At 38.6% G+C, this 72,089-nt stretch overlaps 2 protein-coding genes across 6 annotated transcripts in view; both read left to right on the top strand.

Annotated features, from left to right (window-relative positions):
• CCNT1 (cyclin T1) overlaps window positions 1-22,917 on the top strand; it is a 28,549-nt gene extending 5,632 nt beyond the window's left edge. The window contains exons 3-9 of the mRNA XM_082850891.1: window positions 4,672-4,800; window positions 6,909-6,969; window positions 8,573-8,635; window positions 10,409-10,454; window positions 11,618-11,781; window positions 11,944-12,014; window positions 21,501-22,917. Coding sequence (XP_082707017.1) covers window positions 4,672-4,800; window positions 6,909-6,969; window positions 8,573-8,635; window positions 10,409-10,454; window positions 11,618-11,781; window positions 11,944-12,014; window positions 21,501-22,907 — 1,941 coding nt within the window. The 3' untranslated portion in view covers window positions 22,908-22,917. The remainder of the gene's footprint in view (window positions 1-4,671; window positions 4,801-6,908; window positions 6,970-8,572; window positions 8,636-10,408; window positions 10,455-11,617; window positions 11,782-11,943; window positions 12,015-21,500) is intronic.
• Window positions 22,918-31,914: 8,997 nt separating this feature from the next.
• Window positions 31,915-51,317, top strand: KANSL2 (KAT8 regulatory NSL complex subunit 2). 5 transcript variants are annotated; one of them, XM_082849985.1, is made up of 10 exons: window positions 31,915-31,982; window positions 32,542-32,800; window positions 33,598-33,776; window positions 34,287-34,401; window positions 38,963-39,126; window positions 39,338-39,504; window positions 40,837-40,933; window positions 44,886-45,037; window positions 49,881-50,000; window positions 50,690-51,317. In XM_082849985.1, the coding sequence occupies exons 2-10, from the start codon at window positions 32,550-32,552 to the stop codon at window positions 50,819-50,821; spliced, it is 1,377 nt and encodes a 458-aa protein (XP_082706111.1). In that variant the 5' UTR covers window positions 31,915-31,982; window positions 32,542-32,549; the 3' UTR covers window positions 50,822-51,317. The 5 variants fall into 5 exon arrangements, with proteins under 5 accessions (XP_082706111.1, XP_082706110.1, XP_082706112.1 ...); XM_082849984.1 differs by having other exon boundaries at window positions 44,886-45,139; XM_082849986.1 differs by having other exon boundaries at window positions 38,963-39,130; window positions 39,342-39,504.
• The last annotated feature ends 20,772 nt before the right edge of the window (window positions 51,318-72,089 follow it).

Genomic DNA, 72,089 nt, shown 5'->3' with positions numbered 1-72,089 from the left:
ACTGTTGTGGCCTCTCCCGTTGCGGAGCACAGGCTCTGGACGCGCAGGCTCAGCGGCCATGGCTCATGGGCCCAGATGCTCCGCGGCATGTGGGATCTTCTTGGACCGGGGCACGAACCTGCGTCCCCTGCCTCGGCAGGCGGACTCTAAACCACTGCGCCACCAGGGAAGCCCCAGTGATTCTTTTAGTTTGAGGTTATTGGTCCTCTTTAGAGAATTGATTTTAGGTACATTCTGGAATTAACAGATGAAAAATATCACTCCTTTAGTATGTTAATTCTAAGAGTTTAGCTGTGATGAGTCCAAATTCAAATTTGAAGGGACTTAATACATTGTTGTGGCATTGAAATGTAGTATGTAGTGTGAAGTGCTCATACATTTTTCTTGTTATTTTTTCTTATTACAAAGGTAGTAAGTGCTCATGGTAAAAACTAAAACAGTACAGTAATGTGTAAGGCAGAAAGTGAAAGCTCTTCTGTAATCCCATCCTCCAGAAGTAGTAACCTTTGATAAACATTTTGGTAATAGTGTCTCAGACATTTTTCTGTGCATATAGTACCAGCATTTATGTATTTCTATAAAATCACTTCTTACTGTACCACTCTTACACAGTTGCTTTTATTGCTTAACAATATGTATGTATTGGACATTTTCTTATTGGTTTCTCATTTTAAGTGGCCACATAGTATTTATTTGAGTAGTTACTATAATTTATTTTACCAGCTCTCTACTGGTGGATATTGGGGTTGTTTATAGTTTATTGTATTATAAATAATGTTACATAAGTTAGTCTGGTACATATATCATGCATTTATATGACTATTTTATAAATTCCTATAGGTGGAATTGCTGTGTCCAAGGGTATGCATTTAAAAGTTTTTTTGTGTCAGTTTGCTCTACTGAAAGATTATATCAACATACATTGTTTCTAGCACTGTGGGGGAGGGTTCTTTCCTCTGCATCCTCACTAACAACAAATACTCATTACTTCAAGAAATATTAAGTTCTAACTACTTGTCAAGCACTAGGGCTAGAGTGGTGAGCAAGATAGTGGAAGCCCTAAGTTATTTTCTTAATTTACATTTCTTCAATTAGTGAAGTTGAACTTCTGATGCCTATTGGTCATTGTTCTTGTGAAATTGAATAATTATCTGTTGTTTCTTTTTGCCCCTGTTTTATTTTTTTTGATTTTCTCATTTAAATGAGCTCTTTATATATCAGAGCCGTATGTCATGTGCTGTGAATACTTTTTTCGTTTTGTTGTAACTCTTCGTTTATAGTGTTTTCAAGCCTAGAGTTCTTGCCTTTTTAAAAAAATTTTAAAATTTTTGTTGAGGTATAACATAAAGTAAAGCACAAAAGTCTGAGGTTTGCAGCATGATTACTTTTTGCATTATATATACATAACCATCATTCATTTCCAATACCTTGGAAGGTAGAGAAGCTGTCTTTTGATTGAAATAAACTTTATTTCTTAGCAGACATGATTAAATGACTGGTTTGTTCTCACTTAAATCCTGGCATTGCATTTACTCTCTTTTTGAGAAGAAATTCAACCTCATTAATTGAATTTCTGTATGTACTGTCCTAAAAGTTTTCAAGTGGGGGAATGTAAAAGTAGTGGTGAGCAACTTGGTGTGTGTGTATTTATTCTGTATTTTATAATATTTGATATACAGGTGTTGTCTTTTAATAGCTGACAAATTTGGGTGTATATTATTCTCATTAGCTGACTCTTAAAAGGTCAAGTTTAGTGGTTAAGAGGATGGGCTCTGGAGTCAGACTTGTCTGGATGCAGATCCTTGCTGCACTGCCTACCAGCTATATGCCTTTGAGCAAGTTACCATACGCCTCAGTTTTCTCATCTCTTTGGGGTCAGTAATAGTGCCTACCTCATAGAGTAGTTAGTAGGATATAGGTGAATTAAGTTACAAAGTGTCTGCATATAGCAAACAAATAAGTATTAGCTAGCATTATTATTGTTCTTTTAAAATGGAGAAAATCTTATACTCCTACGTGGAATTCCTCTGGGAAACTGCCTTTGATGGGAAAATAGTTTGATGAGCTAGCTTGGTATATGATTCCATGAGGAGCTATGAGTATTTATATGGTTGATTGGACAAAAAGGAGGTTGAAATTTATCTCTTGTGGTCTTTCACTTAACGGATATTATCTTGCCTTGTAAGCCATTGTTTGTATATCATATTTTAGTTAGATTCTTTCAAATATATTTTTAGCCTCTTGAAAGCAAAGTTGTAGGCTTAAAATCTTAAGTGTTGTCTCTGAGTTGTCCTTTTCCTTTTCCCCTGTGTCCAATCAGTTATAAAGTCCCGTTAATTTTTATAGTGGTACCATTTTTTCTTCCCCTGTAAATATATATTGTCATCATAAAGTTAAAAGAGGACAGGGACTTCCCTGGTGGTGCAGTGGTTTAGAATCCACCTTCCAATGCAGGGGATGTGGGTTTGATCCCTGGCCTGGAAGATCCCACATTGCCACGGAGCAACTAAGCCTGTGCACCACAACTAGTGAGCCTGCGTTCTAAAGCCCACAAGCCACAACTACTGGCCCGTGTGCCACAACTGCTGAGCCCATGCACCACAACTACTGAAGCCCGTGCGCCTAGAGCCCATGCTCCACAACAAGAGAAGCCAGCGCAATGAGAAGCCTGTGCACCGCAACGAAGAGTAGCCCTTGCTCACCACAACTAGAGAAAAAAGCCCATGTGCAGCCACAAAGACCCAATGCAGCCAAAAAAAAAAAAAAATTGAAAGAGGACAGATTAAAGGAGAAAGTGATGGTTTCCCTATAACTCGGTGTTCAGAGATAATCCTGTTAACGTTTTGGTGTATATTCTATTAGAATTGTTTTCTCTGTATGCAAATACATATATTTACTGAAAACCTATTTGTTTTCCAAGGTGAAAGCTGGGTTTCTTTTTTACTTTATTTCTACTGCTAGTGCCTACTCTAAACTTTATTTCCTAATGCCTGTGTTATCATTATTGTTGTTTTAATATTTATTTGTTTATTTTATTCATTTATTTGGTTGTGCCGGGTCTTACTTAGTTGTGGCAGGCAGCCTCCTTAGTTGGGGCATGCATGTGGGCTCTAGTTCCCCGACAAGGGATCGAACCTGGGCCCATTGCATTGGGAGCATGGAGTCTTAACTACTGTGCCACCAGGGAAGTCCCTGCCTGTATTATTAAAATTTTCTCTTTAATAAAATTAACTTTTAATGTATCTATCCTTTCCTTTTAGTACCACCTACCACTGGATTAACCTTTCCAAATATTTCTTAAACTCTGCATTTTTTTATCTAAAATCTGTAGTGTCACTCTCTTCTTAAAAATCTTTTGTGTCCCACATCACTTTATTTATATCTTTTAACTAAACTACTCAGTTTAGTGTTCAAAATGTGCTTTATGCCCCGATTTCTCACACATTTGTTCGTGCCCATTTTCCTCTGGTTTTTCTTTGTTTATCCTAAGGTCTAGTAGAATATATGTAGCAAGCTCCATATATAACTGCAACAAATATGAAGGAAGAGAATTGTTATTCTGAATTGAATTTGTGGAGAAAAATCTATTTTAGCAAAGTATAACAGATAACTGCAGGGATACAAATAAGTGTTAGAATGCATGTCAGTTCTACTCAGTAAATAGATATTTCACTTTTATAAAATTATTTATTGCTTTCTTTAACTCCTGGTGAATTGTAGTTCATGCCATTGCCATCTTTGATTCACTGAAATATTCTTAAGGTTCTAGAGACGTTGTGCTTCCTGAGGTTTCCCAGATCACCAGGCTATGTTTATGTCCTATTGCTCTAATTTCTTGTTTAGTGTCTGAGTTTTCTGTCTGCTTGTGTATTGGCTTGACTTTTTTATTTTGGCTGTGCTTCGAGGCTTACAGTATCTTAGTTCCCCAACCAGGGATGGAACCCCGGTCCTGGCAGTGAGAGTGCCAAGTCCTAACCACTGGACCGCCAGGGAATTCCCTGGCTTGACTTTTTTTTTCCCCCTCTAAGTACCTTCTACTTATAAGCTGTTGAATATAATACTATACTTTGAATTCTTTTTTAAAGATTTGTGCTCCTCTCCATATGTAAGTATAATTGAGGTAATTCGCATACAATAAATTTCCTCCTTTGGGTGTACAATTCACTGGTTCTTAGTATATTCAGAGTTGGGCAACCATCACCATGATCTAATTTCAGAGCATTTACATCACCCCAGAAAGAAACCCCTCATGCTTTAGCAGTCACTCCCATTCCTCTCTTCTCCCAGCCCCCGGCAACCACTAATCTACTTCTGTCTCCATGGATTTGCTGATTCTGGACATTTCAGTTTACTCCTTTAAAAAAAGTATATAGAGTGCTTTGATAAAACTTAATAATCTCATTTTAAATAGAAAGCTGTCTATTTACATCTAGTGGTTTCTTGAATAGGTAGCTTTTAATGAGAGTTTGTTGAAGGATTGGTTTTCAGAAGTGGACGTGGTTAATGGATAGGAGAGGAGAAGATAATTAAGTAGAGGAGGAGAAAGCATAAACAAGAGGTGGCGAAGTTGAGGTAAGCAAAGAAGTTGGTTTAAGACTTAGTTCTTTTTTAGATCTACCTTACTCTAGAAATAAACAAATAATAAATGTGATTTATTTTCTCTTCATCCAGTCTGTGGCTCCAGCAGCCTTATTTTTAGCAGCCAAAGTAGAGGAGCAGCCCAAAAAATTGGAACACGTCATCAAGGTAGCACATGCTTGTCTCCATCCACAGGAATCACTTCCTGATACTAGGAGTGAGGTAGGGGATTAATTACACACATCTGTTTTTCTTAATTTATTTTGATCATAACTTAGTTTTTTAACTTTGATTTACTGAAGTCTGAATTGGGGCTGTTAAAGGAACTTTTAGTGTTTGTTTTTTCCTTAACAAAAACATCACAGAAATTTATGGCAAAAGTTAATTGTATTCATTCTGGTAAAATTGGAAAATGCAGAAAAAGAAGAAAATATATTACCTAGATGTAATTTGTACCACAGATATATAAATGAACCAGTATTTCCAGCTTCTTTTCTATGAGTAGCTACACATGTATATATTTTATACCTCCTTTTTTCACTTACTGTATGCCAAATATTTTCCCATCAATTCTCTGCTTCCTTTAAATATTGATATCGTATTTTGTCATATACATACATATATTTTAACCATTTTCTCTTAAGATAATTTCCAGCTTTTAACCACTATAATATCACTATGAAGAAAATTCTTTTAGATTTTTTGTTAATGAATTTTTTTTAAGTGAATCTTGTCACTGGTGCATGTGTGCTTAACTTTTTAAGAAATTACAAGTATGCTCATTATAAAAGAACCCAAACACTAAAGAATCATTTAAAGTCAAAGGTAAAGCTCATCTCCCCTCCTTCTCCTAGGAGGATACTGCTGATTACAGTTCAGATATATATTCTTCCACACCTTTATCCTATGTGTATACATATAGCTTTTTTCCCTTTCCATCCTTCCTTGACCTTCTAAAGAAGGGAAACTCTCCTGGCTTTAGAAATCAGTGATTGGGGAATGATGAGTTTGGAGAAAAATTATGGATTTCTGTTACTAGATTATTTGTCTGTTACAGTGGGTGCATGAGTCATCCATTATCAAATTAAGTGGAATTGTGTATTCTTCTGATCATATTGGGCAAAGTGGTTGTGGGGACGGTTTGTTTTGACAATAGCCCTTTATTATGTAAATTAAGTGTTTTGCATAGTAGTGTCTTGACTTACTTTGTTTTCTCTTTGGGCTGCACCGGTAGTTTTGTTGAAGAGCTGTTGGTCTGGACTTTTATTTACGTTAGAGACTAGTAACTGCCACTGGTCTATAGAATTGACCAAATAAAATTTTATTTTAACAAAATAAAACAAAAAATAAAATCCCTACTTTATTTTTTTTTCTTTCAAGTATATTTACATGACTTCTCACCTGAGTCTCTCTTATGAGGTGACTAGGAGAATATACTTTCTTCACTATATGGAAAGGGGAACTAGCATAGTTTAAGTCCTTACTGGACTTATTCAAGATCATAAAGTTCAGTGGAAAGTTAGCAGCAACATAAGTCTCTTAACTCCTGGCTCAAATCTCATTCTCCTAGAGTTCTAGACCAGTGCTGTCCAATAGAAATATAGGGGAAGTCACATATGTAATTAAATATTTTAAACTTTTCATTAAGCTTTATATAAAAATCTTTACTTAAAAAAATTAAGATTAATTTTAATATGTTATATTTTATATATTATTTTCTTTAACCCCAAAATATAGTCATTTCAGCATATAATCAATTTTAAAACATTATTAATGAAGTGGTTTACATTATTATTTCTTAACTAAGTCTTCACAATTCAGTGTGTATTCTACACTCATAACACATTTCAAGTGCTCGATAGCCATGTGTGGATAGTGGCTACAGTAATGGCCAGTACAAATCTGAAAGAATTTTTTGTTTGTCCCCTTTTCCTTTGAACCCATTTATGAATTGTAAAAATCTAGCATTACTCCAAAAGGAAGGTTTAACAGGAGTCAAATGTTTGAGATTGCCTATTGCCTGTAGGATTCTGTCTACATCATATGAACTTTAGAACCTAAAATGTCAGTCTGAAAATGAACTAGATCTCTGGTGCTTTTTCTGTAGCCATTTATAAATATAGTGACATCTCTCACTATACCACTTTTTTTTTTTTTTTTTAAGGAGAATCTGTTAGGAATAAGGGTTAATTTCAGTTCCTACTCTCCCTCATAACCCCACCCTTGCCTTTTGAGGCTTTGATTTCCCTTGGAGGTTGTTAGAATTTGCCTACACTTTATATATTATATATTGTATCTTTTTGGGGAATAATTTGTCTTCTCACCTGCAGGCTTACCTGCAACAAGTTCAAGATCTGGTGATATTAGAAAGCATAATTCTGCAGACTTTAGGTAAGTTTATTTTCCTTTAAAACATTAAAGAAATATGTACATAATGTAATGATTTTAAAATTTGCAAAATAGGAAATAGGAAGAGAATTTCTTGGGAAGGTTTTTGCACATTTTAGAGGTCATTTAACCCTGGCTTATACCACAGAGAGAATGCAGGCACGGCTGACCTTTGAAATAGCAGTTAGCAGGGGTTTTTTGTTTGTTTGTTTTATATTCTAGGATTCATGATTTGCTTGTTAAGATTTGGCAGTTTTTAACTTTCTGATAAATAATGGCAGAAACTATCTAAACAACTTTTTTTTCTTCCATGGATTTTTATAGTCTGCTTGTCATTATATTTAGATAACAGCATTTGTTTTTAAAATTGATAATCAGTGTTCAGAACAGTGGAGTGGAGGTGGAGGAATTCAAGCTATAGCAGTTGATGGGCTAAAGATCTGATGATGTTCTGCTATTATCTATTATTTTCATCAAAGAGACTGCCTTTAAAAGCTTAGCAAATATGGAAAATAAAGATTTTCTAGTTCTTTAGGGCTATCATTTTTCTCTTTAGGTAGGGGAGTATTTCGTGAGTTATGTTGGAAAGTTACTGGTAGGGCTGTATTTTTGCATGTACAAAAAATACAGTGAATTCTTCAAAGTTTGTCTCTGAAGTTAGTTTCTGCAAATTTTTACTTTAAATTAGTTTTCTTCAAGGTAACCATATTTTAGGGGACAATGATATTTTTCTGGTGGAGTAAATTTTTATTAATATTTTAATGTGGAAACCAGTAAGATCAATTATACTTTTAGAATAATTTGCATCAAGTAAATTTCTCAATAGCATTTTTTTTCTTTCTTTTTTTTTTTAATCAGTTTGTCTCAGACTTTATTTTTATTTTTTAAATTTTTTGGCTGCGGCACGCAACTTGTGGGATTCTGGTTCCCCGACCAGGGATTGAACCCAGGCCCTCTGTAGAAGAAAGTGCCAAGTCCTAACCACTGGACAGCCAGGGAATTCCCTAGAATTTCCTTACTTGTACTGGAAAATTTTATTTGCATACTCGAAAAGAGAAATTTCATTGAAAAATTTAATTTATATACTCAAAAAGAGAAACTTCATTGAAAATTTTTGTAGACATACCGATCTTCCTTAAGTAATTTTGGTAAAGATCATTTAGAGTTAGATAAAATGATCAGTACTTACAGTAATTGAGATGATGAAAAGGGACAAAACTGAGGTAAGAGAGGAATAGGTTTCAAAATGTTTTCTCAAGGTTAAGCTTTCGAAGATAATTATTACATGAGTAATTGCTTCTTCCAACCATGTATTATATTCTGTTGTCCCTAAGAAAATGTTTTGTGTTTAGAAGTTTTTGGTAGCTCAGGGATCTTGAGACTGCATTAGCTTTATTATCTGAGTGGTGCCTTCTAGCTCAAAACATAAGCACCTTTGAAGATAATCTTAAAGAAGAGTGTGCTCCATACTTTGACTCTCTTAGCCTCTAAACGGCAGGTTTGGGACCAGAAAATGAGGGAGGCCTTCAATGATGACTCGGATAAAAGAAATATAAGATATTTTGAGTATCTTTAGCTTTTTAACCAGTTACCTTTTTTTTTTTAGGCTTTGAACTAACAATTGATCACCCACATACACATGTGGTAAAGTGCACTCAACTTGTTCGAGGTAAGGAATCCCAACTTGAGATGCTGTCTTAAATTGTTTTACCATTTAGAGGCTAAGATTTGCTCTGGACAAATACAGAACACAGCTGCTTTGGCCAAAATTTAAACTAAAAAACCTACCTGGCTTAAATCAAAATGAGTGGTTGGAGTTTTTCTGTTGGGTTCTTACAATGTTTTTAGGTGATCTCCAGATAAAGAGAGTTAGTTTCTTATGGATGTTTGTCAAAGCTGGGGGCAGATTTTGAAATGTCATCAAATCATAAGTATCTAACAGCAATTTTAAGGATGTCTTGGGGGTTAATTTGATTCTAGGGTTGATTGTCCTAGGCACTCTTAAGGCCACCCAGAGGGTCATCTAGAATTTATTTGAACTTATTTTCATCTTTGTTAATTCCCTAGCAGGACTTTTTTTTTTTTTTTTGTGGTACGCGGGCCTCTCACTATTGTGGCCTCTTCCGTTGTGGAGCACAGGCTCCGGACACGAAGGCTCAGCGGCCATGGCTCACAGACCCAGCCGGTCCGCGGCATGTGGGATCTTCCCAGACCGGGGCACGAACCCGTGTCCCCTGCATCGGCAGGCGGACTCTCAACCACTGCGCCAGCAGGGAAGCCCAGGACTTGGTTTTTATTCCGATTTAACTTTAGTAGCTGTAATTGCACAAAACCTAGTTCTTATTTATTTAAATAGTAGTATCAAGGCTATCTAGACACCATTGTGCGTTTAAATGCCATTTTTCGTTTTGTAGACTTAACTGATTGACAATTGGCCTTATTTGTGTGTTTCATCTGAAAACTCAATTTTCCCTGAGTTCTTATATTTTGAAAGGTTTACACTAACAGAGATGGATAAATGCTAATATTTAATCTAAGGAAGGTTAAAATTTGCTTTGTTACCCAGAGCATTTTTTTTTTGAAGGAGGAATTTTTATTTGTTTATTTATTTATTTTTAATTTATTTTATTTTTTGGGCTGCATTGGGTCTTTGTTGCTGTGTGCGGGCTTTCTCTAGTTGCGGTGAGCGAGGGCTACTCTTCGTTGCGGTGTGTGGGCTTCTCATTGCGGTAGCTTCTCTTGTTGCAGAGCACGGGCTCTAGGTGGCCGGGCTTCAGGAATTGTGGCTCGCGGGCTCTGGACCACAGGCTCAGTAGCTGTGGCGCGTGGGCTTAGTTGCTCCGCGGCATGTGGGAACTTCCCAGACCAGGGCTCGAATCCGTGTCCCCTGCATCGGCAGGCGATTCTTAACCACTGCGCCACCAGGGAAGCCCGAAGGAGGAATTTTTAAAATTGTAATATATATGAATAATTTATGTTATTTGCTAATTTTTTCCAGATATAGCAAGGTCTTCTGGATTCTGATCTGGCCTCCAAATTAGTTCATCCCCTAGCTTAGAATTTCTCAGTGAACCCTTGTATCAGGATCTCTGAGTTACTAACAAGTAAAAATGGTTGTTACATTCTTCTCCAAATGTGTTGAGTCAAACTCTAGGGAGGATGCCCAGGAATTGCATTTTAAACATGTACCCCTTATACCTGGTGTGCAGAATAAAGCTTAGGTCCCTAAGTCGGGAAGCAGCATAATTATTAATATTATAATTAAAAATCACTCAAACTGTTTTCTTTGACAGTAGAATGTAAACATCAGGTGGTCAGGGACCATGCCTGCCTCATTTACCACTATATTCTCTGCCTTGCAAATATTACATGCTTACTAAATACTTGTTTAGAATGAATGGAACTAATAACCTTCTCCCCCTCCCCCCTTTCTTTTTTTTAGCAAGCAAGGACTTAGCACAGACTTCTTACTTCATGGCAACCAACAGGTTTATATTTTAGTATTTTTCTCTTCTGTTTTTGGGATAGTACTTTACTTGCATTAGAATTGTCACTTTTTGATGGGTATATGGAAAGATGACAGGTCTTGCACTTAGTAAACTAGAAGCCAAAGATCTAGGCAAGGATCTCTGATACAATGTGTTATAGACAATTCTATGGTAAAGGTTGATTTTTCTGCAGTTTTCATGTGTACCTTAAAATTTCCATGCTGCTCTTTTAATTTGTTAAAGTGATATATTTATTTATTGCTGATCGTTTGATAGCCTACTTAATTCTGCATTGTTACTTTGCTTTAACATATCCAAGAGCATAATTCTGAAAGTTTGTTTAAACTTGGGGTTCATTGACAGTGACTAAAATCTAATTTGGAGGATTCTGCTGTTACTATATTTTAAAAGACTCTGTTTTTCTTCACCCACGCCCAGATAAATGGGCATGTATATGTGTAAAGAGTTGTGATACTTTTTCTTTCTCCTTCCTTTTTTAAAGAAAAAAATTAATACATAACTTGTATTACCAAATGACTTGCTTATTCTCATCTCCAGTCTACTGGTTGTTCATGGAAACCAAAGATACTCCTAATGACTGTCAGGGCTAAGAAGTTCATTTTTATAGCCTGGTGGGAAAAATTTTAAAAGTAAACTGTCACGTATGTTGACACTTGAGAGAATGATTGTCTGTTCATTATTTTGAAGAGACCAGACCTATGATTGGCATGAGACAAGATAATTTTTAGAATATTTCCTTAGGTATTTGACTTAGGGATTATACATATCAAAAATCTTATAATTTTCCTTAAGCTCTGAGCTTATTCTCAGGATAATTAATCCTTATTTTAAAAAACTGAATGCTCAGTCTTTTATTTTTGTTTTTATTTTTTCCAGTCCTTCATTAGTGTGTGGATTAAATGATGTGTAGTCAGAAAAATTAGAAAAGTTGTTACCTGAGCCAGTGGGTTAATGGAAAAAATCATGTTGGGTGCTGGGTCAGAGCACTGGATATTTCTTGCCCTTCTTGCTCTCCAGTGGGTTTTTTATTTTTTTAACTTTTTTTTTTTTTTACTTTTTTTTTAAAGTAATGGAGAGTTTTAACTTTGGGTTCAGAATTGAGAGCTCATGACACTCTCTTGTTTCCTTCCCTCTGATGTCAGCCTGCATTTGACCACATTTAGCCTGCAGTACACACCTCCTGTGGTGGCCTGTGTCTGCATTCATCTGGCTTGCAAGTGGTCCAACTGGGAGATCCCAGTCTCAACTGATGGGAAGCACTGGTGGGAGTATGTTGACGCCACTGTGACCTTGGAACTTTTAGATGGTAAGTTTTAGAGTAAGGGACCTTGAATAGCACTTGCTCTTGATCTGTCACATATCTGGCCAAAGGTGACTTGATTTCAGATGAATATAGTTAGTTGAGGTTATTCTTATTTCATTACTTCTGCCTCTGAGTTTTTCTTAAATGTTCTAATTTCATTTGTAGAACTGACACATGAATTTCTACAGATTCTGGAGAAAACCCCCAACAGGCTCAAACGAATTCGGAATTGGAGGGTAAGAATTATTGCTGTCAGTTTGTGGAACAAACCATTTTCTTCTTTTGACCAAACCAGTGAAAATACCAGATATGGATATGTACCCTCGGTTTGGAATTTCCCTTTTTGTAGTTATGCAATAGACATAATTTCAACTTCATAGCTTGGCTTCTGGCCCAGAAATCCATTGCTGTAGGCGACAGTGAGATTTATTTGGTGTTTTGCAACTCTTGTGATTTAGTCATTTGGTCAGCAACATTGGTTATTTTCTTGTGTGGAGAGTGTTAAGGGGAAAAATTTGGCTTTTCTGAGTCACAGAATGTTGGCTTCTGGTATAGGAAAGATTCAGAGTTAGGAGATTAGAACTGGTATTATAATTTTATCTTTGACATTACCTGCTTTTAAATGGATTTTAGAATTTTGTTTTTATATAGATTGCAGTCTAAAGTTGTATTTCAGATATTTTTCAAAGTCTTATTTATGAATAGTGGAATTAGCACCATTTGTTGAGAAGACTGTCCTTTCCCCATTGAATGGTCTTGGCACCCTTGTCAAAAATCATTTGACCATGTATGTGAAGGTTTATTTCTGGGCTTTCTATTCTGTTCCATTCATCTATATGTCTGTATGTCAGTACCCCACTGTTTTGATTACTGTGGCTTTGTAGTAAGTTTTGGAATCAGGAAGTGTGAGTCTTTCTGTTTTGTTCTTCATTTTCAAGATTGTTTTGACTATTCAGGGTCCTTTGAGATTCCATATGAATTCTAGGATTTTTTCTTTTTTTAAATTTATTTTGGCTGTGCAGGGTCTTAGTTGCAGCACACGGGATCTTTGTTGCGGCATGTAGGCTTCTTAGTTGCAGCATGTGGACTCTTAGTTGCAGCATGCAGACTCTTAGTTGTGGCATGCATGCGGGATCTAGTTCCCTGACCAGGGATCGAACCCGGGCCCCCTGCATTGGGAGTGTGGAGTCTTAACCACTGGACCACCAGGGAAGTCCCCCCACATTTTAACAGTATTAATGTTTGAATTAATGTTTGGATCCAGAACATAGGTGAGTTTCCAGTTATGTTTTACTTAATTTTTTTCAGCAGTGTTTTGCAGTTTTCATTGTACAAGTCTTTTACTTCCTTGGTTAATTCCCAAGTATTTTATTCTTTTTGGTGCTGTTGTAAATGGAATTGTTTTCATAATTTCCTTTTTAGATTGTTTATTCATGTAGAGAAATGTAACTGAATTTTATTTGTTGACTTTGTATCCTGTTACTTTGCCCAATTCATTTATTAATTCTAATAAAATCAGAAAAAATAAATTCTTTTTGGTTGAGTCTTTAGAGTTATCTACATATAAGTTCATGTCATCTGCAAACAGAGATAATTTTACTTCTTCTTTTCCAATTTGATGCTGTTTCTTTTTCTTGCCTGATTGCTGTGGCTAGAACTTCCAATACAGTGTTGAATGGAAGTGGTGAAAGTGAACATCTTTTCCTTATTCCTGATCTTAAAGAAAACTTTCAGTCTTTCACCATTGAATATGATGTTCACTGTGGGTTTTTTATATGTGACTTTTATTATGTTGAGGTAGTTTCCACTTTATGTTCCTAGTTTGTTGAGTGTTTTTATCATGAAAGTGTGTTGAATTTTGTCAAACGCTTTCTCTGCACAAATTGAGATGATCATGTGATTTGTTTCCTTCATTCTGTTTGTGTGACATATTACATCAGTTGATTTCCATATGTTGAACCCTCCTTATATTCCAGGAATAAATTCCACTTGGTCATGCATGATATGTAATTTTTTTTAAATGCCACCAAATTCATCTTGCTAGTATTTTGTTGATGATTTTTGCATCCGTGGTTATAAGGGATATTGGCCTGTAGTTTTCCTTTCTTGTAGTGTTTTCTTCTAGCTTTGGTATCAGGGTAATGCTTGCCTCATAGAATGAGTTGAGAAGCGTTTCCTCCTCTTCAAATTTTTGGAAAGTTTGAAAAGGAGTGGCATTACTTTGTTAAATGATTGATAGGATTAACCAGTAAGTCTTTTTTTCCTTTGGAGATTTTTGATTACTAATTCAATTTTATTTATTTATTTTTTAAAATTTATTTATTTATTTTGGGCTGTGTTGGGTCTTCATTGCTGCACACAGGCTTTCTCTAGTTGCGGGGAGCGGGGGCTACTCTTTGTTGCAGTGGGCAGGCTTCTCATTGCAGTGGCTTCTCTTGTTGCGGAGCATGGGCTCTAGGCGCGTGTGGGCTCAGTAGTTGTGGCTCGCAGGTTCTAGAGTGCAGGCTCAGTAGTTGTGGCACATGGGCTTAGTTGCTCCGCAGCATGTGGGATCTTCCCGGACCAGGGCTCGAACCCATGTCCCCTGCATTGGCAGGCGGATTCTTAACCACTGGGCCACCAGGGAAGTCCTGATTCAATTTTATTACTAGCTGTAAGTCTATTCAGATTTTCTGTTTCTTCATGATTTAGTCTTGATAGGCTTTGTGTTTCTAGGAATTTGTCCCTTTTGTCTGGGTTATTCAATTTGTTGATATACAGTTTGTTCTGTTAGAATGGTAGCAATGTCTCCACTTTTATTTCTGATTTTAGTAGTTTGAGTCTTCCCTCTTTTTTTCTTAGTCTGTCTAGCTAAAGATTTGTCAATTTTGTTGATGTTCTCAAGGAACCAATTTTTGTTTTGGTTTTTCTCTAGTTTATTTTATCTCTGCTCTAATCTTTATTATATCTTTCCTTCTGCTAGCTTTGTGTTCAGTTCTTTTTCTAGTTCCTTAAGTTATAAAGTTAGTTTGTTATTTTGAGATGTTTCTTGGTTGTTTTTTTTTTTTTTTTGGCCACACTGCACAGCTTGTGGGATTTTTAGTTCCCTGACCAGGGATTGAACCCAGGCCCACCAGGCAGTGAGCGCACGGAGTCCTAACCACTGGGCTGCTAGGGAATTCCCAGTTTCTTGTTTTTTTATTAAGTACTTTTTACTTTTTAAATTTTTATTTTTTTGGCTACTCTGTGTGGCATACTGGATCTTAGTTCCTCAACCAGGGACTGAACTCATAGCTCCTGCATTGGGAGTGCAGAGTCTTAACCATTGGACTGCCAGGGAAGTCCCTGGTTTTTTTAATGTAGTGTTTATAGCTATAAATTTCTTCCTTAGCACCACTTTTGCTGCATACCTTAAGTTTGATATGTTGTGTTTTGTTTTTCTTGGTCTCTAAGTATTTTCTAATTTCCCTTTTGATTTCTTTGATCCATTGGTTTAATTTCTACAATTTTGTGATTTTTTTTTCCCCCGATTTTCTTTCTGATACTGATTTCTAACTTTATCTTGTTGTGGTCAGAAAAAATACATGGTATGATATGTATCTTTTAAAATCTATTGACTAAGTTTGCAGCCTAACATATGGTCTGTCCTGGATAATGTCCCATATGCACTTGAAGAATGTATGTGCTGCTGTTTTTGGGGAGAGTGTTCTGTGTATGTCTGTAGATCTAGTTAGTTTATTAAGTCCTACTTCTTTATCTCCTGCTTGATCTATTATTGTGAGTGGGGTATTGAAGTCTCCAACTATTACTGTAAAGCTGTCTATTTCTCTTTAATTCTGTTAGGTTTTGGCCTCATATATTTTGATGGCCTGTCATTAGGTGTGTAAATGTTTATAATTGCTATGTCTAATTTCTGTAGCTAGCCTTTTAAAATATATAATGCTCTTTTTTGTCTCTTGAAATCTTTTTTTATTTCAAGTCTGTTTTGTCTGCTATTAGTATAGCCATGCATGCTCTCTTTTGGTTACCATTTGCATTGTATACCTTTTTCCATCCTTTCCCTTTCAGCCCGTTTGGGTCTTTGGATCTCAGCCTCTTGTAGATAGCATATAGTTGGATCATATATTTTTATCCATTCTACAAATCTCTGTCTTTTCCTTAAGAGTTTAATCCATTTACACTTAAAGTAATTACATATAAGGAGAGATTTACTTCTGTCACTTAATGCTATTTGATTTTTAGACAGGCATACCTTGTTTTATTAAACTTTGCGGATATTGCATTTTTTATATTGAAGGTTTGTGGCAGCCCTGCGTCAAGCAAGTCTGTTGACGCCATTTTCCCAACAGTATTTGCTTACTTCGTGTCTCTGTTACACATTGGTAATTATGGCAGTATGCTGAACTTTTTCATTATCATTATATCTGTTATGGTGATATGTGATCAGTAATCTTTAGTATTACTACTACAGCTCACTGAAGGCTCAAATGATGGTTAGCATTTTTTAGCAATAAGGTATTTTAAATTAAGGTATGTCCCATTTTTTTTTAGACATAATGCTATTGCACATTTAATAGACTGTAGTGTAAACACAATTTTTTTTTTTTTTTTTTTTTTTGCGGTACATGGGCCTCTCACTGCTGTGGCCTCTCCCGTTGCGGAGCACAGGCTCCGGACGCGCAGGCTCAGCGGCCGTGGCTCATGGGCCCAGCCGCTCCGTGGCATGTGGGATCTTCCTGGACCAGGGCACAAACCCGCATCCCCTGCATCGGCAGGCAGACTCTCAACCACTGCGCCACCAGGGAAGCCCTAAACACAATTTTTATATGCACTGGGAAACCAAAACATTTGTGTGGCTCACTTTATTGTGATATTTGCTTTACTGAGATGGTCTGGAACGGAACCCACAGTATCTCCAAGGTATGCCTACTGTATGCCTTACGGCTTTTTTGTCCCTCATTTCCTGCATTATACTGTCTTTTGTGCTTAGTTGATTTTTCATAGTGAAAAATTTTAAATTCCTTTTTCATTCATTTTTTGTATTAACATACAAAATTTGTCTCCTTTATAGCTGCATCCTCATCCCTTTTGGTTGTTGATGTTACAAAATTAAATAATTGTGTGCCCCCCGAAAACTAATAATTCTTTTAGATGCATTAGGCTCTTATACTATATAAAAAATAAGATTTGGAATTATAAGACAAAGTTATAGTAATACTAGGTTTTACACTAATTTTTTTTTTCCCTGAGAATGTGTTAGTCTCCTAAATCATGTAGAAAGCAAAATGTGCAATTACAAACCATTGTTACAATACCAGCTTTTATAATTGCCCATGTATTTACTTTTATTGAGGTCTTTATTTCTCCATGTGGCTTGAAGTTACTGTCTTGGAGGACTCCCTTGAGCCTTTCTTGTATGGCTGGTCTAGTGGTCACGAATCTCCTCAGCTTTTTTTTTTTTTTTTTTTGCGGTACACAGGCCTCTCACTGTTGTGGCCTCTCCCGTTGCGGAGCACAGGCTCCAGACGCGCAGGCTCAGCGGCCATGGCTCACGGGCCCAGCTGCTCTGTGGCATGTGGGATCCTCCCGGACCGGGGCACGAACCCGTGTCCCCTGCATCGGCAGGCGACTCTCAACCACTGCGCCACCAGGGAAGCCCCCCTCAGCTATTGTTTATCTGGAGATAATTAATTTCTCCTTCACTTTTTTGAAGGACATTCTTACTGGATATAGGATGCTTGGCCGACAGTTTTTTTCTTTTAGTACTTGGGATGTATCAGCTCACTATCTTGTGGCCTCCAAAGTTTCTGTTGAGAAATCTCATGCTCTTATTGAGGATCCCTTGTATGTGACCGTTTGCTTCTTGCTGCTTTCAAAATTCTGTCTTTGGCTTTTGAAAGTTTGAGTATGATATGTCTTTTTTTTTTTTTGATACCATGATTTTAAGAATTGAGGTATAGTTGATGTACAATATTATATAAATTTCAGGTGTATAACAAAATGATTCACAATTTTTAAAGGTTATATTCCATTTATACTTATTATAAAATATTGGCTATATTCCCTGTGTTGTACTATATATCCTCGTAGCTTATTTATTTTATACATAGTAGTTTGTACCTCTTAATCCCCTACCCTTATCTTGCCCCTTCCCCCTTCCCTCTCCCCACTGGTAACCACTAGTTTGTTGCCTATATCTGTGAGTCTGTATCTATTTTGTTATATTCATTAATTTTATTTTTTAAATTCCACATATAAGTGGTAACATACAGTATTTAGCCTAATACCCTCCAAGTTCATCTATGTTGTTGCAAATGGAAAAATTTCCTTCTTTTTTATGACTGAGTTGTATTCCATCGTATATATACCACATCTTCTTTACCCATTCATCCGTTTTTTTTTTTTTTTAATTGAAGTATAGTTGGGGAGTTACCTGGTGGTCTAGTGGTTAGGATTTGGCGCTTTCACTGCCACGGCCTGGGTTCAATCCCTGGTCGGGGAACAGATCCTGCAAGCTGTGTGGTGTGGCAAAAAAAAGAAAAAAAAAAATAGAAGTGTAGTTGATTTACAATGTTGTGTTAATTTCTGCTGTACATCAAAGTGGTTCATTTATACACATATATACATTCTTTTTCATATTCTTTTACATTATAGTTTATCAGAGGATATTGAATATAGTTCCTTGTGCTATATAGTAGGACCTTGTTGTTTATCAATTCTATATATAATAGTTTGCATCTGCTAACCCCAAACTCCCACTCCATCCCTCCCTCATCCCCCTCCCCCTTGGCAACCCTAAGTCTGTTCTTTATGTCTGTGAGTCTGTTTCTGTTTCGTAGGTAAGTTCATTTGTGTCATATTTTAGATTCCATGTATAAATGATATCATATGATATTTGTCTTTGTCTAACTTTAACTTCACTTAGTATGATAATCTCTAGGTCCATCCATGTTGCTGCAAATGACATTATTTTGTTCTTTTTTAATGGCTGAGTAGTATTCCATTGTATATATGTACCACATCTTCTTATCCATTCATCTGTCAATGGACATTTAGGTTGTTTCCACGTTTTGGCTATTGTGAATAGTGCTGCTATGAACATTGGGGTGCATGTATCTTTTTGAACTATAGTTTTGTCCAGATGTATGCCCAGGAGTGGGATTGCTGGATGATATGGCAACTCTATTTTTAGCTTTTTGAGGACCCTCCATACTGCTTTCCATAGTGGCTGCACCATCTTACATTCCCACCAACAGTGTAGGAGGGTTCCCTTTTCTCCATACCCTTTCTAGCATTTGTTATTTGTAAACTTTTTAATGATGGCCATTCTGACTGGTATGAGGTGGTACCTCTTTGTAGTTTTATTTGCATTTCTCTGATAAGTAGTGATGTTGAGCATCTTTTCATGTGCCTGTTGGCCATCTGTATATCTTCTTCGGAGAAATGTGTATTTAGGTCTTCTTCCCATGTTTTTTGGATTGGGTTGTTTGTTTTTTTGTTGTTGAGTCGTATGAGCTGTTTTTATATTTTGGAAATTAAGCCCGTATCAGTCACATGATTTGCAAATATTTTCTCCTAGTCCATAGGTTATCTTTTCGTTTTGTTTACTGTTTCCTTTGCTATGCAAAAGCTTGTATTTGATTAGGTCCATTTGTTTATTTTTGCTTTTATTTCTATTGCCTTGGGAGACTGACCTAAGAAAACCTTGGTACATTTATGTCAGAGGATGTTTTGCTTATGTTCTCGTCTAGGAGTTTTATGGTGTCATGTCTTATGTTTAAGTCTTTAAGCCATTTTGAGTTTATTTTTGTGTATGGTGTGAGGGTGTGTTCTAACTTCATTGAATTACATGTGGCTATCCAACTTTTCCAACACCACTTGTTGAAGAGACTGTATATTCTTGCCTCCTTTGCCAAAGATTAATTGACTGTAGGCATGTGTGCTTATTTATGGGCTCTCTATTCTGTTCCATTGATCCAGATGTCTGATTTTGTGCCAGTACCACACTGATTACTGATAGCTTTGTAGTACTCTCTGAAGTCTGGGAGGGTTAAGTACGATATGTCTTGATGTGAGTCTCTATGAGTTCATCATGGAGTTCACTGAGCTTCTTGGATATCTATGTTCATGTTTTTTCATCAGATTTGGAGAGTTCTGAGCTGCTGTATCTTCACATATTCTCTGCCTCTTTCTCTTTCTTTTCATTTTCTGGAATTCCCACAATGCATACATTGGTCTATTTGATGGTGTCCCATAGGTCCCTTAGGCTCTGTTCACTTGCTTCAGTCTTTTTTCTTTCTGTTCCTCAGACTTGATAATTTCCATTGTCCTATTTTCAAGTTTGCTGATTCTTCTGCCTGTTCAGATCTGCCTTTGAATCCCTCCAGTGCATTTTTCATTTCAGTTATTGTACTTTCCAGCTCCAGGATTTCTTTCTGGTTTCTTTTAAAGTTTTTAATCTCTTTTTTGATACTTTAATTTTGTTCACATGTTGTTTTCTTGACTTTTTGACATTTTCATTTCCTTGAGTATCTGTCAGGCAGTTAATGTCTTTGCCTAGTAGATCTGCCATTGGGTCTTTTTCAGGGACAATTTCTGTTGATTTTTTTTTTTCCTTTGAATGGGCTATACGTTCGTGTTTCTTTATGTGCCTTGTGATTTTTTTTGTTGAAGACTGGACATTTGAATCTCATAACATGGTAACTCTGGAAATCAGATTCTCTCCCTTTCCTGGGGTTTGCTGGGATTTTTTTTTTTTTTTTGTATATTTGGGGTGGGGGCTTGATTTTGAAGGATATTTCTATGCTGAGGATCAGCTTGATGTATAAAATTAATGTCTTCTCAGTTCTTATCTGAGCCTCTTCCTGGACATTTCTGTAGGGACAGTGTTTTTTTTTTAATGTTCTAATCTAATATCTGGCTCCCAAAGGGAGAAAAAGCAAAAAATGAAGTGGGGGAGGAAGGGGGCTGGCCCTTTATATCCAGGGAAGTCACTTCAGCCAGAGGGGGAGGGGATTACAACAATGGAGGGAGGTGCAACAACAATGGCTACCTTTCTCTTTGTATCTCTGTGATTGAAAGCAGCAGTCAGCGATCAGACCACAGATCTCCAATATTTGGAAAATAGAGCTCTTTTTGCCTAACCAGGGTCCCCCAAGCTGTGTGCAAGCGACTCCAGGAACAGCTGCACAGCTGACTGGGGCTGAGAGCTGAAATTGAGGGAAATTAACTTCAGTTTATTGTCCAGGGCTTACCCTGGCAGCTGCAAGCCTTCAACAGACTGCAAAGTTCCAAAATAGTTATGTCAGACAGATTCTGCCTTTGCAGTTGTTGTCTAGGTGGGACAGATTCCTGGTGTTTCCTACTCTGCTGTTTTCACAGAATCTTCCTCCTTTTTTAAGGCTAAATGGTATTTCATTGTATATATAGACCACATTTTTTTAAATACATTCATTTATTGATGGACACTTGGGTTGCTTTCATACCTTAGGTATTGTGAAAAGTGCTGCAACGAACATGGGAGTTCAGATACCTCTTTGAGATCTTGTGATGCTTGATTGAAGGTTTAAAAAATCGTATCTCTCCTGATGGTAATAATTATCAGTCTCATGTTAGAGTAACCTCCTGGTTATGGGCTATCCCAAACTCCCAATGTCACAGCAAACACAGTCTACTCATTTCAGTGTTTTTTTTCCATTTGATAAATTACCTGAAGTGAAAAGATGCTATTTGCTTCATTCTAGGCATGCCAGGCTGCCAAGAAAACAAAAACGGATGACCGAGGAGCAGATGAAAACACTTCGGAGCAGACAATCCTTAATATGATTTCCCAGAGCTCTTCAGATACAACTATTGCAGGTTTAATGAGTATGTCAGCTTCTTCTACCACAAGTGCAGTGCCTTCCCTTCCAGCCACTGAAGAGTCAACCAGTAACTTAAGCAATGTGGAGATGTTGCCGAGTGAGCGTTGGCTGTCCTCCCACCCTCCTTTTAAGGTAGAACCTGCTCAGGGTCATCGGACTAGTGAGAATTTAGCACTTATAGGAGTTGATCATTCCTTGCAACAGGATGGTTCAAATGCATTTGTTTCCCAGAAGCAGACTAGTAAGAGTGTGCCATCAGCTAAAGTATCACTGAAAGAATACCGTGCAAAGCATGCAGAAGAGTTGGCTGCCCAGAAGAGGCAACTGGAGAACATGGAGGCCAATGTGAAGTCACAGTATGCCTTTGCTGCCCAGAATCTTCTGGCTCACCATGATAGCCATTCTTCCATCCTTCTGAAAATGCCCACAGAGGGCTCAGAAAACCCTGAGCGGCCTTTTCTGGAAAAGACTGACAAAACAGCTCTCAAAATGAGAATCCCAATGACAAGTGGAGATAAAGCTGCCACTTCAAAACCAGAGGAGATAAAAATGCGCATCAAAGTTCACACTGCAGCTGACAAGCACAATTCTGTAGATGACAGTGTCACAAAGAGCCGTGAGCACAAAGAAAAGCACAAGACTCACCCATCTAATCATCATCATCATCATAATCACCACTCACACAAACACTCTCACTCACAGCTTCCAGCTAGTACTGGGAACAAACGTCCAGGTGATCCAAAACATAGTAGCCAGACAAGCACCTTAGCACACAAACCCTATAGCTTGTCTAGCTCTTTCTCCTCTTCCAGTTCTTCTCGTAAAAGGCCCTTCCCTGAAGAGACTGGAGGGGCAGTGTTTGATCATTCAGCTAAGACTGCCAAGAATACTAAATCCTCTTCCATAAATTTCTCCTTCCCTCCTCTTCCTACAATGGCCCAGTTGCCTGGGCATAGCTCAGACACAAGTGGCCTTACTTTTTCACAGCCCAGCTGTAAAACTCGAGTTCCTCACATGAAATTGGATAAAGGCTCCACTGGAGCCAATGGTCACAATGCAACCCAGACCATAGACTATCAAGATACTGTGAATATGCTTCACTCCCTTCTCCATGCCCAAGGCGTTCAGCCCACTCAGCCACCTGCGTTTGAATATGTTCATTCTTATGGAGAATATCTGAATCCACGGGCTGGTGGAATGTCCTCCAGACCTGGCAATACAGACAAACCCCGGCTACCACCTCTACCATCAGAACCTCCTCCACCACTTCCACCCCTTCCCAAGTAAAAAAGAAAAAGACGAGGAGAAAAAAACTTTAAAAACACATCTTTTTTTTTTTTTTTAAACTACTGATTCTGGACTAAGAAAATTACTTCCCTTATGAAACATGTCACCCTTGTTGGACTAGAAATAAATTTATATTGAGACATGGGAAGGTGGTAGAGGGCCTTGGTTATTATATCGCCTGCCTCAGAAATTTAACTATTTTATTATAGTTTTTACTGAGAGGTGAGAATGTGTTAAAGCTGTGAAGGATTCAGAATACTTTCTCTGTTCTTGGCCTCTCCACCTCCTAATTAGGTCGATTAGAGTTGATATCTTCCCTCTTCTTGCCAGGACTGAAGTATGGAGGGTTTGTTTTATCAAACAGTTGTGGATCCTTTTGGTGTTTAATATATCAGAAGAGAGGAAGTATTTAAATGTCAAAATCTTTTAAGAGACTTTAAAAAAATAATTTAAAGAAAGTAAGTTATCTGTTTAGTTTTTTTATATAATTGGGGAAGGGATAGGGATTTTGCTGTGTGTACGAGATACACGGCAGTGAGTCCTGGGGGGTGGGATTGGAGGGTGGGGGGTGTGTGTGTAGTGGGGATGGGAGGATAGGATTTTGGCCGTGAGTTCTGAGATCGGCTCTGGCCACTTGAAGTGTTTCGACCTTTAAGTGTGTATGTAAGTGTGGGTATGTGTGTTTTAAAATCATGTTTTATCTTTCCTTCCCTGTACTTCACCATTTTTACTTCCTAACAGTCTACTAGAGAGAACACGGTGTGGCCTTTAAAACATAAAGGAAGGAAGAGGCCTGTATTTGACATTTCTCTTTCTTTATGTTGTAATTGAGGGTAGCCTTCTAAATTCTAGTTTGGGCAGGTGCAGCCAATGGTCTGACTCTGGACTCCATTATAAAAACTTCCTTTTTACCCCCTTTTTCCTTTTGATACAGAACAAAGGTGGGGTTGAGGAAGAAGGCTGGAGAGCTAGGCTGGCTTCTGCCCTACAGAATTGGGTGTCCTTTTTTTCATATTGGGCTTTGGGAAAGTGTTCAAGTAAGAGCAGTCTCAGGGTCTCTGAAGGGTAGGGGGATGTGCTATCCTTCCTGTGAAAGCCCAGACCATATGTGAGAATAGATCTGGGAGAAGCCATGGAGCTAAAGGATACTGAAAACAATGAAAACTGTGATTGGGAATTTTTAGGACATTGTATTTTAAATTATATTATGAATGTAAGACTTGATTTTTATCTGTATATCTGAAGGGAGGCAGCTGCATCCTCAATTTTTGCAGCCTATATGACCTCAGAGATTGGAGCTTATGAATTTAACAGTGCTGGTGCCATGAAGGTGAGCAAGCCTAGCCTTCAGATACTGTTATGTTTAGATTGTGCATCTTTGGTGGTTTTAGCTTCTAGGCAGAAGTTCTTCTGTAGATTTCTAAGAGTCCTTTAGAAAAATGGATCAGGAGTCCTATTCTAATGGGTGCTTAATTATCCCATATTTTAGGAGTGAACATTTTTGTTGAGGAAAGAAATCTTTCAAGGGGCCAGAAAGAATTCTAAGCCAAGTTGTCCAGCTGAAAATGCCACCTAGCCACAGATTATTTAATGTGATATTTTTTCAGTCTTCATGGTGTTTTTTGCCATGGAAAAGGTGATGCAATTTGAATTTGTCTTCTTGATTTTAATGCAGCGTCTTTCAGACCAAATATTCTTTGTGGATAAATTGAATTTTTTCATTGGTAGTCATAGGGAGATAGGAGTTGTACATGTGCTGCTGCTTGCCAGGAACAGGTTGGGGAGAAAACTGAGACAGTTGGAATTGATGATGCACTGGCCTAATATAGGAGGGAATTCATTCAGTAAGCCTTAACTGAAGGTGAATTAGTGTCCTGCACTTCTGCATATTTGAACTGTCTGGAGTGCCTGCCGTTGCTGTGTAAAGTGAGCTCTGTGCTGATTGATACACCAGTAATACTTTTGACTTGGAATGTCACTTTACTTTTATGGATGACATTTTCCTCTTTCTCCTTGCTATTTTCTGTGTTGTGCTAGGTAATTGGTAATTGGTAGATGCGTGGTGTGTTTACTAAATTTAGGCTATTTGTTTAGATTTTGTTTGGCGGAATCAGCTTTCCTTTCTGACCTTCCCAAAAGGTTATTTAGTTTGCATCTGTATCTTGTGGAATTGATGATCACTGATTTATGAAAATGTCTTTTACAGCTTTCAGTTTTTCTCATCAAATGTCACATATTTTCTAATCACATTCACTCTCTCACCACAGAGATACATATCCACTTGGCCTCAGCAGTTCTCCATGGCAGTCTGTAGTTCCTTAGAACTTTGTCAGGAGTGACCTTGAAAAAAGTGCTTACTAGAGCCTAAGAGCTGCTTTACGCTGCATAGTCTGGCCCTTGCACTAGTAGATCATTGCTGATATAGGTCAATTTAGAGACTTTTTTATATTAGTGCCTCCTGATACTGTTTTAAGATACCTACAGTGTCCGCTTTTATATCTATGCATATGTCATGAAACTTCTTATGGGCTCTGCATGAAGCTGCTTACTGCATTGTCTTTGGGTTAGCAGATGTGCCTGTCAGCTAGCATGCATGTTGTCCAGATTCCATAAGCTTAGGCTTCAGAAGATTGTGTGGTTTCTAAATGCTGTGTCTTCTCTTACCCTCACCACTTCAAAGGGTGAGAAACAGGATTTATACATGCAAAGTTAGTCTAGTAAACAGGGCTTTTTCCCCCCTCCTTTTAACCTTATCAAGGGTAAGTGGTGGTAAGCAGGCCTGGAGCCTCAAGTTCTGTAAATTTCATTCCTATAACTTTGCTTGAATCTCATGTTGGCAAAAACAAATACCTGTGAATTGTCATTAGGACTTTTAATCAGATACCTGTGTTGCTGTTAGCTGAACTCTAGTGAAGCATTAATCTAAAGCTACATTGGTCTTCTGAAGTATCAGTTATGCTTTTTGGGTTTAGAAAATACGTAGGAATTAGTGTAGTCTTTTCACTTGAATCAATGTATTTCCATATCTGAGACCCTCAGCTTCCTCTTTTTTTTTTTGGAAATGATTTTAGTGTTTTGATTTAATGTATCCTTTTACATAGTTCTGTATTATTGGCTCACCAATATTGATAGAAAAAATTTAAATCTCCAGTTGGAAACAGCAATGGATTAGGATATAGAAATAAAATCATGGTAACATCAGTGCTGGATTTACTGAAGCCTCTGCTACTTAATTCCCCATATTGAAAATCCATACCCCTTATGCCTTGTTTCTGGACAAAGGCAATTAGAGGAGTCTTATCCCAGTATGGTTGGATTTTAAACATATCTGTGTTTCCCCCGCAGAAACACAGGACTGTGGGAACTTGGGAACTGATTAAATTTTAAAAGGATTAGTCCTTTGTTGATGATCTGTTTTGATACTAATGCCAGGAAAAGGGATTCTAGGACATCTTGAAGTTGGAATACAAATATTATTCTCTTGGGTTTGGGAGAATTTAAGCAGTCTATGCAACCCTTCACATGGTGAGAAATAAGCCCTCTGCAGTCCCACGAAACTTTCAATGACTTTGATGCCTCCCCAAATTTCTTGTGTTGCTGCTTGTTAACACCCAGCTTTTAACTGAGTGTTTGTTCCTGGTGGTTTAAAAAATGTTCATGTTTTATCACACTGTCAAGTTTTATCTTTTTATCCCTCTGTGGGATAAAAAGCATGGTACTATAATCCTGCCTGATAGAGTGGTCTGGAGTGAGAATTATTTTTTAAGTGGGAGACCATTCCATTTTAATGTTTCTAAAGTTTTTAGCATGAACTTGGCATTGGAAAAGGGAGGGCAAAAAAGGAACGTTTACTAAAAAGTGGTGTCTACTCTTCCCCTTTATGAGTGTGTATTCGTGGTGAATGGAAAGAAGAGAAAGACTTGAGAGCATGCTAATTGAAGCCAGAGCAAGTATGTCTTCATCAGGTTATCAGGAACTCTTCAGTTGAAAGCTGAGGCCTTAACTGATTAGTGGTTGATCACATTGGAATTGGTTATAAGATGGAAGTGCTGGCTGGGTTAAGCACCCAAAGAAAAGAATGCAGCCCACTAACTTAGTGTTAACCTAGGTTTCTGGATTTGAAACTGACCTCCCCACCCTACTCCACACACCTAAAACTGTTTTCTTATCAGACCAAAGAGCAAAGAAGGAAAAAAAAAAGTAAAACACTTTTCCAATCTATGTCACTCAGGTACAATTTTGTGGTGATATTTTTGTCTGTTTTCTTTGTATTGCTCTTAAGAGCCCTTTCTCAGCATATTATTCTGTTCTTGCCTCTGTCCTCCTTGGGGCACCTCAGTTCTGGATGCTACCCCTGGGATCTCTACTGCTGTTATGTGAATGGTAAGATATAAGTGACCATTATAGTAAGGGCTCTTTGTAAAACATTAAAAAAATTTTTTTAAAAATTTAAAAAAGGATGTTGTATACATTTTATAGTCTGGCTATCAGTTTGATATCTTGCTGTCAAGTATGTTTCTCAATCTGTATTTATCCATCCCATCAATAAATGTTAATGATAAAACAATCATCTGATTATTGTTTATGTGTACTGAGTCTTCAAGTTAGTTTTTAACTGTCATTTGATATGATAATAGTTTTGTTTTAGTTTTGGTAATATAGTATGTACTTTCTTACTGCACAAGATCCTATGGGAATTGAGTTCATTGGAAATAGCTAACTAAGATTTGATCATTACAGTGAACCTGATGGTATATAAAGTATGATGTGGCAGAGGGGGAAAACCCCTCATTCTGTATTGTCGCATGGATACCTGGAAGGGTGACTGGTACACAGAAAAATATATAGCTCTAACAGATGATAGCAACATGTACTGCTTATCTAGCAAGCACTATCAATGATTCATAATTGTACATTTGGTTCTTTGAAAACTGAAATGTTGGTATAGACAGCAGTGCTTTTGGAAGAAAAAATTAATAGCCTTCTTGGTGGTGCCTGGAAAAGCTGATAGGGAATACTCACCCTTTTCTTGGGACATAATAAAACCACACACACAAGGTAAATCTTGCAAATTACCCATTTAAATGGAAAGAATTTTTATGCTATAATGCTCAAATTATATAAAAAATGTTAGGAGTAGCTATAGTTTAAAAACTCTAAAAGGAACAAAATATAAATTTAACAGAATGTTCAACACTTCTGAAAAAAAAATCACTTGAGTCTTGAGTTCTGTTCGTTCCGTCCTTCCATTTTCTGAAATAAGACAACTTAAGATTTTTGTTTGCTGTGCCTCTCCTGAAACTTTTGTGGAAGCTGCCGATGTTTTAGGAATTTTGGTCTGGTTTGAATGGAAGAATAGAGAAGTAGTAAATGAACGATGTGAGAATGGATGATATTATAAATTTATTATAAAGTCATAAATAGTGATTTGCTTTTGTTAAAAGAGATATCAACTGTGTCATCCTTGGTAATAGATGAGGTATAAATCAATGTAAACTTCCAAACAGCTGGATCCCCAATTATAGAGGTTTGTTAAACTAACTGGGATAGAGCTAGGTTTCATCTTATGATCAGGACCTAAATCATCCTGGTCTCTCTGACACTTTTGAGAGCCAATAAGATTGGCTTGATCTCTCTCATTCAACTTTCTGTAGAAAGTTTGAAGCCCTTTCTATGACTTCTGTGGATTCCCTTAGAGACTTGTATTTATTGTAATCTCTAGCTCTGGCACCTACTTCTGCTGAATTGATTTGGGGGGCCTACTTCTGTTGAATTGATTTGATTTGTGGATTGTCACATGTCTTACTTGTGCTACCTTTTTTGCATTGTGGAATCTTAACCCCTTTTCTTAATTTCACATAACACTCAAAACCAACAGGTAACCAAAAAATCACAGTGATGAAAACAAGTTAAAATTGAAAACTAGATCCATCTTTTCTGAAAAGTAGTTTCAGGCATTTCCCTGCTTTTCACTTATCCCTTCATTAGAAAATAGTATCTACCAAGTACTATATACTGTTTACAGATGATAATATGGCAGTAAACAAAGCAAGCATCTTGCCCTCATAGAACTTACATTCTAGCTGTAGGGGAGAAAAGTAAAACATAATATGCTAGATGATAAGTACTTTGGAGAATGTAAAGCAGGGAAGGAGGGACAGGGATTTTGTGTGTGCATGTAGGTAAGTAGGATTGTTGAAATTGGAAATAAGATGGCTAGGGAGGAAGGCCTTACGAAATCATAGTTCAGCAAAGACCTGAAAGAGGTGAGAGAGCAAGCCACAGGAATATTTGTGGGTAAGATCATTCCAGGAAACAAGTGCAAAGGTTCTGAGGTGAGAAGATACTGGCACGTTTGAGAAAGAGCAAGGAGGCCAGTGTAGCTAGTATAGAATTGAGTGAGGAGGAGAGAGTAAGTAGTAGGATAATGTGGTTAGAGAAGCAGCAAAAGACCAGATACAGTAGGGCCTTGTAAGCCATTAGGAAGACAGTGAAATGGAGCACCATTGACAAGTGTTGAGTAGAGAAGTAACATGATCTAGCTTGGGTTTTAAAATGATCATTTGGCGGGGAATTCCCTGGCAGTCCAGTGGTTAGGACTTGGCGCTTTCACTGCCAGGGCCCGGGTTCAATCCCAGGTCGGGGAACTAAGATACTGCACCATTGCAAGCAGCGAGGCATGGCCAAAAAAAAAATGTTCATTTGGCTTCTGTGTTGAAAAATGGACTATATAGAGTCAAGGGTAAGGAGACTTTCACAATAATTAAGGGAACAGATGCAAGTGGCTTGGACCAGGTTGGAAGCGCTGAAGGTAATGAGAAGTTACATATCTTGAAGTTGGAGCCAGTAGGATCTGCTATAAGGTTGGAAGAGAAGTCGAGGATGACTCCCAGTGTTTGGCCCAAGAAACTGGAAGGAAAAAAGATGAGGATGACTATAGAAAGTGCAGGATTTTGGCATTTATTTATCTCCACTCTCTCTCACACACAAACACACTTTTTCTCTGGGATTAGCCCCCAAAAGTCCGAATTAAAAATTCTCTTTCCTTTAAGAATTCATCTTTCCTAACCACTATTTACGAACAGCCTCAGGTCTACTTTAACCTATTCAGTAGCTAGCAAAGTGTTAATTGGATTAAAAACAGCCATCTACTTTGTTAAAAAGCACAAAGAATTTGCTAATATCTTGACCATTTAATATCTCTCCCCCACTTAGAAGGAAGTGGGTTTTTTTTTTGGCTGCTTTGGGCCTTCGTTGCGCTCAGGCTTTCTCTAGTTGCGGCGAGCGGGGGCTACTCTTCGTTGTAGTGCGAGGGCTTCTCATTGCAGTGGCTTCTCTTGTTGTGGAGCACGGGCTCTAGGCGCGTGGGCTTCAGTAGTTGTGGCTCGTGGGCTCTAGAGCGCAGGCCCAGTAGTTGTGGCGCCTGGGCTTAGTCGCTCCACGGCATATGGGATCAAACTCGTGTCCCCTGCATTGGCAGGTGGATTCTTAACCACTGCGCAACTAGGGAAGCCCGGAAGTGGTTCTAAATAGTGTTTTTTGGTCTGTTTTGGGCTTAGCAGATAGATTTTTTTCCCCCCAAGACCTTCAGTAGACGCTCTAATTAAAGCCTTTGTTGCATCTCTATCTAGTCCCTAATGCCTCTTTACATTGTTCCCTATAGTAGCTTTAATATTCCTTTTTGATTTCACTGCATTTGGTTGAAAATTCCCATATTTTCTGTAATGTGGCTTCCTCTCCTAGTTTTGAGTTATAGAGTGTTTATGTCTTTGTACCTCTTCTGAGGGTTGGAGTGTTTGCTTATGTATATAACTCATAGCTGCTATTTAATGGCTGTATTGCATCCACAATCCCAAACTACTCTAGAATGTTTACTTCGAAAGAGCAGGTTTACTGTTCTTGTTCTCCCTGTATCCCCAGTGCCTGGCATTTAGGTGCTCAATAAATGAATGAATCTCATGAAATGGCCTTCTAGGACTGCCCTAATCTCTGGGAAACGGGAGGTATAAGCTCTCTACCCATTTCGGTTTTAATCACTTCTTATGCCTAAACTGCTGTTCTCCAGCTTTGTAGATTCTCTACGCTCACCACTGAACCACGCTCACCTGCTCATTGGTAATGGAGAAATAGCTTACTTAAATGAAACTGACAGCAGGTGAGAGCTTGGGAAGGATGGGATACAAAAAAGATCCAGAAGGGTTATGGGGAGAAAATGTTGGCTCATGTCTACCAGAGGCGTGGTGGAGATGGAAGAAGGGAGAGATGCTTTTAACTAAAGATGCTTAGAGGATGATGAAATTGGGATTGTGTCTGCCATTTCTATATAGCTGCATTATTTAGCACGGAATTGTAGAGAATTTTAGAGAATCAAGGCCGCAACGAGAACTCATATTTCCTAATTCTCAATCCAGTGCTCTTCACTATATGAGAGGGAATAAAAGGGATAAAAAGTGAGGGCTGGGTTCAAATTCGCCTTCTTCCCCTAATTACTAGATATGGGCTCATTCTGTTCCTCTATTATCTGTAAAATGGAGATTATAGCTTCTTCCTCTGAGGATTGTTCTGAAAATTAAATGTTTATATGTGTAATTTCCCAGACTTAATAAACATTCAAAAAATGTTTCCATCAGTGAACTGTTCACAAAACTAAAGCCTTTTCCTGTAAACACTGAGAGTCAAATGTACAGTGATCCTTTGGCCTCTATATGTCGATTTTGTACCTACTGTTTAGGGGTGGTGAGGTAGCCGCGGCCTAGGACCACAGACAAGAGAGGCCAAATGCGGCCTGAACACCAGCGATGATGGGAGATGGAAAGTCATCGTTTTCAGCGAGCGCGTTCCACAGCCCGCGCTCCCTCCGCCTCACTCTCTCTGGAGCTGAGTTACCGACAGACAGCTCTTCTAGCCACCCAGCCGCGCCTTTTCTCAGCGCCCCGCCCTCCCAGGCTTGATAGGTAGCCAATGGTGACACAGAGTTGTAGGCGCAGTAGCCAATCAGCGGTTGGGAGCCCGGAAAGGAATGGTTAGAAGCGACTGGCGCTGCCAGACCGTAAGCAGCGTGGCGTGGCTGCAAAGGTAAGATGGCGGCGGCGCTTGCTCTTCGCCTTTGCAGTTAAGCTGCTGCTTGCCCCGTCTGTCCGTTCCGAGCTGCTACTCTGCGTCAAGTCAGCGTCAGAGTCAGTCTCCTCTAGGCTCCCAGATCCCAGATTCTCCGGTGCCCGGAGCTTTAGGACAAAATGGCGCTTGCACGGGCCGCCGAGGATGGGCAGGGCCCAGCCGTGAGCTCTGAGGCGGGCCGGGACAAAGGCGGCGTGCGCGGAGGCGGGGGTGGCGGGTGGCCCTGCGGGTTTGCCGCGCCGCGTGGGGCCGGCGCTGGCGCTTCGCCCTCGTGCCGCGGCTGTGCGAGCCCTTGAGATGCTTTCAGCCTGGCGGTGGTCTGGGTGGGGGGCGGGCTTGGACTGGGAAGTTGAGGTGAGGCAAATTCACTAACGCCTGGGGGGACCTGGACGGAGGGGAGTTAAGGAGCGTGACTTCCGCTTGTCTTTTAGAAGCCATGCGCAGTCTGCCCAGATATCGTGGAGCAGGAATTTTCGGGAAGGGTAAGGGCTTTTTGATCTTTTGTGTGACCCTGCAGGTTTTGGTATGAACAGGATTCGGATCCACGTCTTGCCGACCAGTCGGGGGAGGATCACCCCAGTGCCCAGGTCTCAGGAGCCCCTATCTTGTTCGTTTACTCATCGCCCATGCTCGCAACCTCGTCTGGAGGGGCAGGAGTTTTGCATTAAGCATATACTTGAAGACAAGAATGCCCCTTTCAAGCAGTGTAGTTATATATCTACGAAGAATGGAAAAAGATGTCCCAGTGCTGCCCCAAAGCCTGAGAAGAAAGATGGGTATATATGTATAGATATCTGTCGTTTGTACTTTCAGTTTTTAAGTGAGAGGAGGATGTGGCATGATGTGGGTTGGGAATAGCTGCCTGGTTTTTTATGTCACGTGCTTGTAAAATTGAGGTTATGGGTATATCCTTCGAAAATTTTAAAAAATGGTGAAAACTGTAAGGAGACAACTCCCAGTTGGGTCACTTTGTTATCTCTCTGGATCTTTTCTCTTATCTGTAAAATAAGGATTATTCTTAATCCTAGGTTCCACGACTCTTGGCTGTCCTTGAGCCTTAGGTAATAATGCAAAATCGTATTAATATGTATGTATTTTTCTGGGAAAAACTTCATAGCTTTCATCATTTAAGCAAAAGTATCTATGCAGAAACATAACTTGACTAGATAATTCTGCATATATCATTTGGTTTTAAAATTGTGTCCTACGTCTTATTACCTACAGTGGATTGATACTGAAGTAAAATGTTGTCTTCCAGAATCAGTTTTGAAAGATGAAAGTGAATCTCTTTGATTTGCTGTGAAATGATGTCAGCATTTTTAGAGATGGAATGTTTTGTTTGATGGATAGAGCACTACTAGGTTATGCTCCCTGCATTTCCCATTAGTAATACCAAATGAGTTGACCTTGGGCCAGTTAAATTATTTAGCTTTCCTGGCATTTTTAATTTATAAATGAAGATAATAGTCATTTTAATTTCCTGAAAATGATCTAAAGATCAGTGTCTGTGAAAATAGTTGAACTCTTTTAAGAGAGAACCAGAGTATAAAATGTTAATATTTTGTCTCCTTAGGGTGTCCTTCTGTGCTGAACATGCCCGTAGGAATGCCCTTGCACTTCATGCTCAAATGAAGAAGACCAATACAGGGCCTGTGGGTGAAACACTCTTATGCCAGCTGAGCTCATATGCCAAGTCAGAGCTGGGTCCTCAGACTCCAGAAAGTAGCCGCAGTGAAGCCAGCCGAATTCTGGGTAAGGGTCTTCTCTCCCAGAATGAAAAAGGAGGAAAAAAGTTAACAAAGAACTTAATTTGGTTTAGCACAGTGCCTTGAACATACGTGCCACTTGATAGTACAATATTATTGTTAATTCGTAGGCAATTTGGTGAGAATTCAGGATTGCCATGTTGTTCACTATTCTTTTTGGTTTTAAGTAGTGGGTGCTTAGGTTTACTACCCTGAGTTTGACTCTTTCCTTCAATGCTGTTTTTATACTTACCATCTTTGCTAGGTAAGGTAATTTCAGGAAACAGAATAATTTTGAGTTGGCCTTTCTGTCCCTTTGAGGGCATGGTTAACTCATTTGTGTTACAAGTACTCATACTTGGGATGTATTTTCTTAAGCCATTTTTGTTTGTCAGTGCCTCTGTACTAAGTTTTTTTAATTTTAAGATCTGGGTTGATGTGTTAAGTAATCTAGTTTTGTGTGGTGGAGTTACAGAGGTGGGAAGTCTTAATGGCTGCTCTCCCTTCCTTGCCTCAGATGAAGACAGCTGGAGTGATGGGGAGCAGGAACCCATTACTGTGGATCAGACATGGAGAGGTGACCCTGACAGTGAAGCTGATAGCATAGACAGTGATCAAGAAGATCCCCTAAAGTAAGTTGTAACTCCACATAGGGCTTTTAAATATTTTAGTAGTTAGTATGTGGAATGTAGTACTGCATGCTGTTTAGTAGATTAATAACCTAGGAGGGTTGAAGATAGCTATTTGTGAGCAGTAATAAATAGCTTCTGCATATTAAAGTGTCATTGTTCATCACCATCTTGCTTCAGGGTAGGATTTGATTCTTTTTTTAGAAGTCTTGTAATTTGGGAAAATTTTGGGACATCAGATTCTACACATGAGAAAGTGTAGGAGAGAAAATAGATTTCTTGGACATAGGAGTGGGAGGTGGGTGGAGATCAGTTAGAGAAGAGAAAATTGATGTGAATTGGTTCTTGGCTTAAACCTCAGGAATAATAAAGTGATTATATTTGAATAACTACTTTTTTTTGCAAAGTTCTGTCTGATTAATTTATTTGTTTAAGAAAAATTAAAAGGTGTTCAGGAGCTTCCTTTGGTTTCATGCCTAAGAAAGAGAAACTGATTTAGAAACCCAGAAGTGAGTAATCAACCTAATTATATCTTACTAAGGTTCTGCTCGTTACTTAACCCATGTTCGCTTTGGAGTTGTAGACATATTGCCACTCAGAAGTCTCATGTTTCTATGTCTCATGGTTTGGATTGAGTTTTTGTTTTCTTTCTGATTTCTGTCTCATGACACTTCTCACTGACAGTTCAGGTGGAAGAACTCTGAATAGTGGGAGGGGTAATGAATTTCTAGACTTGACTGTGTTTGACAAATTCTTAGAATAGCATTTTCTTCGTTCCTTGGATTCTGAAGTTTATAAGAGGTCATTTACGATTACACTTTCTGAGTAGAATAATTTCATCTATTTAAGTAATCTCGATGTAGTAAGCTATTAAGGAAGTACTTGTTTGGAGAGTCCATCTAAGTAGTTTGAGAAGGAATGTTTGTTTCAGGATTCTTTTACAGTAGAAGCTTTATACCAAGCAACATATATGTTGTTTTTTTCCCCCCCTCCTCCATTGTGCTTCTAGAAATGCCAGACTTGCTTCTTTGAGGAGGTGTACACACTGTAGGGTCACAGAGTGACTGTCCTTTGGTGTGGTAAACGCTCAGTTTTGAAGGTCCAGAAACTCCATTTTGTCAGTAGTAATCTAGAGTGGATCAGTCTCTAGCGGACACATTCATTCTAATCTGACTTAACAAGAGATTGCTATATAAACCGAAATACCAGTTAATTTTATGAGAAGTATAAATGTTAAGAGGACTAGGTACTTGATGTTAGTTTCCTTTAAAAGAAACATTCAAAGGGGAAAATAAAGCCCCAGATGTGCTCAACTATTAGGTAACTAAATATAAGGCTTTCCTTAATTCTCCCAGTGATACTATTTAAAAAAATTTTTGACCAACTAAAATCCAGTTGTCCCTCATAATTTGAGGGGGATTGGTTCCAGGATCTGACCCGGGTACCAAAATGCAAGGATGCTCAAGTCCCATAGTTGGTCCTCCATACCTGGAGATACCCACCAGCGGGAGTAAATAGTACTATACGTATATGCATTTTTAGAGATGTAAATAGAGTTGTTAATTGTCTGCTTACAATATTTAATTCATTAATGTGGTTACATATTATATTTAATATAAATAATGAAATTCTTTTAATTAAGAATTTTCATCTTTGGTGCTAATTTTTATTTATTTATTTTTGGCTGCGTTGGGTCTTTGTTACTGCATGCGGGCTTTCTCTACTTGCGTCAAGTGGGGGTTACTTTCGTTGCGGTGTGTGGGCTTCTCATTGCGGTGGCTTCTCTTATTGCGGAGCCTGGGCTCTAGGCACACGGGTTTCAGTAGTTGTGGTTGGCGGGCTCTAGAGCACAGGCTCAGTAGTTGTAGCGCATGGGCTTAATTGCTCCGTGGCATGTAGGATCTTCCCAGACTAGGGATCGAACTCGTGTCCCCTGCATTGGCAGGTGGATTCTTAACCACGGTGCCACCAGGGAAGTCCCGGTGCCAATGTTTTTGTTATCATTTTTGAATCATTAACAGTTTATGGCATATATCTTCACTTGCTTGTTTCAGAAAGGGTTCTTTTTGAATTGTTTATGATGATGTCATTAGAGATTTTATCCTAACTAGAATTATTGTTGGCATATTTTTCCCCATTGTAGGTACATATATGTGATTTCTCTCAAAATAATCATTTACTTAATTGCTTTGTAAAAAGTAATCTTTAAAAGCTTGTTTCCAGGATCATCCAACACTGGTGAAATTTTAGCTTAAGAGTAATTGTTAAATCTTTCCCTATTTAAAAAGTAAGTTTTATCATGTGACCTCTACACGCATCCAGAACTTGTTTTGGTAAAGGTCATTTCAGGTTATTGAGTCTTCATCATTGTTATCAAAATGAAGAAATTTGAGAGAATGCGCTTTTAAGAAGAGACACTATTTAATAGAATATAAGGTGACTCTCTTTTTTGAAGTTGAATTCTAATAATAAATCCTAGATTTATATTTGTGTATATCAGAGCAAGAAGAATTAGTACATGACTTTAATAACTAGCTGTGAATGTCTGGGGCATCCATCTTTAAATAAATGATCCATTTTTCACATGAACTAGGCATTCATATTAGTTAGGGTGCTCATCCTCTCCCACCCCCGCCCCAAATGATTTGTAGTAAATTCTAATTTTATTGGCTTCCCATTTATAAATTATAGTCCCCAGATCATTGGTTAAATTCTCTTCTGACAGGGTACAATGAAATTAATTTCATTTTAACAAACTTGGTACTAGGTTAAGGCCTCAGTATTTTAGGGGGTACAGACATATTAATGCAGACATGCCCCATTTTCCTGAATATGAATAACCTAGTCACCTTTTTTAGACCTTAGATATTTTTAAAACCTTTTCACATTTTCTGATAGTCTTAGATTTTGTCATTTCTGTAATTTTCTGGGTTTTTTTTTCATGTTTTGGTTCTTAATTTCTTTTCACTTATTTTTATCAGAGTACTTTGTAGTTGTAGTTCTCTTATACACAGGTAGTTTTGTCTCCTGTTTATATTTAGGAAAAGTTTTTGGCAGAGATTACTTGCTTTCAGTCCTAAAGTTAATAATTTTATTCTGTGTATTTCAGTGATTTAAGAGTTAAATTTTAAAGAGCACGTATTTTTGGATTCAAAATTAGTATGTAATTTGTGTGTATTGCCTTTTAAATAACAGAAATAATTTTTACTCAGTCAAAATATGAAAATAGCAAGTCAGGGTATATATCTAGCTTGTTCTTTCTGTTTATATAATGATCACATAAGACAAATGGAACCAAAAATCTTTTAAATTTGCAGTTAATCCCTTAAACTTTGAGTTAAATCAGAGGCAGGAACCAGTCTTTAATTAAACTGACATTTAAACTGATTTGCTTATGCGACCTCATTAATCACTAGAATACGTTTTTTTTTTTTTAAGTTCTGTTGATTCATATAGTTGGTGGCAAAACTTAATAAAGTTGGGCTTCCCTGGTGGCACAGTGGTTGGGAATCCACCTGCCAAGGCAGGGGACACGGGTTCAAGCCCTGGTTGGGGAATATCCCGCGTGCCGCAGACCAACTAAGCCTGTGAGCCACAACTACTGAAGCCCGTGCGCCTAGAGCCCATGCTCCGCAACAAAGAGAGGCCACCGCGATGAGAAGCCCATGCACTGCAACGAAGAGTGGCCCCCGCTCGCCGCTACTAGAGAAAGCCCGCGCGCAACAAGGAAGACCCAACACAGCCAAAAATAAATAATAAATAAATTTATTTAAAAAAAAAACTTAATAAAGTTGCTGTGGATCTAGATCTTTGGCAAAGGGTTACTCCAGGGTACGATATTTTGAGAATATTGTCAAAATGAGCTGAGGACATTGACTAGCCATTGTGACCAGTGTTTTGAGGGCCTGTGTAAACTCCAAAATACAAGTGTATTTTTATTTTTTATTTCTATTTAATTTTAATTAATTTATTTTTGGCCGTGTGGCTTGTGGGATCTTAGTTCCCGGACCAGGGGTTGAACCCGGGCCCTCAGTAGTGAGAGCACGGAGTCCTGACCACTGGACCGCCAGTGTATTTCCCTACGAGTATATTTTTAAATTAGAAGTCATAATTGTTTGTTATCTTTTGTGCTTTAATTAAAATGTATTGAGATACATGCTGCTAAATTAAACACTCTTAAGCTGTCCTGACTGTGATTTTTCTGTATTAAATTATTAAATGGAACAAGAATGTAGATTAATAAAAATTTTGAGTATTCTATATCTTTACTCCTATTTAAACGTAATGCAAATAACTGGGGAAAATAATGAAACATTTCCCCTTTCCCATATTGTGATATCGTACATTAGTATCCATTCTTGGGAATTTTCTTTTTTGTTTTGTTTTTGAGTAACAACTTGAATGGTAAAACGCTGTGTGAAAACATTCCTGTTTAATAAGGTGATTGTCTCAGCCCTGACTGTTGAATAGCAAATCTAAGTCTCACCTTCACTCCTTTTTCCTTCTAAGCTTGGGTTTTATTGTTGTGCTTTCTTATCCTTTTGAATTGTCTCTTTTATTTTAGGCATGCTGGTGTCTACACAGCGGAAGAAGTGGCCCTGATTATGCGTGAGAAGCTTATTCGTTTGCAGTCTTTGTACATTGACCAGTTTAAACGACTTCAGCATCTACTCAAAGAGAAGAAGCGACGTTACTTACACAATCGCAAAGTGGAACATGAAGCTCTAGGCAAGTTTTATGCCAGTTCCGATAAGCTGTTGTGGGTTCAACATGTGAATTTCGTAGTAGTTAGACTTCTGTCTTGTTACCTGGACTGGAGAAGGATTTGCTTTTGAAACTGTTGTATGGGCAGATTTCTCTGTTTTCTTCTTGTTAGTTTGGGGACGCATCCTTGATTGGTTGCTTGGCAGATAACATCTTGACTGTTGTGACGTTCTAGGTAGTAGTCTCCTGACTGGCCCAGAGGGACTTCTTGCCAAAGAACGAGAGAACTTAAAGCGTCTAAAATGTCTTCGGCGGTATCGTCAGCGCTATGGAGTGGAAGCCTTACTACATAGGCAGCTGAAGGAGCGCAGAATGCTGGCCACAGATGGTGCCGCCCAACAGGTAATTTTTGTATATACCTCTAAGGTGTTACATTTGTTTTATTTACAGAGTTAGGGTAATTGTCAAAACACTGTTGTACAGTCTTGGTTCTGAAATCTAACTTACTGGACATGGGGTTTATTGAAAAGAGCACTTATCTGGAAGTGCAGAGACATGGGTTTTGGATCCCTTCTGATCAATTCTGTACCTGCACTGATAACTGAACTCTGTTTTCATCTGCATATTGAAGGGTTGCCATAGATTTCTAAGTTATTTGGTTCAGAAATGCTTCAGAAACAGGCACAGAATGCCTAATAGATTGGGACTCTTGTTTTAGAAGGCAGAATAATAGGAGCAGTGAAGGTCAGGAAGTAAGGTTGACAAGCAGAGTTAAGCGATTATTCTTAAATTTGTTCCTCAAGCCCCTGGTCTCTGCATCAGTAAGAGTAAGTCCATTTTGGGGCTTCTCTGGTGGCACAGTGGTTGAGAATCCACCTGCCAATGCAGGGGACACAGGTTCGAAACCTGGTCCCGGAAGATCCCACATGCTGTGGAGCAACCAAGCCTGTGTGCCTCAACTACTGAGCCTGTTCTCTAGAGCCCTTGAGACACTACTACTGAGCCCGTGCACCACAACTACTGAAGCCCGCGAGCCTAGAGCCCGTACTCCGCAACAAGAGGAGCCACTGCAATGAGAAGCCCGCACACTGCAACAAAGAGTAGCCCGCTCTCGATGCAACTAGAGAAAGCCAGCAACATAGACCAAATGCAGCCAAAAATAAAATAAAATTAATAAATTAAAAAAAAAGTAATTCCATTTATTTTTTTAAATTTTATTTATTTATTTTTTTTGCGGTACGCGGGCCTCTCACTGTTGTGGCCTCTCCCGTTGCAGAGCACAGGCTCCGGACGCACAGGCTCAATGGCCATGGCTCACGGGCCCAGCCGCTCCGCGGCATGTGGGATCTTCCCGGATTGGGGCACGAACCCGTGTCCCCTGCATCAGCAGGTGGACTCTCAACCACTGCGCCACCAGGGAAGCCCTATCTTTTCTATTTTTTGAGGGTCGACGTAAGATTACGATTTAAAAAGGGTTCTGCTAAAAGACAAAATAGTTTGAAAACCATTAGGCTGTGTATCACACACTTTTGTAATACGGAGGAATTGTATTTCAAATTATGGTTGATTCATTATTTGGACATGAGGTTTACATTTTTTTTTTCCTTTTGCATAGTATTGGTGAATAAATTTGTTAAATGTTCAAGTTTCTAGGCTTTAAGGATACAGTTTTCTTATATAAGTAAGTGTTTTCATAGATAATTTGTTTTGACTGACCTGTTTTCTCCATTTTAGGCCCATACCACTCGTTCCAGTCAGAGGTGCTTGGCCTTTGTGGATGATGTTCGTTGTTCCAATCAGTCTCTTCCAATGACCAGACACTGCCTTACCCGTATCTTTTTGCTCTGTTCAGTTTGCTAGCTAGACTGAAGGCTAGTGGGGATCTGTGATAGTTTAGTTAATTGAAGGTCTTTGTTTTCCTTTGGCCCTGAATCAAGGCCAGCAGTTTGCTGAAGCTGTTGGTTTCAAGCAGGAGCCTAAAGAAATCTCTTTCTATGGTCTGTTGGCCATTTCAGAACTTTGGAAATGTAATGGTCAATTCATTAGAAAGAAACATCTGTCATTGGTGATAGATACGGGCTAATACTCACTTGTAGTTGATTAATATTGGGATTCCAAAATTTAGAGATCCCTGATTTATTAACTCATTCATTAGAATTATAATACTGTTAAATCCAATTACTACAAAAAAATTGCTGAGGATCCAAAAACAGTTGGATGATTCTGAAATGTGATCTTTCTTTGAATATTATCCTTTTATGGTCAGGGCCCTGACTTGTGTATTTTAGACTTCATTCAGATAGGAAACTTACATTTACTAGTGGGCTGTAAAAGTTTTTGAGCTGTATATTGAATTGTGAAAGTGCATCTATATGGTGGACATTGAGAAAGTTACTTTCACAGTAAATGCACTATTTAAATATGGTGATCTTCATTATATGAAAGGCATAAATCTTGCTGGATTTCATTTGCCTGGCAAGATATACAAATATTTGGAAAGTTAAATGTATTTTCTTTAATAAGAAGGGAAGGAAGACTTTCTTGCTCTTTTGAAAGGAAAACTGATTTTTTCTCTATTCTGCTTATTAAATATTTTACCAATTTATTAATTATTGTAACAAATGTCTGGTAAAGGATTACTGTCCTTAATATATAAAATTCTTGTGCAGAGTAATTAAAAACTAAAGATAAATGCTCAAAACATAATTGGGCAAAGGCTATCTATGGACAGATTAAAAGTAGAAGTGGCTGATAGTTGAAAAGTATTTACCTTTACTGTAAATAAATGAAATAAGAAATAAAACAAGGAAGTTTTTTTAATCCATACTTACTTTTTTTTGGCTGTGCCGCACGGCTTGTGGGATCTTAGTTTCCGGACGAGGGCTTAAACTTGGGCCCTGGCAGTGAGAGCCCTGAGTCCTAACCACTGCACTGCCAGGGAATTCCCTAATCTATAAATTTGAGACTTATCTACGTATGAGATTTAATGAGAAAGTTTCAAAAGTTTGTGAGGGAATGGTGAAATGGGCCCTTCTAGACTCTGCCAGTGGGACTGTAAAGTCGCACAGGCTTTTAGAAAGCAGTTTGAGAATGTTCATATTCTTTGATATGATAACGTCACCTCTGAGAATTTATTTTAAGACGATAATCAAATACAGACGATTATTGTTACACAGAATTCCTCCAACCGGAGAGAGCCTTAAAATTTTCAGAGATGGGGAATAGAGAGGAAAATTGTGACACAGCCTAGTATGGAATATGTTCAGGAATTAAACATTATATTTAACAAAATTTATGAATGACATAGGAAAATGTTTGATAGTGACAAAAATAGAGTATGGAATTCGGTAGAGTATGTTTTAACTACATGGAACTAATACTAGGAGGGAATGTAACAGAAATGTGACTATTTTTGAATGGTGGGGTTATGAATGCCCTTTTTCCCTCTGCTTTGTACTTTTCAGGTTTTCTTCAGTGACCTTGAATTACTTTATAAGGCAAAAAACCCAGTTTATGGATATTGAGTATTTTAGACTTACAGCACTATACTCAAGATAGTTTATTAGAATATTAATATTTTAAAAAGCAAAGTTGAAAATGTATGTGAAAAGAGAAGGGAAGTATTATTTTTCTCTTTTATGCTCTTTTCCTTTCCACTCTGTAGTTGCCTAAGTCACTTACCCTTCCTTAAGTCCTTATCCCAGAGAAAGATGCGACTGCCATTGGTGACCTGTTAACTCTTTACTCTGGTCTAATGGAGACACCACTGGACTGAAAGTGAAGGACCCAGACTCTAGTTGTAGGTCAACCATTCCCTTCTTTGTCTGTTGTCCCTATCTGAAAGGAAAGGGGGTGGAGGAGGATGGGGGAGGGCTTTTCAAGGATACTGTGATATTAAATAAATAAGAGACTTGTGAAAATCCTTCGAATTACATGAAAAAGTTTCCAATTGAAACAATTTAATGGATTCACATTTAAAATTTTAATAATTTAAATAAGATTGAGCTTCTTAAGCACATAGAGATTGCAAATCTGATTGTTCCCATCAGATTCATGTTTGTTCATTTGAGTGCTGATTTTCATTGAATAATTATTTGTTTACTTTGAGCTATATACTGTTCCTTTAGAGTAGTGGTTCTCAACCGGGGTCACTTTGTACCCCATTTGGCAGTGTGTGGAGACATTTTTGTTTTGTCTTAACTCTGATGGGGGTGCTACTGACATCTAGTGGCCAGAGGCCAGGAATGCTGCTAATAAACATTCTACAGTGCACAGATAGATAGCCGTAATGCCAGTGGTGGCAATGCTATGAAACTCTAATTTAGAGTTTATCAAGTTCTAAGGAATGGGTTGAAAAAAATGGCTTTTGTTCAAGAGGGTTTATTAGGTTTAAAATTTATAATGTACATTAGATTTTTTAACTTCAAAAAATCACCTTAAAATTTGAGGGATAAAAATTACCCATTCTTCCATAATCCTGGGTACAGTTTACAGAAAATTTTGCTTTCTGGTTTAAAAAATAGGCCCAAGTTTGAAATAATAGTTGTCTATTAATCTAGGGAAAATAACCATGTAGTTAGGATTTCAGGAAATGATAAAACTTGAGTAAAATATTTTGTAGAGTGACTCGAATCAGAACTTTGTTATCTGATCATGATTTCACTGTTGATTCATCCCACAGAACTTCTTTGCCAACTTGGAAATATAGCCTTTTTCTGCTTCTACCCTTAAGAGAAGTTGTTAGGGCTCCTGGAGCATTCCTGGACTACTACTTTCCATGCGCCATAAGCAGTTATTTTCTTCTTCCCTTTCTTTTTTAAAAATTTTTTTTTTTTTTTTTTTTTGGCTGCATTGGGTCTTTGTTGCTGTGCGCGGGCTTTCTCTGGTTGCGGCGAGCGGGGGCTACTCTTACTTGCGGTGCGGTGGCTTCTCTTGTTGCGAAGCATGGGCTCTAGGCACACGGGCTTCAGTAGTTGTGGTACGTGAGCTCTAGAGCGCAGGCTCAGTAGTTGTGGTGCACGAGCTTAGTTGCTCTGTGGCACGTGGGATCTTCCCGGGCCAGGGCTTGAATCCGTGTCCCCTGCATTGGCAGGCGGATTCTTAACCACTGTGCCACCAGGGAAGTGTTCTTCTTCCCTTTGTTTTTGGGATCATAACAGGACTCCAGTGATACCACCCCCCTGAAAAAGGGTGTGTGTGTGTGGAAATTTAATTTTATTTCCTGTCAGGATAGGATACCTAGTTACTATTACTGGAGCTTCTATTTTCCCCAACACCCTGCTTCTTTAAACAAATGTATCATGTAAACATTTTGGAAACAAGGTTCAAAAAGTTTTGAGGAAGTTTTTGCCCCTCTGCTTAACAGCAGAAACAACATTGTATCTCTTGACTCTTGGAAGGGGTTGCTAGGGGCCTCTGCAAGCTATTTGCATTTACCATGACATGTTTCTTCTGAATAGGTACAGTTTTCTAGGATTCTTAACTGCTGTTTGCTTAGCACTATGTTTTGAAATGTTTTTCATTTGACTCATAGGGAGAACAAGATTAGTGTCGCTACTTTAAATGGAGGTTGGGGACTAGTTTTACATTACTGGTAGAGCTAGAGTTACGCTAGTAAATGACAATTTGAGAAGTAACTTTAAAAATTGCTACCTGCATTTGGTTCTGTATCAGATGTAACCAAATATCATGTGTTGTCCAGACCTTGAATTTTACATGGCAGACACCTCCTTTTTTGTGCCTCCGATAGATCCATTTTATTTCCCTTGACCATTTTTCTACAGATATTTGTCAGGACACGAATCAGGTTCTCTTCAAATGCTGCCAGGGGTCTGAAGAGGTACCCTGCAACAAACCAGTTCCTGTAAGCCTCTCTGAGGATCCCTGCTGCCCACTGCATTTCCAGTTGCCTCCTCAGATGTATAAGCCCGAGCAGGTACTGTCTGTGCCAGACGATCTGGAAGCCGGCCCCATGGATCTGTACTTGAGTGCTGCTGAGCTTCAGCCCACTGAGAGTTTACCTCTGGAGTTCAGTGATGTAAGTTAGAGAAGCTCTGCTCTGGTTGGCCCTTGAGGCAAGGCCTTATTTATTAATGGTGAGAATAGGTTAGTCTTTTGTGGTTTAAAAAAAAACAACTTTGATAAGTTTTTTGAAATGATATGTGTGTATGGTTGTATTTGTATGTTAACATATTCATTTAGAGACAGTTTAAATTTACAGAAGTTTTTTTTTCTGAGGGAATGATAAGGGAAATTTTAAACTAAGGGAAATTGGAAAGTCAAGATTATGGTTGGATTTGTGTCGCTGGGAAATTTGGTGCCCATCCACAAGGTAAGTAACTCACTTGAATCTTAATAATACAAATGAATTCTGATATCTACTTGACAATGTAAATTTGTGTTTTGGCCCTATAAGAGTTCTCATTTTCAGATTAATGTGTCCTCCCCTAAAAATGACTCTAAACTTAGCTCTGCATACTGTTTTTCATTTTTGATATGTTATTAAAGATTCTGTTGTGAATGGACCAGAACAACAGTGATCTCCCTAAATATTTACTTTTATAGCCTTCTAAGTGTGTACACTACTCTACCTTTTTCAGTCTGCTCCTTGATTGGTCCCAGCGCATAAACCCATCTCTGATTGCATTTGTTTCCTTAATTAGCACTACCCTACTATATATCATTCACTTCAGGGATCAGTTGACATTCCATCTTTTTTTTGGCACTTTGCTTGATCTTTAGCCTTCTGGATAAAGGTCTTCATTATTTATTCTGAAGATAATTCTTCTGAATTTCATAATAAAGGTGTCTTGTATCAGTATATAACCATGACATATTTAAAGTGATCAATCTAAATGGAAAATTCAGTATAGGTTACAAGATTGTTTGCCTAGGGGTAGAAGCAGGATTTGGGTGGCCTCGAGTGTTGCTCACTAAAGAAGATACATCAGGACAGGCTAATATCTGAAAAAGTGGCACTAAGAGTAAACTGATTCCAGGGAATTCCCTGGTAGTCCAGTGGTTAGGACCCAGCACTTTCACTGCTGTGGCCTGGGTTCAGTCCCTGGTGGGGGAACTAAGATCCCACAAGCTGTGCAGAGTGGCCCCCAAAAAGAGTAAACTGATGCCAATTAACTACGCCCCCTCCTTTTGTGGCTGTATACTGTTTGTAGGATTAGTGAACTTGATTTTTGTCACTTCATTTATAACAAACTTATAATTTTTGTTATAATCCTGATTATAATTGCTTTTTAAAAAGTTTCTTTCAAACAGATTCATAGAATGTGAGAACCTTAGAGATTATATACTCCAGTGCTTCCCAGAGTTTTCCAATGAGATTATGTTGAAGAGAGTAAATGAATAGATAGCCCTAGATTGATACAGATTTTTGTCCACTTCCCTTCATTTTACATGTGAAGAAAACCCAAAGAGGTGCTATCTTTCCTTTTTTTTTTTAACTTAGTAACGAGCAGATTTATAGGGTCTAAAAAATAACCTAATCACTACATTGCCAAATTCCCTTCAAATATTAATGTACATATGTAAGTAACTAGCACATGGGTTTTACATAGATGTACTAGGTTATTAACTTTTATTTCATCTGATTGTTAATTTCTAGAGCCATTGCTATTTTGACCTTTTTGCTTTTCCCCTTTCACATGTTTTTGCGTTAGTTTTAAACAGTGTTTTCTTAAACTTCTGATGATCTAGAGCTAAGAAAATATGACTGTTCCAGTATGTTTGAAGATTATGTTCTTGTTTGCTCTTTGGAGAATAGTAACACAAAACATTAGAGATTATTAAGATGTGACCATAGCCTAAAAGTGACATTTAAGGAATCTTAATTTTTAAACATTTAAAAATATATTGTCAGATCTTTTAATATTTATTTTATGGTGTGAATTTTGTAAAGAATGTATGAGAAGTAAGTTGATTTTTGAGAATCTCATGGGTTTTTAAGATGGACCTTTGTTAGAGGTTTAAAAATGATAATCAGCTATTTGTACTTGATCATCTGTTATGTTTGAATTAATGTACTTTAGATGAACCACGTTGGTCGTTAAAAAGTAGTTTTATTCTTAATCTTTGGAGGTAGAAATTCTCCAGAAAATGTTGAAACAGTTCTGTTTTAGAAAAGAGTTTTTGTCCTCCCGTAAATTCTGGATATATTTAACTAGTCTTTTGCTGGGTAAAAATAATTTCTTAATTATGTGAATTCCACCCAGCAATCTTACCTATGTTCTTTCTTAGGTATCATTTCTGTTATACTTATTAATAATTTCTGGTAACTTTACTTGTGGGAGGACCAGGTATCAGATATTCATATGGGTAAAAGTTCAGCCTTTCATTCTGGATATTAACACTTGCCTGTTTTCTGTCCTTTGATCCGAGGATATTTGACAAATAAGAATTTAATACCTTAATCCTATTACTTTGAGCTTGCTCTCTTTTTGTGTTTGTTTTTTGAGCTCTGTTTTTGACATAGAACAAAATGTGGATTCTGTCTTTGTGTCCTGATTCATTCCTCTTAGGATAGGCATTTCTGCTGATCCTTTCTTCTTCTCTTACTTTAGGTTCCTGTTCCCAATTTTAATTCTTAATAAAAGACAACACTGAATATGTGAGGATAGCCTTTTCAGTATCTGTTTTTGTTTGAAAAATTTCTGTACCACTGTTATCTTGAGACTTGGAAACCTTTTGCCACACTGCTTAAATGGGTTCTTTTAAATTTCAAGTTAATTATTTATACAGCTGACCCTTGAATGACAACGGGCTTGAACTGTGCAGGTCCACTTATACACAGCTTTTTTTCCCAGTAAATTCTTACTACAGTCTACATGATCCACAGTTGGTTGAATCTGAGGGTATAGAACCATGGACAGAGAGGGCTGACTGAAGTTATACACGGATTTCTGACTGTGGGCATCGGTGCCCCTAACCACGGCGTTGTTCAAGGATCAAGTGCATAATAATTGTGCATACTAAAAGAATCGGAGAAAACAGTTCACAGTCTTACTTAACGGTGTGAGAACATGGTGGTTTCTGTGGATAGTACAGAAGTTTCTAACACATCTGACGTAGATGTTAGGTAGCCAGCTGTATCCTTTTCCTTATGTTTCTGCTTAAGTTGAGCAGCTTTAAGTCCAGCACGTCCTTTAATTGTGTTCTTTTCTTTACCTTAATTATCTTGAGGATGTGATTCTTGTTTTCGGTGATCAGCACAGCAAAGAAAGGGAAAGGATTTCAAACTCTTAGACTTATTTTAAAAGCACAGAACTTAGCTTTTCTCAAGAAGCTCAATTACTGGAAACATAGAGCCTCTATAAAGTAGCTTGGACACAGGAGAGTACAAACCCTTGGGTAGTTTTCACTCTTGGGAAGCAGAGTTTAGCAGTAGATGCTTAGACAGCAGAGGGATGAAAGTCAGTTTGACATATTGTCTGAGCCTTTATAGTGCTTTAGACCCTGAATCAAGACCAGTAGTTTGCTGTACTATTGGTTTCACGCAGGAGCCAAGAGCAGTGTCTTCCTGTGGTCTGTTGGCTTCAGCCCCTCTGCGGGAATGGCTAGTTCAGTTGGAAGAAACATAGTCTGTAGAATACAATGTTTTGTGCTTGTGTGTGTGTGTGTGTGTGTGTGTGTGTGTGTGTGTGTGTTTTATTATTTATTTGGCTGTGCCGGGTCTTAGTTGTGGCACTCAGGATCTTCCTCACTGCGTGTGGGATCTTAGTTGCGGCACGTGGGATCTAGTTCCCTGACCAGGGATTGAACCCGGGTCCCCTGCATTGGGAGCTCAGAGTCTTAACCACTGGACCACCAGGGAAGTCCCCCTGTGTGTGGGTGTTTTAAAGAGCAATTGGATATGTTAGGTTTAAGAATCAGGGGCTTTTCTCTGTGGGGATAGGGACTTAACTAAAATATTTCCTGGCCATTCGGAAGGACTTTGAGTTTTTCATCTTCCTTCTTTCTTCCCCCATCCCCTTTCCTCTTTTGCTCCCTGGCTCGCTTTGTGGCCATTAGAATTATTAATCAAGTGGTCTCATATTGTCCAATCTATTAAGTCAGTATTTCATTTTAATTTGCATGTATGCTGATTGTCCATATTAGATTCATCACTGGTGAACTTAGATGCCGACTACAGTTAGTCTTAGAAGTATATGCCTTTTTTTTTTTTTTTTTTGGTCACGTGGATCCTAGTTTCCCAACTAGGGATTGAACCTGTGCCCTTGGCAGTGAAAGTGCAGAGTCCTAACCACTGGACCACCAGGGAGTTCCAGTATATGCTTTTTAAAAATATTTCTTTTTGTGTTAAGATATTTGTAATGTAAGATTTACCATTTTAAAGTGTACAGTTCAGTGGTATGAAGTACACTCAAAACATTGTGCAACCATCACCACTGTCAATTTCCAGGGCTTTTCTGGCAGTGCAGACAGAGACTGGACTCATTAAACTGTAACTCCCACTGCCCCTCTATCTCCAGCCCCTGGTAGCTCCTGTTCTACCTTCGCCTCTGAATTTTTCTGTTCAAAAAAGATATGCTTTTTAAAGCTACTATAGTGGTCTGTGCTTTATATTTGGCAGCAAGGAAAAACTTCTCAGTGCTTTTCAATCTTATCCCATTTGTTGCACACTCTGGGGAACTCGTTATTTGTTTTAAAGGTAGGCGAGGGGTGAGGGAAGTAAGGGAGAATTCTTCGAGGTTTGCTGAAAAATGCCAGCTTTAGCTTATTGGTCCCCTTGATATTGCTGATAGGCTTTTTTCTCTTTCCTTTCCTAGGACTTGGATGTTGTGGGTGACGGTATGCAGTGCCCTCCTTCACCCTTGCTTTTTGATCCTTCAGTAACCCTTGAAGATCATCCTGTAAAAGAAATTGCTGAAGGCCCAGTGGATATTTTGGCAAGTGAAGAATACCTCCAGCCAGGCAGAGGGTCCCCTGCTGGCTGTGGCCAGCATGTACTCCTGGGGGTCGGGGTTGTCATCACTAGCTGTGCAGGTGCTCCAGATGGCACTTCTCCAGATGGGCCTTAGAGAGAACACTTACTAGCTCCTGGTCCCCGTATCTGGGAGAGCAGGACAAATTTATTTAGTTAACTAGAAAAGGTTGAGACAAGGAGTGTAAGAAAATTGTTGCTTTAAGGGAGAGTTCAGCCCTGGAATTGTTTTCATCATAGAGTTAAGCACAAGCAGCACGATTTGGCTTCTTCCTTTGAGCTTTGGGTGGGACACTCATGGCTCTGACTGAAGACCTGCAGTTATACTATAGCTGTTGGTTTCAAACAGAGGCCCAGAGGACTGTCTTCCTGTGATCTGTTGGCTGTTCTGGAAACTCAGCAGAGAATGGCTATTTCATTTGGAAGAAACAACCCACAGCTCTCCTTTCCATTGGGAGGGCCTCGGGAATGCTACACGTAATGACTTCTGGCTCCGAGGGTCAGGGATAGTTAAGTATGGGGAAGAGCAACCGCATAGAGTTATATCTGCTGTCTTGTTCTTGTTGCTACTATACATGGGCATTATATAAGTCAGATTCATGCTTCAGACCACAGTTAATGAGTTTGTAACCACAGTGACTTTTCTTTTAACAGGGCCAGATGCAGATGGCTGGAGATGGGTGCAGATCACAGGGATCCCGAAATTCTGAGAAAGCCTCTGCGCCATTGCCTCAGAGTGGAGTGGCTACTGCAAACGGAAAGCCAGAACCCGCTTCTGTCAGTTGATAGTTTGCTTTGGGAACCAGTTGACTTTGGAGGATTTGTATGTCCCATTTAAACAAGTATTTCTGACCGTCTCTCACTAAAGGACAACCTGGACTACCTTGTTTTTCTTCTGGGTTACTGAGTGCTATAGTCAAACCACATGTTGGGGGAAGGGACCAATAGTGTCTAAAAATTGTGGATGTCTTCCCACTCTAGGCAAGGAAGAGAGACAGGTGATTCCCATCGGAGCTGCTGAGATTGAGAGTATTTTGGGACTGTGCCTAAGGGGAGAGAGAGTTTTGTAATGCTGTTTCCCAAGTCTAGGGATGTTGATGGACCCAATGGCTGTTTATCTCTGTCTAGCAGCCTGTTTTAGCCTTTCCTCACTTCTCACCTAATTGGGTAATCTGAAGCCCCTCCCCTCAGTGAACTCTGACCTATAGCCTCTGAGAAAATAGCCCACAGGACTGGGCCCTCCTTAACCATCCATCTTGCTTCTAACCTATGTAAATTTCTGTAGTGGCTATCTTATGTAAGATACAATAAAAAATTATCGTACATAGTTTCTATTAAATGTTAAAATGTTATGAAAACAATCACTTGAATGCATGTTTTGTTTGTGTTTGAGAGAGAGTGTGTCTGTGTGTATTTTGGGTTTTCAGGGAGCTGCCTCTGACGGAAAAGGGAAAACAGGACACATATACTTCCATCCCAAGAAGTAAATACATTTTCAGTAACTTAATTTGCTTTTGGTTTTGGTTGGGAGGATAAGTTAAAAACCATGTAAGAAGTAAATGGAAAGGGTGGGACTTCCTTATTAAGGAAGCCTACCTACCCAGAGTTATGTTATTTCTGCAAATATCTCCCAAATGTCTTCTTTTTACCCTCTGTGCCGCAACCCTCCTCCCAATCCCATTTCTTTCTCACAATTAATGCCTGATTACTGTTGCAAAATTCTCTAAGGCTAGGAATGTGTGTATGAAACCTCTAGAGAAATTGGGCCTGATGCTGGATCACAGACATAAACTGTCAAGATTATTCTGATGATGAATCTAAGGGTAGGGTTAAAACAGACGTTCAGGTAGGGTTAATTTACCTATGCTGGAAGTTGTCTGTTACTATAATGCAATATGACAAGAGGCCAAAGATTACCTTTTATAAGAACTGAACTGAGGAACAGAGAAGGGTTGTACAGTTAACACCATCACCACCATCACCTTGGCTTTAGTTTAAATATTTACTTCCAGGGAATGGTTAGGAAATGACTCAGAAGACCCATCAGGTGAATCCTGACATCACCTGTAATAGGGCTTGCAGTATACTTTTTTACACTGTATCCACAAAGACAGATATTACTTCTTAAGCAGCTTGAACATACCTGCTTCTGCAACAGGATTAAGATTAAAACATCCTCTTCCCGTTGTTTTATTTTTTTCTTCCCATTGTTTTATTTATTTGTTTATTTTTGGCCACTCTGTGTGGCATCCAGGATCTTAGTTCCCCGACCAGGGATCAAACCTGTGCCACCTGCAGTGGAAGCATGGAGTCCGAACCGCTGGACCACCAGGGAAGTCCCATCTTCCCATTGTTTTTAAAGGTAACCTGCAAACCACTAGCATCCACATCACCCAGTGTGATTGTTTTGTAAACTGCAGTTTCTCTGGAGTTCAACTCTTATTAAGTCCCCAGCATGCTCCTCAGCGGAGTCTGCTCTTATGCTGCAGGTGATAAGGGCCCCCTTTTAAGGAACCCCTCTGTCTCTCTCACCCTTCAGCTATCTTTAAAAATTAACTGTACATTACATCCCCAGAATGTATTAATCTTATAACCGGAAGTTTGTATCTTTTGACTACCTTCACCCATTCCCCCTATCCCCACCCCTCCATCCCCCTTCACCTCTGGCAACCACAAATCTGCTTTCTGTTTCTATGAGTTTGGGTTTTTTTTAGATTCCACATTTAAGTGAGATAAGGTGTTTATTTTTCTCTGTCTCACTTATTTCACTTGGCATAATGCTGTCAAGGTCCATTGTTGCAAATGGCAAGATTTCCTTCTTACAGGAAGCTTTGTAAACAGTATGTGGCTGGGATAAAGATAGGTTGATGCCTTCAGAATCCAGCAGCCGGGATAGTATAATGGGCAAGAGGTCATAGTTTCAATCTTCTTTGAATCTAGCTTCCTCTAAGTGGAGACAGTATTTTCTGGATTCCCTGTTCTTTTATTTTCCTAACACTTTGGGGTCCCCAGCTGGCTCGGCTGCCCAAATCCTACAACCTGCAATGATTGGCCACCCTGGTTGTAACCCCAGGTCATCAAGACTGTCACTATCCTGGCATCATCAGGCAATACCAACTGGCCTCACTGTTCAGCCCCTGTGGATGGCTGCATTTGAACAGTGTATCTAACCAAAGTCCCTCGGATCTAGTCTGCTGGTTCTAGTGCCCTCCTGCTTTGATCAGGTGTCACTTATGCAGCTGAGTCGAAGATGTAGGGATGGGAGTGATGAGTAGAGAATTGAGGGCTACGGTTTGAAAAATGACTTCTATTCCCTCCCCCAGCCCTATATTTGTGCTGCCGATTAGCGATAGCTACCTGAATGTCCTTTAAACCTCCTCTACCTATGTCTCATGACTTAGTGAATGGCATACCATCCTCTCTGCCTAAACTGGAAGCCTAGCAGTCATCCATTGTCCTTCCTCTACTCTATAGCCCACATCTGATTGATTACTATCTGGTTGATTCTTCCTTCATAATATCCCCTGAGTTTGTCCCCTTTATCTCTACTGACATTACCTTATTTTGAACCACAGGTTGCAAACTGGTGACGTTTGCACCAGATTTGGCCATTTGATTGGGTTTAGTTTTGCACAATTTTAAAAATAAAAAAGTTACATTGAAATTTTCTTGAAAATTTGTAAGATCTAGCAATACCGGGCAGTATTCTTGCATGAAAACTTATTAATTGGAGCTGAATAGTGGCTATCTTTTTAGAGAAGTTATGTGCTTTTGATTTTTCACAGTTCCCACCATTCCCTATTGTCTTTAGGACCTGCCTGCTTCACTCGTTTTTGTTACATGTCTGGCTCCTGCAGGGACTGGAATCTGTGACCCCTTGTTTTCTCTCAAGAGAAAACCTTCTAACTGGTTTCGCAGCCTGAAGTTTTACCCTTCTTTAACCCATACTGCAGCCAGAATGATCTTGGAAAGAAACTTTATCCAGTCACTCCACTGCTTATGCCAACCTCTAGCCTTCAGTGGTATCTCACTGTTGTCAGGAACAAACAGCTCTTTAGTATGATGACATTTAAGACCCTTCATGATCTGACCTTACTTATCTAATGTCAGCTCAAGGAAATGTTCCTTCTCTTACACATTACTCTCCAGCCATATTCAACTTCTTGGATTTATTTGAAAAGAAAGCATTAAAATGTGGCCATGTGTCTGGGGTTTGGATTCAGAAGGATATGGACTTAAAAAATTTGCTGCAGGTTTTTTTTGGCAGATACTATCAGGTTAGCAAGTTTCCTTTCTATTCCTGGTTTGCTAAATTGAAAAAAAAAATCACACTGAAATTTTTCAGAAGAATTCTGCGTCTATTGAGATGACTACGATTTTTCTTTTTTTATGTCTAATATGTTGAAAGATTTATTTCTAATTATAAGCATATTTTTTTATTCCTCATATAAACCCTACTGGTCATATTTTATTATTCTTTTTAGACATTCTTGGATTTAGGCACTGTCTCTCCTCTCTCTGTGTTTATATATGTATGTTTTGGAAATTTTGCATCTGGGCTTATAAATGAAATTGGTTGGTAATTTTTTTGTTTTGCTATCATGGTTATGCTACTCATAAAGTGAGTTGGGCTTGTATCCTTTTTTCACATTCTTTGGAATAGTTTGTGTAAGATTTGAATTGTTTTTTTTTTCCTTGAATATTTAGTCGAACTTGCCTATGGAGCCATATGAAGCTAAAGTTTTCTTTGTGGAAAGACTTGTTTTCTGATTCAATTTATCTACTGATACATGATTACTAAAATTTACTGTTTCTCCTTGTGTTGGTTTTGGTAAGTTATGTATTTTCTAGGATCTGCCCATTTCACATAAATCTTCAAACTTATTACAGTTATTTATAATAGAATCTTATCTATTTTAAGACTGAATAACATTTAGTGATTCTCTTTGTTTCATTCCTGTTATTGACTGTCAGTGCATTCTCCCTTTTTTTCCTTAGTCTCTCCAGATATTTATCAATTTCATTAGTTTTTCATTAGACTTTTGGTTGAGTTGTCCTTTTCTAATGGATTTTTGTTTTCTATTTTATGTAATTGTGCTCTTATCTTTTTTATTTCTTCCTATTTTCTGCCTCAAATAATCTATTATTTTTACATCTAGTAGTGCTTTTGCCTAAAAGTACAGGCATATCTCATTTTATTTTACTTTGCTTTATTGTGCTTTGCAGATACTGTTTTTTTTAAACAAATTAAAGGTTTGTGGCAACCCCGTGTCAAGCAAGTCTATTGGCACCATTTTTTCCAACAGCATTTGCTCCCTTTGTGTCTCTGTCACATTTTGATAATTTTCACAATATTTCAAACTTTTTCGAGGCGAGACCCTCCACCAACAAAGAGATTACGACTTGCTGAAGGCTCAGATGATGGTTAGCATTTTTTAGCAATAAAGTATTTTTAAAGTATGTACATTGTTTTTTTAGACATACTGCGGTTACATACTTAATAGACTATAGTATAATGTAAACTAAACTTTTATATGCATTGGGAAACCAAAAAATTTGTGTGACTCACTATTGTGATATTGGCTTTAATGTGGTGGTCTGGAACTGAACGTGCAATATCTCTGAGGTATGCCTGTTTATTTGGCCTCACATTAACATATGTATATCAGCTTTCCTGCTCTCTCTTTTAAAAAAAATTTTTTTTAACTTTTACGTTTTGAAATAATTATAGATTTTTCTCAGAAAGTTGCAAAGATTGTACAGAGAGATCCTGTGTATACTCTAACCAGTTCTCCCCAGTGGTTACATCTTATATAACTATAGTACAATATCAAAATCAGGAATTTGGCATTGGTACAATGTGTGTGTATAGTTCTTTTTCATCTTATCACACGTATGTATAGGTTTCTGTAACGACCACTGCAATCAAGATATAGAACTGTTCTATCACAAGATCTCTTTCATGCTACCCCTTTTATAGTCACATCCACCCTCTCCTTCCCATCATACTTAACTTTGGGCAAGTACTAATTTGTTCTCTGCCTTTATAATTTTGTAATTTAAAAATGTTGTATAAATGGAATCATACAGTCCGTGACCTTTTGAGATTGTTTTCATTCTGCAAAATGCCCTTGAGATCCATCTAATTTAATTTGCCTGTATCGGTAGTTGGTTCCTTTTATTGCTGAGTAGTATTTCATCATATTGATGTGTTCTATAGTTTAAATGTTCACTTAATTTTTTAAATTGAAATATGGTTGATTTACAATATTATATTAGTTTCAGGTGTATATCAGAGGTGAAGCAGTTCTAGGTGATGGCAAGGTTCAAGATGAGGCCATGGGAATGGGTGACTGAAGTGGAGCAGAGGTGAGGCTTATTGTGTTGAGGAGGCTAGGTTTTGGAGAGGACACTCATATGGATGTTTGAATCACTTGGGGGTAGGAGTAGATCTTGGGTTGGAGAGGAATTCTATGAAGTAAGTTCCAGTGTTCTCAAGGAATGAGGGAGAGTAACCAAAGGGAGATGGTAGGCATATGGCCAAAATACGTAAACCTCAAAGAAACAAGAGACTTTAAAAGAAGGTGGAGTTAGTGATGGTCTTAAAGTGCCAGGAGTAGCTTTTGCACAGCAAAGTAAACTATAAACAAAATGAAAAGACAACCTACGGACTGGGAGAAAATATTTGCAAACAATGTGACCGACAAGAGCTTAATTTTGAAAATATGCAAATAGCTCACACAGCTCAATAACAAACAAAATGGAACAAACAAAAAAGAAAAACAAGCAACCCAATAAAAAAATGGGCAGAAGGCCTAAAAAGACATTTCTCCAAAGAAGATAACCAGATGGCCAGTAAGCACATGAAAAGATGCTCAACATCGCTAATTATTAGAGAAATGCAAATCAGAACTACAATGAGGTACCACCTCACACTAGTCAGGATGGCCATCATCAAAAAGTCTACCAATTATAAATGCTGGAGAGGGTGTGGAGAAAAGGGAACCCTCGTACACTGTTGGTGAGAATGCAAATTGGTGCAGCCACTGTGGAGAACAGTATGGAGGTTCCTCAGAAAACTAAAAACAGTTCCCATGTGATCCAGCAGTCCCACTCCTGGGCGTCCATCTGGACAAAACTCTAATTTGAAAAGACATGTGCACCCCATCAGCAGCACTATTTACAACAGTCAAGACATGGAAGCAACCTAAATGTCCATTGACAGATGAATGGATAAAGAAGATGTGGTGTATATATATATATACACAGTGGAATATTAGCCATAAAAAAGAATGAAATAATGCCATTTGCAGCAACAAATGGACCTAGAGATTATCAGACTAAGTGAAGTAAGTCAGAAAGAGAAAGACAAATACCATATGACATTACTTATATGTGGAATCTAAAAAATTATACAAATGAACTTATTACGAAACAGAAAGAGATTCACATAGAAAACAAACTTATGGTTACCAAAGGAGAAAGGTGGCGGGGGGGGGAGAGATAAATTAGGAATTAGCAGATACAAACTACTATACATAAAATAGATAAACAGCAAGGTCCTACTGTATAGCACAAGGAAGTATATTCAATGTCTTGTAATAAACTATAATGGAAAAGAATCTGAAAAAGAATATTTATATATATATATATATATATGTATATGTATATAACTGAATCACTTTGCTGTACACCAGAAACTAACAAACCATTGTAAATCATCTATATTTCAATTAAAAAAAAAGTGCCAGGAGTGAGATTGATTACTTCTAGATCCAGATATACCTGGGTTTGGGAGAATAAATAGTCTCTACTTGAGGCTATTTTTACAGAGGATTTTGAATTTGTGTGTATTATTTCTATGCAGATTTTCATGTCTTTATTATACATGTATATACCCACAACAGTATATGTATTGTTTTGTATGGTTTTAAACTTTAAACAAATGACATAATACTCTGCATATTATTCTGTACCTTGTTTTTCATTCAATTTGTTTTAAGGTTTATTCACGTTGATACTTGTTCTCACTCACATTAACTACAATATTTAATGGTATTGCTACCTGTTTTGTATTCATTCTTCTGTTGGAGTATGATTGTTTTACAATTTTGTGTTAGTTTCTGCTGTATAACAAAGTGAATCAACTATACATATATCTATATCCCCATATCTCCTCCCTCTTGGGTCTCCCTCTCACCCTCCCTATCCCACTCCTCTAGGTGGTCACAAAGCACCGAGCTGATCTCCCTGTGCTATGCAGCTGCTTCCCACTAGCTATCTATTTTACATTTGGTAGTGTATATATGTCAGTGCTACTCTCTCACTTCGTCTCAGCTTACCCTTCCCCTCCCGTGTCCTCAAGTCCATTTTCTACGTCTGCATCTTTATTCCTGCCCTGCCCCTAGGTTCGTCAGAACCATTTTTTTTTCCTTTAGATTCCATATATATGCGTTAGCATACAGTATTTGTTTTTCTCTTTCTTTCTTTTTTTTTTTTTTTTGTGGTACGCGGGCCTCTCACTGTTGTGGCCTCTCCCGTTGCGGAGCACAGGCTCCTGACGCACAGGCTCAGCGGCCAAGGCTCACGGGCCCAGACGCTCCACGGCATGCGGGATCTTCCCGGACCAGGGCACGAACCCGTGTCCCCTGCATCGGCAGGCGGACTCTCAACCACTGCGCCACCAGGGAAGCCCTGTTTGTTTTTTGATATTGAGCTGCATGAGCTGCTTGTATATTTTGGAGAGTAATCCTTTGTCATTTGCTTCCTTTGCAAATATTTCTCCCAGCCTGAGGGTTGTCTTTTCGTCTTGTTTATGGTTTCCTTTGCTGTGCAAAAGCTTTGAAGTTTCATTAGGTCCCATTTGTTTATTTTTGTTTTTATTTCTTGTTTTATTTCTCTAGGAGGTGGGTCAAAAAGGATCTTGCTGTGATTTATGTCATAGAGTGTTCTGCCTATGTTTTCCTCTAAGAGTTTTGAAGAGACTGCCTTTCCTCCTTTATTTAGCTCATGCTTTTTGTTTAAGCAAGAAGGGAGATTTATTAGAAGAAAACTAAGAACAAGTTATGGAACCATAAAAGACCCAGAATTGCCAAAGCAATCCTGAGGAAAAAAAAACAAAGTAGGAGGCATAACTCTCCCAGACTTCATACAATACTACAAAGCTACAGTAATAAAAACAGTGTGGTATTGGTACAAAAACAGACATATGGATCAATGGAACAGAATAAAGAGCCCAGAAATAAACCCCCACACCTATGGTCAATTAATCTTTGACAAAGGAGGCAAGAATATAAAATGGGAAAAAGTCTCTTCAGCAAGTGGTGCTGGGAAAGTTGGATAGCTGCATGTAAATCAGTGAAGTTAGAATACACCTTGACACCATGCACAAAAAAAACCTCAAAATGGCTTAAAAACTTAAACATAAGACATGACACCATAAAACTCCTAGAAGAGAGCATAGCAAAACATTCTCTGACATAAACCATACCAGTGTTTTCTTAGATCAGTCTCCCAAGGCAATAGATATAAAAACAAAAATATACAAATGAGACTTAATCAAACTTACCAAGTTTTGCACAGCAAGGAAACCATAAAAAAAATAAAAATAAAAAGACTACCTACAGAATGGGAGAAAATATTTGAAAATGATGTGACAGACAAGGGCTTAACCTGCAAAATATACAAACAGCTCATACAACTCAACAACAGAAAACCAAACAACCCAACTGAAAAATGGGCAGAAGACCTTAATAGACATTTCTCCAAAAAAGACATACAGATGGCCAGTAGGCACAAGAAAAGATGCTCAGTGTCACTAATTATTTGAGAAATGCAAATCAAAACTACAATGAGGTACCACCTCACAGCAGTCAGAATGGCCATCATTAAAAAGTCTACAAATAACAAATACTGGAGAGGCTGTGGAGAAAAGGGAACCTTCCTACACTGTTGGTGGGAATGTAAATTGGTGCAGCCACTATGGAAAACAGTGTGGAGGTTCCTTATAAAACTAAAAATAGAATTACATTATGATCCAAAAATACCACTCCTGGGCATATACCTGGACAAAACTATAAAAAAAGACACACGCACCCTGTACATTCATAGCAGCACTATTCACAATAGCCAAAACATGGAAACAATCTAAATGTCCATCGACAGATGAATAGTTAAAGAAGATGTGGTACATATATACCATGGAATACTACTCAGCCATAAAAAAGAATGAAATAATGCCATTTGCAGCAACATGGATATAACTAGAGGTTATCATACTAAGTGAAGTAAGTCGGAAAGAGAAAGACAAATAACATACGATATCACTTATATGTGGAATCTAAAATATGGCACAAATGAACCTATCTACAAAACTGAAACAGACTCATAGACATAGCAAACAGACTAGTGGTTGCCAAGGTGGGGAGTGGGGGAGGGAAGGACTGGGAATTTGGGATTAACAGATGTAAGCTATTATATATAGTATAGATAAACAACAAAGTCCTACTGTATAACACAGGGAACTATCTTCAATATCCTGTGATAAACCAGAATGGAAAAGAATATATATTAAAAACTGTCAATATGTGTATAACCGAGTCACTTTGCTGTACACCAGAGATTGGCACAACACGTAAATCAAGTTTACTTCAATTAAAAAAAAAAGATAACATCATCATGGTTTCATAGTGATGCTTCTAGTTCAAATGCAGAACTATATAGGATTTTAATTTAACCTCATCAATCTTATACTTGCTTCTCCTTTTCACACGCTGAAATTTTCAGGGTCGGACTTTCCTGGTGGCACACGGGTTAAGAATCTGCCTGCCAAGGCAGGGGACATGGTTCGATCCCTGGTTGGGGAAGATCCCACATGCCATGGAGCAGCTAAGCCCGTGCGCCACAACTACTGAGCCTGAGCCCTAGAGCCCACCAGCCACAACTACTGAGCCCGTGAACCACAACTACTGAAGCCTGTGAACCTAGAGCCCGTGCTCCACAACAAGAGAAGCCACCGCAATGAGAAGCCCGCGCACCACAACGAAGAGTAGCCCCCACTCGCCGCAACTAAAGAAAGCCTGTGCACAGCAATGAAGACTCAACGCACACACCATACACAAAAATAAACTCAAAATGGATTAAAGACCTAAATGTAAGGCCAGACACTATAAAACTCTCAGGGGAAAACATAGGCAGAACACTCTATGACATAAATCACAGCAAGATCCTTTTTGACCCACCTCCTAGAGTAATGGAAATAAAAACAAAAATAAACAAATGGGACCTAATGAAACGTAAAAGCTTTTGCACAGCAAAGGAAACCATAAACAAGACAAAAAGACAACCCTCGAATGGGAGAAAATATTTGCAAATGAAGCAACTGACAAAGGATTACTCTCCAAAATATACAAGCAGCTCATGCAGCTCAATATCAAAAAAACAAACAACCCGATCCAAAAATGGGCAGAAGATCTAGATAGACATTTCTCCAAATAAGATATACAGATTGCCAACAAACACATGAAAGGATGCTCAACATCACTAATCATTAGAGAAATTCAAATCAAAACTACAATGAGGTACCACCTCACACCAGTCAGACTGGCCATCATCAAAAAATCAACAAACAATAAATGCTGGAGAAGGTGTGGAGGAAAGAGAACCCTCTTGCACTGTTGGTGGGAATGTAAATTGATACAGCCACTATGGAGAATAGTATGGGGGTTCCTTAAAAAACTAAAAATAGAATTACCATATGACCCAGCAATCCCACTGCTGGGCATATACCCAGAGAAAACCATAATTCAAAAAGGGTCATGGACCACAATATTCATTGTAGCACTCTGTACAATAGCCAGGACATGGAATCAACCTAAGTGTCCATCGACAGATGAATGGATAAAGAAGATGTGGCACATATATACAATAGAATATTACTCAGCCATAAAAAGAAACGAAATTGAGTTATTTGTAGTGAGATGGATGGGCCTAGAGTCTGTCATACAGAGTGAAGTAAGTCAGAAAGAGAAAAACAAATACCATGTGTTGTCACATATATATGGAATCTAAAAAAAAAAAAAGGTTCTGAAAAACCTAGGGGCAAGACAGGAATAAAGACGCAGACGTAGAGAATGGACTTGAGGACATGGGGAGGGGGAAGGGTAAGCTGGGACGAAGCGAGAGAGAGGCATGGACATATATACACTACCAAATGTAAAATAGACAGCTAGTGGGAAGCAGCCACATAGTACAGGGAGATCAGCTGGGTACTTTGTGACCACCTAGAGGGGTGGGATAGGGAGGGTTGGAGGGAGACACAAGAGGGAGGGGATATGGGGATATATGTATACGTATAGCTGATTCACTTTGTTATATAGCAGAAACTAACACACCATTGTAAAACAATTATACTCCAGTAAAGATGTTAAAGAAAAAAGTAAGATCTGTAAAACATGAAAATGATTGGTTCAGACAATCAGGCCTTCTGCTATCTGGAGAAAGAAGACATGACTGTGTCTGGGATGTTAAAGTGATGCTTCCTTAAAGAGGTTGAACGGCAATTCGAGGTTGGTGAAAGAGTAAACAAGAGTCTGGAAGACAGAGGACGGATGATCCTTCAGCCCATGGTCAGAAGAAGTTTAGCAGAAGCAGAGTTCATGGCAAAGAGCAGTAAGAAATAAGGTTGGAAAGTAAAAATGGGGAAAACTGTGAAGGAAACGAAATGTGATGTTGGGAATTTTTCTTGAAGGCTTCTCAGGCTTTAGTGTGCATGTGAATAACCAGGAGAGATTAATTAAGGCACAAAATGCAGGGCTCCATTTCCTGAATTTCTGATTCAATAGGTCTGAGGCGGGGCTCCAGATACTTCATTTGTAACAAGTGCTATGGACTGAATTGTGTCCCCCCAAATTCATATGTTGAAGTCCTAATCCCCAATGTGACTGTATTTGAGATAGGGCTTTTAGGAAGTAATTAAGGTTAAATGATGTCATATGGCTGCGTTCCTAAGTTGATTGGATTGGTGGCTTATAAAAAGAGGAAGAGCCAGGGAGAGAGCTCTCACCAGAAAGCAAACTGGCCAACACCTTGATCTTGGACTTCTAGCCTCCAGAACTGTAAGTAAACAAACGTCTGCTGTTTACTCCACCCATCCTGAGGTATTTTGTTGTGGCAGCCTGAGCAGACTAGTAGAGCGTTCCCAGGTGATGATGAAATTGCTGGTCTAGAGACCACTCTGAGAACCATGGCTGTGGGCAATGGAAATCCATTAAGGTCCCTACAACTGTTTTTCTGTTGACCTTCACTTATCACAGCCTTTTATTTTTTTTAATTAAAAAAATTTTTTTTTTTTTAAAAACTGGATCCTGTTTCCAGTTCCAGAAAAGTCAACCAAAGATTATAGAAAATCTGGGGCACTAGGCACAATTAATGAGTCCCGTCAGCTTGTCTGCATGCAGTTTCATGAGTAAGGGCTCCTTGTTGAAGTTCATTCCAAAGATTTCAGTCAGTCACTCTCCAGTCCTGGAGGGGATGGCGGTGAGGGAAAATTGCTAGCCAGAAAAGTAGCTTGGTACCATCAGCTTTATTTTCTTTATTTTCTTCCATTTTTCTATTAAACTCCAAAGTCAACTTTTACTGTTTGAATTTTACTCTGGTGGTTAAAAAACAAATGCAACTTCCAAATAAGTTTAACTCCCAGTTTGGGCACCAGGAGAATTAGGTTGGAGGTAAGAGAAACAATTTGCCTTTAGTGCTTGGCTCTTGTAGTTCATTTCTTCCCTTTCCTCATTGGTACCCTTTGCCTCTTCTTCCCCCAGCCACCATGCAGCCTCACACACATATTACCCTCCTATTGAAAACACAGGATGTCCAAAACCTGTGTTTGGACCTGTGTTTTGGATGCCAGAGGGAATAACTAGAGCAGCCCACTCTGCAGTTCTGTCCAGCCAGACTGTTGATTATATTTAGTATCTCACAATTTTCATAAAAGCATATTAATCTAGTGAGCTCAAATGTTAAGATCAATTAGTCTTTCTTCTTAGAAGGTAGCTGTGTAAAGGTCTCTAGAAACCAAAATTTTAATTTTGTTTCATGTCAAAACTTCAAAATGATAAGGTGGTCAGAGCAACAAAGTCACGAGGACCAATATTATGAGGTGCTCAAGTCTACTAAATGAAGCTTAGTACATAACAGTGGACAGACAGAGGTTTCAGCTCTCTTAACCAGCTATGCATTTGCATAAAGAGAACTGATAGAATACAGTAAGTCCCCTACATATGAATGAGTTCCGTTCCTGGAGCGTGTTCGTAAGTTCAATTTGTTCTTAAGTCCAACAAAGTTAGCCGAGGTACCGAACTAACACAATCAGCTATATAATACTGTACTGTAATATATAGGTTTATAATAGTTTTCACACAAATAATACACACAAAGCAAACACAAAAAATAAGGAAAACATTTTTAATCTTATAGTACAGTACCTGGAAAAGTACAGTAGTATAGTATAACAGCTGGCATACAGGGGCTGGCTTTGAGTGAACAGGGAAGAAGAGTTACTGACTGGAGGAGGGAGAAGAAGTGGGAGATGGTAGAGCTGAAGGATCTTCAGCATTAGGAGACGGAGGGCAAGCTGCACTTTCACTCATGCCTGACGTTGATGGAACGCATGCTCGCATCTTTGAAGGTTCACAACTTGAAGGTTTGTGTGTAGGGGACTTACTGTAATTTATAAGGTGTTCATGTTAACATAGGAAGTATTAAGGAAATAATGCCAACTAGAGCAGAGAAAAAAAATGTGTCCTTCCTGAAAGGTCATTGCACATAGATCTCCTAAACTGGCACAAAGCTTTAAAATTGGGCATCACTACACATACATTATCCAAACTAACAAAAGGTGGCAAAAAGGTGAATGAATGTAGTAGATGATTTTAAAATGAATATTTGACTTTGGAATGTTTTAACATAATTCTTAGATATGAGTACCCAATATCTAAAAATGTACTCTAAACGTGATACTGAAGTTACAGGATATTCAATGGCAATGACTTCTTCCTCCTTCTGTCCCTAGGCAATTTATTCTTCTTCTTTCCAATCTTGGAATAGATATTGTTCAGATTAAGCAAAGCACCCACAGTGTCTGTCTGTCTGTCTATATTTTTTTTCACCCATTGGGGCAGGTACCAGTGCATATGTCTCTGTCTCTATAATAAAGTGTCTATATGTGTTTTAAATACATAAGTAACACACACACACACACATACACACAACCTCCATGGTTCCAAAAATAACCTAGTCAAATTGAACTCTTCTATCAAACTGTCCCTGAAATGAGAAACTGGTTAGTTCTGATAGGTTTCCATACTATATGTCACAGACTTTTTTTCTTTAAAAAAAAATCAAGGAATTAATTAATTAATTTTTGGCTGCATTGGGTCTTCGTTGCTGCGCACAGGCTTTCTCTAGTTGTGGCAAGTGGGGGCTACTCTCCGTTGTGGTGCGCGGGCTTCTCATAGCAGTGGCTTCTCTTGTTGCGGAGCACGGGCTCTAGGCGCCCGGGCTTCAGTAGTTGGGGCACGCGGGCTTAGTTGCTCCGCAGCATGTGGGATCTTTGCAGACCAGGGCTTGAACCCATGTCCCCTGCATTGGCAGGCAGATTCTTAACCACGGCGCCACCAGGGAAGTCCCTATGGCACCCACTTCTTGAAAGTAACAATACACAGAGCATATTTGAAACGCAAATGAATCAAATTACGTATATGGAATAGGTGTCTGCTATTAAAGTTGACAATGACATTTGTGGGGAGAATAATCAGGCTGATTGTCTGTAATTAATTTACTAAATTGATAACTATAAGTGAATTTAAATTAAAAGTGACAGAGGTGGAAAAAATTAAAACTAAATGTTACCTGATACCATACATCTGAAACCAGAGTATTTTACCAACAGAGATGTATTCAGTGGGGAGGGGTTGGCTTTGGTCAAATATGAGAGATAAATATCTAAAGTAACATAGACCAAATATAAATTTAAAACTCAGCCGGGATAAGAATAGTGTGAAAATGTATAACCAAAAAATTTTTAATCCGTTTTTCTACTACCACTCAGAATTGCTGTTATCCTGTCTTGAGTATCAGCTCAAGATAGGAACAGTGCAACTCAGGCAAAAGGTAGAAAATATGTGCAGGCGTGGTTCAGAGAAATAAAAGAAAGCATAAATGACCTGAGGAGGAGAGATATAAGTGGAGTTTTACATGTAGGAGAAAGGTCTATAAAAATGAAGTTCTTGAGAAAATAAAAATGTTGAACCACCTTGGAAATTTCACTTTTAATGAGAAAGCAGAAAAACAAAGAAACCGGGCTTCGCTTATATTCGAAAGGATTTAGTAGAGATTTTTCTCTGAAGCGACTTCTTAGGATAGTACAGTATAGACGAAATGCTTGCCTATGCATAGATGTTTCAGAAAGGAAAAGAAATTTAGCTTGCTGCATCAAATTCTGGGAGCTGAAATTAGATCACATGGAGATGTCTCAAAGGCTGTCTCTCAAGATATCTGACGTTACCTTAATGAGTTTTCTACGATTCAAAGTCAGATTCTTATGATAGAACTTGATTTATCAGCACGCTGTAGTTTGATCTCAAATATAATCAGTGTCTGTAACACTGAGATCTAAAATCAAAATGCCAATATAGTAATTTACAATGAGAAGAGTAAATGCTGAAGGGATAGGATTGACTAGCCAGCACATTCTATGCAGGCAAGGAATGTGGAGAGCCAAACTATAAACTCTACTCAATGCTCTGTGGTGACCTAAATGGGAAGGAAATCCAAAAAGGAGGGTGTATATGTATACATATAGCTGATTCACTTTGCTGTACAGCAGAAACTAACACAACATTGTAAAGCAACTATACTCTAATAAAAATTAAAAAAAATAAAGATGTGAGTACTTATATCCAGACCTCTGTCTTCAAGGGTCTGCTTCCCTGGTTGTGGTTGTTATAAACCTATTCTAAACCAATTTCCTAATGATGCATGTGTCTATCCTGGGCCCCTTTCCTGTACTTTCTTGCCCTCCTCTCCCAGCCGTATCTTAGATACAATGCACCTGTTAACCCAGCCCCAAACTTTAATAGTTTCATTATTTTCCCTTCCTTTGTCTCAAGAACTCAAATATTTTTTATTGCATATTTGATGTAATTTTTAGAGAATATAATGTCATTTTCTTTCTGTAACTCTTCTCACATTCTTTTTTTTTTTTTTTTTTTTTTTTCTTTTTTTTTTTTTGCGGTACGCGGGCCTCTCACTGTTGTGGCCTCTCCCGTTGCAGAGCACAGGCTCCGGACGCGCAGGCTCAGTGGCCATGGCTCACGGGCCCAGCCGCTCCGCGGTATGTGGGATCTTCCCGGACCGGGGCACGAACCCGTGTCCCCTGCATCGGCAGGCGGACTCTCAACCACTGCGCCACCAGGGAAGCCCCCTCTTCTCACATTCTTGCATTTTAACTTTAAGCTGTATATTTTTATTTCTGGAAACAGAATTTTGGCCAAAGAAATGTTTAACCCAGTTCAGTAAAGGTCAGTTCCCTACTTTAAGCCGTAGTCCATGCTGACTACAGCAACCTCACTGAGTTCTTTAATAGTGGAATTTGGTAGTAGTGTGCTACTACAAGGCTTTGGTGAAAATTCCTCTGTTCTGACCTTCCAAAGTCAGCTGCTTCCCCGGTGATTGCTTTTTTTTTAAAAAAAAAATTTTATTTATTTATTTAGCTGCATCAGGTCTTAGTCGTGGCATGCGGGATCTTCATTGTGGCATGCAGGCTCTTTGTTGCGGTGCACGGGCTTTTCTCTAGCTGTGAGGTGCAGACTCCAGAGCGCGAGGGCTCAGTAGCTGCGGTGCATGGGTTTAGTTGTCTCCCGGCATGTGGGATCTTAGTTCTCCAACCAGGGATTGAACCCACGTTCCCTGTGTTGGAAAGCAGATTCGTAACCACTGGACTGCCAGGGAAGTCCCCCTGGTGATTGCTTTTTGATCTGAAGCGATCACCCTCTAGTCTACCAGCTTGCACCATTCTGTAACACTACCCTAGTAGTAGGTTTGACTTATATTCCAGTCACCAAAGCCATTTGCCCTTCACACCTATGTCACTAATAAAAGTACCAAGGCCCTCTCCTTAAGTGATCCATCATCTTACCTCTCAGGAGATACACTTAATCTTGGTGCTCTTGTAGCCTTGCAAGAAAGGCCAGTCAATCCTTTCTTAGTAAATTCAATACTAATTTTCAACTTATTTTCTATAATGGCCATATATTAATCAAATACACCCTCCCCCAATCTGATTTCTATAACGTAAATGCAGTATCAGACACTTTGCACAATAAATTTAACCCTCCCCTCTTCAGGGACCCTTTGTCCTTTACAAACCAGTTCCAGATTCTCCATCTCCATCACTGCTTAGAGGATAACATCCCAGTGTTGTCAGGAGTCATTTAGCCCACCGATGGGATGGCGCAGCCACTACATCTGCTCCCAGATCAGGGGGTGGGTTAACTGTACCTTCTAGCTCTCGGCAAGAGTTAGAGTAGATAATAAAATTAGTTAGAGTAGATAATAAAATAAAATAAAGTAGGGGTCAGGCAGGAAATTTAGATAAAACTGCTTGGGAAATGTAGCTAAGCAAGATCATCTAACTTATAATTAGTCCAGAACCTCAGGCCTACCATCCCTAAAGGCTGCTTTTTTTGCAGAGAAATAAGTGATACCATCCAATAGCATATGGTACTCTTGTACGAGTGCGAGTGAGTGATGGACACTTCTTACCTTAAGAGTAGCCTGCTCAGGGCTTCCCTGGTGGTGCAGTGGTTGAGAGTCCGCCTGTCGATGCGGGGGACGCGGGTTCGTGCCCCGATCTGGGAGGATCCCACGTGCCGCGGAGCGGCTGGGCCCGTGAGCCATGGCCGCTGAGCCTGCGCTCCGCAACAGGAGAGGCCACAGCAGTGATGAGGCCCGCGTACCGCAAAAAAAAGAGTAGCCTGCTCAGAGTTTGGTTTAGAAATTCCTATTGACGCTAACTCGCCCACTTAATAGTTCATTATTTCTGGATGTCATCTATTCCTTTGGGCTAGTGCAATTATTACATTTAAAAAAAAGAGTTCTGGAAAATCTCAGTAATATCTCTATAGGCCTATTGGCCTCTATCATCTGATTACCTAAAACTACCTAGCAAATTAACACAACCTAGGAAAGTCAAAACTCGATTCATTTGAATATGACTCCAACAATTTTTGCTACATTTCAATTTTATTCCTTAAAAATTCTATTGCTATGCTTCATTTTGTAGAAAAGAGAAAATTATTCAAGTCCAGAAGTGTGATTTTCGCCCCACTGAATGCTCCTGCTTCAAAGGCCCTTGCATGTGGCTCTGTAAGCAGCCCTGTAATTACAACGTTGTTTTAAAAAAAAGCTAAATGATATCCCCTAGGTTCAAGAAATGTACTGTGGAGAGAGGGTGACCCAGTACCACAAAGGGTTTATGGCTTCTGTTTACATAATAGGCAAGGTTAAATATGATGGAAGTTCTAGTTTGTTCTTTCCTTTGTTCTATAATAGGCATTTTAGAGGCATCTTAGATTGCAGAAAGTAACCTGGCCAAAAGCCTGCTGTCTGTAAGAAATGGTTTTCAGCTGTGTTTCTCACATGAAGTGGTGTCCTGGAATTACTAGCTTGTATACTCTTGGTATGTATAACCACAAAGGAGTTTAGCTTTTAAAACCCTTTATTTCTAAATGTAGACTTGTCATTTATTTACCCTTTCATCCATCCTGCAACTCTTTTATTCTTTGTACCAAGATGTGCTGAATATCTATGCTATGTAAGTTATTGATTTTTTTCTAAGTCCGTGGAGAATAAAGTCCAGTTTTCTGATAGCAAAATCCGTTTAATTGCTAAGACATCAAGAGAACATTAAACTGATATAAAATTTCCATTTTATTTCAGAGGTAGAAAGACATAGTAGTGAAATAATTTAAAACAGAAAAGGTTTTGTACAATCACATGTATACACAAATATATATAATTAATATATAAGTGTGTATGTATGCATGCATAGGTAGAGGTAGTTTTATATATAGATAAAATTTTAGCAGTAAACATGATTTCCCATAATCACGTTAATGATAACAGCAACAAAAAATGACTCAGAAGATTTCCATTCATAAGACAATCAAGTAAGTATTCATTTTTGGAATACAAGGAGAACAGCCATAACAAGTTACCTTAAGCTTCAGATTAGGGCTTCCTAGCCTGTTTGGGATTGCGAATGTTAGCTCCATAAGAACAGGGCTGCTGTCTTTGTAGTTCATTACTGTATTACCAGCATGTAGAACTGTGCCCAGCATATAGTAATAAACATTACCATAATAAACATTAGTTCAATGATTGAAGGACAGAATGCAAAACCCTTTCAATGATCTGCAAAAACACACGAAGCATCTCCACAGGGAAGTGACACGGGTCCGCACACCATTCTGTGTACATTTCAGGCAAGCAATGGGCTCTCTTAACCCTCACCCACAGCTGTCAGGTTAAGAACCCCAGCCTTAGCTGAAAGAAAAGAAAAAAGACAAGATGTATACAAAAGAACACCAGCCCAAAGCAGAGAGTGCACCTGCTGTCACGGGCCGAGCCATCCCTGAAATGTCCATGTGATACTAGGAGGTATTTTTTTATCTACAGTAGATTTGCTGTGAAGTAATTTATTTCTTAAATCAGCTGTAAGTGCTATCCCAAAATTATCCCAAATATTCAGAGTAAATGCAGTGGGAGAAGGAGAAGCTCATGATTTGAAGGACGGGGGCACAGATAGTGAGCGATGTTTAACATCGTCTTCCACAGGCATCCTCTTTCACCTTTAATAATACTGTAGGGGAAAAAAATAATACTGTAGGGGAGAAAACTTCTCTATTAAAGTATCATTTTGTTCCTTCTTAGGATTAAAATCATTTAAATATTTGAAAATATTGAAATTTTTCCTACACCCCCCCCAACAATGTAATTTGTGTCCCTCAAATTCATCTGTTGAACCTTAAACCCCAGTCCCTCAGAATGTGACTGTATTTGCAGATAGAATCCTTACAGAGGTAATTAAGGTAAGATTAAAATGAGGCTGTGGGAATGGGCTCTAATCCAGTATGACTGTTGTCTTTAGAACAAGAGGAGGTTAGGACACAGAGAGACACCAGAAATGTGTACAGAGGAGGGACCACGTGAGGGCACAGCAGTGAGATGGACATCTGCAAGCCAAGGAGAGAGGCCTTGGAAAAAACAGAACTGTCATCACCTTTATCTTGGGCCTTCAGCCTCCAGAGCTGTGAGAAAATAGATTTCTGTTGTTTAAGGCGCCCAGTCTGTGGAATCTTGTTATGGCAGCCCTAGCAAACATATATATCATCTTTCATCTTATAGATCAATTAAAAAACAAGAATAAGATTTATCATCTTACTTCAAATCATGTGGCTTTAATGTCCAGTTCCTAAGACTACCTAGAAGAGCAGCTACTTTGAAAGTTATATTGTGAATAAATAATACCATGATATTGTTAAATTTCCTTTCCATATACATGGGAAAGAAGGAAAATATTAAACGTATATAATATCAACTCTTTGCTAGACAACTGCATGTTATCTGTTTTATTGTTTAAAGAATGTTAGGAGGTAGATACTGTTAGTGATATTATAGGGATACGAAAAGTGAGGTTCTGGTAGGTTTAGAATGTGTTAGTAGTGCCATTGAGAGGCTAACTGGCAAAGCCAGTGCTCAGAGCCACACTTGGACTCTGACACCACACTGATCACTTCTCTGGGTCATCCTGTTCTAAAGTGTACCCGAGATGCTTGCTTGTTAAAGTGAGATTGGAGTGTTAGTTGTCACTTAGTTTTAATGTGTGAAGTGATGACACTGGAAATGTAAAAGCAGGTTTTCTTTTCTATCTGTGATGACACCCAAAAATTAACTTTTTTCATTTTTTTCCATATGGAGAAACATACCCAGCAATTAA

This window comes from Leucopleurus acutus, assembly GCF_964270905.1.
Source record: "Leucopleurus acutus genome assembly, chromosome: 11".
Lineage (NCBI taxonomy): Eukaryota > Metazoa > Chordata > Mammalia > Artiodactyla > Delphinidae > Leucopleurus > Leucopleurus acutus.
The sequence above is the reverse complement of the archived record's forward strand: the minus strand, read 5'-3'. Positions and strand labels throughout refer to the sequence as shown.

Excerpts from the sequence above, each read along its gene's own strand:
- KANSL2 (XM_082849984.1), top strand. The coding sequence starts at position 32,550 with ATGAACAGGATTCGGATCCACGTCTTGCCGACCAGTCGGGGGAGGATC. Across the intron at positions 34,402-38,962 it reads GATCAAGAAGATCCCCTAAA|GCATGCTGGTGTCTACACAG; the intron begins GTAAGTTGTAAC and ends CTTTTATTTTAG. Across the intron at positions 39,505-40,836 it reads CAGATGGTGCCGCCCAACAG|GCCCATACCACTCGTTCCAG; the intron begins GTAATTTTTGTA and ends TCTCCATTTTAG.